This window comes from Stegastes partitus, unplaced genomic scaffold (assembly GCF_000690725.1).
Source record: "Stegastes partitus isolate 25-593 unplaced genomic scaffold, Stegastes_partitus-1.0.2 Scaffold3672, whole genome shotgun sequence".
In the NCBI taxonomy this organism is placed as follows: domain Eukaryota; kingdom Metazoa; phylum Chordata; class Actinopteri; family Pomacentridae; genus Stegastes; species Stegastes partitus.
The window spans coordinates 1-53,608 of record NW_007581403.1 but is presented as its reverse complement, the minus strand read 5'-3'; the positions used below and the strand labels follow the sequence as shown (position 1 = coordinate 53,608).

Here is a 53,608-nt window from a genome sequence, read left to right as displayed (position 1 = left end):
GTTTGAATAGTCGATAAATTAATCGCTAGATAAATCGACTAATCAGAAAAAATATGTAATCGTTAATCATTAATATATTGTTAGACTAATCAATTTAAAAAATTGTTAGGTGCAGCCCTAATTTCAACTTGTCAATGTCATTGTTCTTGAGGTGTGCTGAACACAGTGGGCGGATACACCACAGGATCTCTAGACATTGTAGAACCTCCTACTCTGTTTGGGTCTGTCAGTGGAAAGTATGTACATACTAAAGCACTTCTAAAATCTGGGAGTCAATTACAACTCTTTCAATGATGAACTGATGTTGTGGATGACCAACAATCTCCTCATGTGGTCTCTCCTCAGGGCAAACATTTGTTTTAAGCACTATTTGTGTTCCTAGCACATGCACAGTTGGTGCACTTGCAGTGTGGATCGTCCACACTATCACAAATTTAGGCCAGTTCATGTTTTCTGCATCTATGCACCCTTAAAGGTCTGCAAGAGTATGTGTGGTGTAAATTTCATGTCAAATCTGCAAGGATCCACATGGCCCCCCTACAAATGTCTACGTGCAGCCCAAAAAGTGCACATAGTGTATTTCTTCAGGATCCACGCAACGATTGCTACAGGATGTTTTGTAGTAAGAGGAGCCAGACCCTGCACGGCTGTCGCTGGTCCCAGACCCCCCTCCTTTTACAACCAGGCTATGCAGCTGCCATCTGCAGGGGATCCAAGCAAGGCTCTTCTGATGCACTAGCTGCTGCTGTTGCTGCTGCTACTTGGGCTGCTCTCAGTTAATGCGCACAGATCTACTGAAAGTAGATGCTGAAAGTGAAGCTAAGGGAGAGGGAAGAAGCATACAGGAAAACACTGGACAATACACTCCAGCAAAACAATGTAAGGAATATGTTGTCAGGAATATAGAAAATCACAGGATTCAAAGTGAAGTGAAATCAGGCTGAGGGAAACCTGAACAGAGCCGATGAGCTAAATGTGTTTCAACAGATTCAATGCAGGACCCCGAGCTTTGTCCTCCTCCAACCACACATACCCCCCATACACTTCCTGCTCTGACAGCTGCTCCCAGTTCCCGCCTCCTCAGTGAAAAAACATGAACAGCTTTCGTTGTTCCTCTCCACACCCTGTGACCCCTCTTGGAGATCTGATGGGACATCAACACAGTCCTATTAAGTCCTTCCCCAACATCACAGAAACTCTGAGCTCCCTCCTACCTCCCCCACCTGCATGTCTGTCTCCAGCTGGAGAGACTGTGCCAGAAGAAAGCTGCAGGTCCAGATGGTATCAGGCTCTTGAAGGCCTGTGCAGACCAGCTATGTGGGACTCTACAGTACTTGTATAATGATAGAGCCAGGAGTATGTTCCAATGCTGTAGAACACATCAGGCATTATTCCAGTACCAAAGAAATCTTCTCCATCTGCCCTCAGTGATTATGGGCAGGTGTCTTAACATCTTACATCATTAAAGTCCTGGTGAGGCCATGGTAAAAAAAAAAAAAAAAAAAACTGCTTTGAAGCCCCTGGGGTTGGTTGGACACAACACTTCACTTCCCCTGCATGACCTACTAAGACGACAGCTTTGTGTTTTCAGGTGGAGGCTTCTTTAACTCTGCTGTAGTAAAGGCCGCTGTGGAAAGTCATTCCTGCCCACTGCAGTCATGCTGCACAATAACTCCCCTCTGTGCAAAGTGAGGAGACATACCTCCTGAGGGACTCGTCAAAGGAAATTCTTCTAAGCAACTTTTCAACACTCAACTTTAATTGCACTGTCAGAATTCTGTCTTATGCTATTCTAAATCCTTTAAATTAAAAAACAATAATAATATAGAACATGCAAATGACCAAATTAATTTGGCAACTGGGTTCAGTTTTACCAGCCACACCCTCGTATGATCACTGCCAGGCTTGTTGAACCTAAATACAACCTGTCTGGCGTTGTGAAGTAGCTAAAGGGTCTCAAAAAGCAGCACACGATGCCACTTTCTAGAGAGATTCAAGAACAGATGCAAAACAAAGTCGTTGACATTTATCAGTCTGGAAACTTACAAAACCATAGCTAAGACTCTGGGACTCCAGTGAACCACAGTGAGAGTCATGATCCACAAATGGAGAAACATGGAACAGTGGTGAGCCTTCCTAAGAGTGGCAAGCTGACCAAAAGTTCTCCAAGAGCGCGTCAACATCAAATCCTCCTGGAGGAAATCTGCTCATCAGTTCATGACCTAAAGCTCAAACTCCAAACTGCTCTGCAGCAGGACAGTGACCCAAATCACACGAGCAAGTCCACCTCTGAATGGCTCTAATGGACCAACATTAAGGTTTTGGAGTGGCCAGTCAAAGTTTGGATTTGAATTCAATTGAGATGTTTGTGGCAAGACCTTAAAAGGGCAGTTTTTGATCATAAACCATCTAATGTGGCCAAATTCAAACTATCCTTCAGAGAAAACTGGACCAGAATTCCTCCATGGTGATGTAAAAGACTGATCACAAGAACAACTGCAGTTGTTGCTGCCAGGGGTGGACCAACCAGCTATTAGGGTTATGGGGCAATTATTTTTTCACAGGGGTGATGTAGGTTTTCAATAGATCGTCAATAAATCATCATTTAAACTGCATTTTGTGTTTTGTTCTCTCTGTCTAATATTAAATAAATAGCAGTAAGTGTTTGATCACCTGGAATAATTAAATGTGAGAAATATGCAAAATTAGAAGACATCAGGAAGGAAGCAAATACTTTTTCACAGCGCTGTGTGTGCTGGTGAGCCTACGCGTTGTGAAAAACTCATGTATATTCTGCAATGTAGTTCTTCAGCTTTGATGCATTGTGTGTGTGTGTCAGCATGTGAGAGGAAACATGTGCGACCCTCCCTATTTATGTCCTTTTATCCGTATTAATGTGTGCTTAACCCACTTCTGTGGTTGAAAATGCCTGTCTAGTCATCAATCAGACCTCCACCCAAGCAACATGAGGTCTCTTCCAAGCAAGTTGCTGCAACAACAGGGCGATAACAGAAGAGAACAGCTGATCATCATCTGGTTTCAGTGGCATAGCAAAGTCTTTCCAGTGTCCCAGCTCCATTCCAGCCAATTGCTTTCATGTACTGGGCCTGAATTTGGGTTGATTTTTGTACTTTTATAGCATCCTGACAGATTCTGTTACCTCTGAAACTGAATTTGCTCTCCAGAGATTGTCCATGTCATTGTAAATCGAGTTTTATCAGCGTCATGTTTAAGTGGGACGTGTTTCTGTCTGCTGTATGTGTGTCTTTTCAATAATGTATATAGCTGTAGGAAGCATTTGATGTTTATTTGCTTAAGTCTGTGCATGCATGCATGTATTGTTGATCCTCAATCTCTCCACAAATCCTCAGGCAGTCAGTCAAATTTTTAATGTCCATCTTCCTTCTGAGGACACTCACTGTTCTTTAGCACAGCATGCTCATGGACATTATTCAGTTGTTTCAGGTTACAGCTCAACGCGCGCAACTGAGTAAAAACGCTGTGCTGCCATCCTGAGGTCTCAGCAGGTCTTTCAGGACATCTTTGCTGTCAGTCATGGTGCATGGTCTGGACACTCGGATCATTGGCAGGATGAGGGTTGGACATAGAAGACATTTCTGTTGGTGCTGCCACTGGTCTTGGTCTGGTCTGTTATTTAATGGTGACACTGGTTCAGGCTGCTTTATCACTTGGCCAGGCTCTACCACCTCAGCTTGGTCTCCTGACATCCTTGTCATCGCTCTGTCTAGTCCGTTGTTGTCCAGGTCTGTCACTGTGTTGTGTAGCTGCTGCTGCTGTGGGAATGTGTCACGATGAGCATATGCAAAATTGAGACATTGAGATGTTTTAGCTTTTTCTTGTCCTGCACGTTTTCTCTTCATGTTCGATCTCTCAAACCAACATCAACGTGCTTTCCAATTTGCCTGAAACTCTGTGCTTTTAGTTGTTTTTTTTCCCCAAAGACAATTTACACACACATTCTAAACACAGTTCTCCTCTTATAGCCCATCTACAGCTGCCGAGGTCTTCTCTAGACTTTTCTCTTTAATCTCCTTTAGTTTCTACATTAGCTGGTTATGGCTTTTCTTTCTTACTTCACACTCAGACACAGCTTAACACAGCCTTTCTGGAGCCACCCACAACTAACACAGCACTCACAAAAAACTGGTTTCTGCTCACCTTCAACTAGATGCCGCAGCGTTTGAGTCCACGATAGTTAAAGGTTTGGCTCCAAGTTCAGAAATCCCACAGACTGTATAAAAGATGGAGGTAGCTGCTGGGACGTCACCCGTTGCTTTCTGCACTGAGAAAATGAAGCCAATGTTTTGCTACTTCCTGGTTGACATTATTTGGAGCCAGTGACACAAAAATTGTCAGAGGGGGCGGAGCCATAGGAGCAGCGATTGGTCAGACGGATTGAGAGGCGGGCCCTCTCGCCCGCCCACATTTACCGCCTTCTGCTCGCTTCATCTGTATGGTCGCTGCCGACTGTCAATCAAGCCAGCCACGCCCCTTGCCCCGCAAAATGTTGATGATTCTTTAAAAATTCAGTATTGATTTATTTTCAGATTGGCCACCTGACCTCTGGACTTGACCATGAAAACTAATCCTGAGCTGTAGGAATGCGGTATTTCATGATCTGTGATCACTTCTTTTCCAGTTCATTTCTATGGGAGCCAGGGCTTTTAGGAGCCAGGACTAGCGGACGTAGTGATATTGCAGGTTTTTGACACTTCCGGGTTGGCTTCATTTTTCGGGGCCGGTTGCTACGTCCATCTTTTATACAGCCTATGAGAAATCCTGATGTTGCTTCTTTAGGCTCAATTCACCAGTTTTGTGGTGACATTTGAATTTGAAGATTTCCTGTCTGCCATCACGAGAGGGACAAAACAAGGGCCAATATAGATAACAGGATGAGCAAACATAAAGTGTCTTAGGAAGGTGTTGGTGCAAGAAAAGCTTAGGGTCCCTCTCTCAAACTGTATAGAACACTGTTCTTCCAAAACATATTCCCTCATTTGGTGGTTTGATGATGGCAACGGTGTACAAAATCTCCCACACATGTTCAGGTGGGTTGTGACTGTGAAGCCCATAGCATGTGATTCACCTCATTTTTATACTCATTAAATCATCTAGTGAGCCCGTGTACCCTACGGATGGGGTCACTGTCATCCTGGAAGACTTTCATATGGGATAAAGGCGATCAGTCAAAACCTCAAGCAAAATAAAAATAAAATACAACTCAAACACGTAGTTTCACAGTTTAAGATATTCAAATTGTACAAATGTGCAATAAATGATTATTCAAAAATTAATGGAAGAAATGTATATTTCAGTTGCCACATTGTTCGTATCAGTGAGTGTGGACTAAGTAACAGGAAGTAACGCTTAGTAGATGCAATGAAAGTTTATACAATTGAATCAACACCTTCTAAACTGTTCCAGTAAAAACTGAACATTGTAAAATAGTTAAACTGCTGTGGCTTAGATGGATGGATTTAATAAACTGTATCACATGACACTGTTTGCTCCTCTGTTTTAACTTTGCCTTATTACATTAACTTTTTCTAAGCAGCTTCCTTAAGTGTGTTCCTCCCACAGATGCAGTAGACACAATATGCTGTACGGAGAATTCTTCACTGAGCAAGTATTACTACGTGTCACTGAAAGAAGCATCTATGGTGTCTATGACTGATGGACAATCAACTTGTTTTTTATTTTGTTGAAAAATGGCAACTATAAGTCAGATATTGATCACTCAGCATGCTGGCTGTGGGCTGTACGATCACTTGTGTAAAAGGTAAAACAGGTCGTTACACCTCGTCACAGAAATTCAGTCACTCAGTTCACTCAAATTACAAAACCTGTATTTTTTCTCTCACACTATATAGTGAAAAGTATGTTGGCATCCCTAAACATGACATCTGAAATAGGATTGTGACACCATGGGTATGAATATGTTGTATGAATAAGAGCTTCAGGTCTTCTTGTTTAAGGCTTGTTACACATATTCAGACACAAAGTCAACAGCAAGGTTCAAAACAACAAATTATAAACTGCCATAAGAACATTTTACATTAGTATGTGAGACCTAACGAGACACTGATATACGCATGTTATACAGACAGAATGATATATTGATAGTTGAATGTGGTAAAGATACAAAAACAGGCTTGTTTATGGAGTTTTCAGGCAAAAACTATGTACTCATAGTTGTCTTTAAACAAAACAGAAGAACAAGTTTGGTATTCTATATTGTATTTGTCTTATTGTCAACACATTGCACGGAAAGATCAAAACCAACAATGTGTTGTCTTTAAACATTTTCTGACCTCTTCTGTTGGCAGCAGAAAGCTCAATGTTTACCTTGGATTACCGCTACCATGAACAAGCTATAATGCAGGTAAAACACTTTTTCATTATTGATGTATTTAATCGTTTCAGGACACCACAATAACGGAGAGAAACAAGATACACCAGCCACAACATTAAAACCACCTGCCTAATCTTGTGTCGGTCCCACCAAAACCGCCTTGACCTATTGCAGCGTGGACAGAGGACCTCTGGGGTTTTCCTGCTGTGTCTGGACGTTGGGGATCTTTTGTTTCTTCTCGGTTGAAGAGCTGGGCCTTCTGGAGATCTCTCAAAACTTGGAAGACTTCTTTAAGTGCTAAGAGCTGCATTAAGTCACCACACAGCACCAGAGGGGTGTTTTTGAGGACTAGCAGTAGTAAGTGTTCCAGTATTCAAGGGTTTTCAAGGTTGTGGTTGCTCGCACTGCACCCTGGTAGTTGACCAACATAAGTTGATAAGAGGAGTCTGTCAACCAATTTGCAATTGGACAAAAAAACTTGCGATGAATCAGTCAGACAGACATTATCCTTCACGTGGCTGGTTTCTGCGGTTAGTACATGTGATTACAAATGTTAGGCAGGAAAGGAAGGATAAAGGGCAACCCCAAGAAAGTCAGGGTTTCTGCAAGATAAGAAGCAGCCAGTTGTTCTTAACAGGGACCCGTGTGGGCCAGCGAGTGGCAGTAGAGTCCTAGAATTTCTGTGATAACTAACAAAGGATGAGGTGCTCAGGGACTATGCTTTGTTGGCACAAGTAGCATCATAATTAGGCTTAGAAATGAAATAGTCAGTCTTCTTGGTAGTTTTTCCAATACATACAGAATCACTCGCCTGCCACCTTTGCCAGCGATGCTGTGGCTTACTTCATGCATGCACTTGTAATATATTTTAAAGGCTCATTATTTGCTGCGGTTTTGTATTTTTCTCTACTGTAGCACAGTGTCAGAGCATTCTCTCTCAGCCTTGGAACTCAAATCATTTTCTTTTGCGCCCCAAAAAATATTAAGATATTTCATAATATTCAGATAAATAAATTATCATCATAAATATGTGAGGACTAGTCGGCTTATTCCTTGAACGAATTCTAATTGAATAAGAAAATCTTTGGTCACATACAACCCTACTGTTTGCTGGGCTACCCAGAGGGCAGGTCCCCTGTAGAGTCACTCTCATCAGAGGCCCTGGTTGGGCCAACATCCTGAATAACAACCAACGATGTGTCTGGTTGAACATCCTCCTCATCTGATTGCACTTCCGGCTCATCACTCTCCCCATTGGCCACTTCCTCGTCTTGCTGCCACACTGCATCCTGGTTGGATGACTGGATGTTTGTAGGAGAGGCGTGACTCAAAGATTCAGAGGAGCAGGACCTTAAGTCTGGACCTGTTAAAGAAAAAAACTTCTGTTGTACTGAGCAACTTCAGTTTCACTCTCAATGGACTTCAAATTGAATTCAGAAGTTTGACGTGTCATATCGGAGTCTTGTGTGGTGCATTTACACAGAAAGCAGATCAGCTGGAGGCTTTTTCATTTTTTGAATCGTGGAAGAGGGTGACACAAAGATTATATTGTGTTGTCATTGATTTTTACTCATTCTGAGAGCACATATAGCATTTTCCTCCCCTGATAATTTATGTGTCATTTGGAGAGAAGATTTGTATGTTAAACTGACTAATGACTGTATGTTTGTACACAGCATAGTGTCAAAGAGCCAAACTAACTTACATACTTAAGTTCCTCAATGTAATACAAAAACAAATAATAAATACATCATATAATAGATACAGCCTTGACAGCATACAATACATAACATTTCTGCTGGTATTGTATGTCTTGAATTTCCATTGGGTTACTAATGTGTTACCTGAGGTCAGTGATGATCCAGTACTGATGTCCTCACCAGTGGAGTTAAGGAAGTCATCCAGCGCCTCCTGGTCTAACATATTAGTTACCGACATCTCATCCAGAACACACAGGTCAGCTCTTGCTGGCTCTGCAAACGTGCACACAAACACATGGATGCACTTAATTAAGTTTTACATACAATTAACTCTTACTTTGAGTCAATGTGCAATTTTTAAAGAACTTAATCTCTGAAAGTACTTGATTTTATTTTTTTTAATTTATTTATTGAATTTCCCTTCTGGAATAAATAAAGTATTTTTCATTCATTTCATTTCATTTATCAGATGAAAATTTCCCATATACCATTTTGAATACCCATAGTTTACAATAAAGAAGATTTTGAACAGAAGGTCTCTGATCATTTAAGATGAAATAAGCCTGTTTAGTGCAGAAAACCAACGCTCCAATCACAGATGGTCAATCTTAGACAGTGAAGAGAACACATCCATATTTAACACTCAATTCATCATGAAATGTCACAACATTATCTCCGTTTTCGTAAAGATTCGTGGTTAATTTGGCCACTCCTGTTATCTTAATGTTACTTACAGGTTTTCAGGGAAACCTTGCAGTTGGCTTGAATGTTTAATGGAAAGAGACTTTTTAAGCTTTGATTTCTATATTTTTATTGCGCCCGTTAATTTTGTGAGCTTTGTGTAGACGTCCTGTCATTATGTTTTTAGATTTAGATTAGATTCACAACTGACCTGTCGGGGTCTATGCTGACCAGTAGGACCTGGGACATCTACAGTGAGTTTGGAAAATATTCAGTATCATGTACTATAGTTGTCTCCTTCCATCAGCACTCCCATCAAACAAGACTGACAGTCTAAGGGCACGAGGAAAAAGGTTCTCTTGTCTGATAAGAAAAAAGCTGAACTCTTTAGGCAGAACTCTGAGCACCATGTCTGTTAAACACCAGGCCGTGCTCTCCACCACCAGAACAACAAGTGGGGTGCCTCTCAGCAGCAGAGACATGGAGAAGCCACTGTGTCCTGGAATTACCAAGGTTTAAGGACACTGTATCGTGTTGACAGAAGTAAGAAGAAGATGCAGTGTTCCTGTTTTTTTTCTTCTTTCACTTGGGTTACTTGAATTTCAAACATTTTCAGACACAAACTCAACTGATCATTTTAATGACTACTTCTACGTGGGTACTTGTTTTTACCAAGTAACTCTACTTTTTATTTGAATCGTTTTTGGATATTCTACCACCTATGTTTTCAAAACATCAACATGAACACAACATTAGTGTGGAAATGCTTAGTGTGCTCCTGTTTTACTGGCTAGTAACTGACCTGTATGCTGCAGGTATCCAGTGGAGCGGTACTGCTCCATGTCTTGGATAAAGGCTTCTTCATACACTTTCTGTCGTTCTTTCAGTTTTTGCTGCATAGCCTGCTCCAACTCCGCCACCTTATGAGCATGCTCAGAATTCAGGTCGACTGTAAACAGAAAGACATGATTTTAGAATAGGTTCTGATCCCTGGTGTCACATTACATCATTTACAGCAGAATTCGAAGTGTGTGTGTGCTGCTGCCGTTTTATATGCTCAACAGGTTTACCATCATTGAGAAGATTAGAAGATCAGCCACAATTACACTCTATTATCACTCACTATTATCACCAGCTGGTCACAGGCACCAGACATTGGCTTAAAAATGCACAAATGCACTCACATGCTTCATCAAAAAGTAAATTTTATTGATATAAACTGAAGGGGATGTTTTTTCACCTGGGGAACACTCCCCCACCAATATGCTGGATTATTAAATTATTCTAATGTGCCCTCCCAGAGGCTATTTCTCCAAAGTGGCCAACTAAAGCACACTGGCCTCTGATTGGCTGAGAGGAAGGAGGCTATTACTTTTGACCATCCAACATGGGAAAAAGTTTTACTTCTAGATGACTTTTTTTTCCCTTTCCTTGGAAGTCTGTAGATTTCAAGCCACCACCACAATCCTCACAGACCGTCCTACACTGTGAGTCCTATTCAATTCAAATTTACAAGTGTAAAACTTCATTTCTACACCTCAATATATTCTATCTCTTGGACAGTGATTGCTATCATGATGGATTGTGACTAATTGTACAAAATGAACAACAGTAAAGTTATATCCACTTTTTAATTTAAATTTTTTGACTAGATCAGCATTAATTGGTATGCAGCATTGTGGGATGGAGTTGCACAATTCTATCATTAAAGGGCAAGATCAGGTAAAAAGCAGGACAGCTATTAATCAAATGAAGAGCAGGGCTTAGCGGGAAATTGACCATAACTCTTTGACCATTTGTCCAACCATCAATAATTTTATGTGTTCAGAAATAGGTTTACTGTGCAGTTTAAAGGTCCCAGTTATTCCAGCTACACGTCAATATACCCTACAAAAAGTCTGACAATATGATGGATTCTAGCTCATTTGCATCATGTGAAAAACAATTAACTGACAACCACTGACACCAGTGTGACTGACATTAAGAATCAACCAAAACATCTTAGCACTGAGCTTGGCTTGAGAGGAAACCGTCACTAATTTAAGCCGTGTCAGAGCAATCCCTTTCAGGGTCGAAAAAAACCTTTGGCAGCAGACTTGAAATAGTTTTTTATGGTATTTTATTTTACAAGTACTTTCTAAAGTCTGTGTTTATGTTTTTTTTCCTGTTAGGTTTACTGTAAAGTCTGGTGTCTGTGGAAAAAGATGCTCAGAACAAAACTTTGACCACATGGAGAAGAATTGTTATTAAAAAAAGAAAACTATGTATTTGTTTCTTTAGCAGCTGGCTGGTTTAGTCACATGGTTGGTGGTCATTTTGTTTGAATTACTTATCCATACTGAGAAGAATCATGGTGTTTTTTAAATTGATTTTCAGTGTTTCAGTGTAAACTAGCAAAATGGCTGTTTTTGACTGAATGCACCTCACTCATGTCTTGTCAGTGGTCCGGTAGGTTAACTGAGGTTGCATGTTGAAAGTGAGGCAGTTTTGTTGTCTTGCAGTAACTGAAGTATATAGAGTTGTTATTGTACCAGTACAGCAACAATGTAATATTTGTAGTATTTACTGTTATATTGGTGTAAATCAGTGCACAAAGTATCACAGTATTACACCATTCTACCATGAGTCCAATCAATGTCATTTCAATACATTTAGTTTGTCAGGGATACAATGATCTCAGATATCACAGTTTAGGTTGATCTGCTGTTTAAATATAACTTAATGGTTACCATTTTTGTGTTTTCTTTCCCGTCTTTGACTTGTGACGGTCTGTATACAGATGTCAATGTAAATACAGATCCTATACGTTAATAAATCTTTAAACCGTCCCACATGTGTGTTTATGTGTGTATTCACAGACACACATAAACAGCAGCTCACCTTCCAGCGACTCCATCTCCTTCCTGCAACAACACAAACAAGAGAAGCTCCCATTAAAACACAAACATCATCAGACAAGTCAGCATTTTGTCATTCTGTTTCTCTGACAGTTTGTGTTATGTTTTTGTGTCAAGCAAGGACAAAGAGGAAGTCAGAAAAAGTTCAGTGTTTAAAGATTCTTTCATTCTTTTCTTTAATCAAATTTAATCGGTGTAATTGAACTGCTTGCAGCTTTATCTACATTTCTTTTTTATGCTTTGAACATTTGAGTGTCTGTTCACAGTGATACAAGGCTTTATAGATTTCAGTTAAGCCCCAAAATAGGAGTTTGTCCCTTGTTTCTGGGTGAGGCAGAGAACTTTAAAAGTCCCCTCATATTACAGCTTAACTGTAGTCTGCTCATCACATTTCGCTTATTCTTCATGCTTAATTGTTGTATTATTATCTGTGATGCATTGCAAGGTGTCCATGGATGTTTTGAACGGCACCAACAAATAACATGTATTAGCAGCATTATTTCATACCTCTTCTGTTTCTTATACACTTCCAGTTGGTTGATATGATGCTGTTTGAGTGTCTGTTGCTCACACTGAGAACACAGAGTCTCCAGGTACACCAGCCTGCTCTCCATCTCCTCAAAATCACCTTCCAAATGAGCTGTAACCGAAACCAGTAAGTTTCATCGTTTTAGCAAAAAACACTGTAAAATACACAGTTACTCAACGCAGTGCTTTTATTTATTTTTCTGTCAATTTCCAAAAAAAATTGATTGAACAAACCCACTTGTTGGCATCAAGGTCAGCTGTTGGTGAGCGTTTTTGGTATTTCATTGTTATTTCGATATTTTACTCTGGCACAACATCATTATTGTTATTAACATATCTTCTGTCAGTCTTTGCTGGTGTTCTTTTTGTGCCTCAGCCGAGTGCAAACCATGCACCAAGGGCATCAGTCACTCAAGTCATTAATTCAGTTCATATATTCCATCCATCCATCCATCCATCCACTATCTATACACTGCTTAATCCTCATTAGGGTCGCGGGAGGGGCTGGAGTCTATCCCAGCCGACTTACGGCGAAGGGAGGAGACACCCTGGACAGGTCACCAGTCTATCACAGGGCAGTTCATATATTCATATTCTTTATTATTATTATTATTATTATTTTTATTGGATGGTACATCATCACAGCCACACACAACCAAGCAATGGGAATGAAATGATAATGGATAATTTATTGAAACAAGTGTCAAACTATTGACTTATTTTATTATCTTATATTTGTCAGAGTCACACCAGTTGTCCACAGTCATTATAAACAGTTCTGTGTGGGGATTGAACAAAACTGTGGTTGCTGAGAGTCATGTGACTGTTCAGCCAATGAACGTCTAAGAATCACTTATCTAAATCGCATCGCCAGATCGTCCCGTGACTGACATGGCATGGTGAGTTAGTCACGGGACAATACAAGTGTCAATGCACTGCTGTCCCTGTTCACGGGAGTTACAACGGCCTAATTTATGACTACTTTCCTAAAACGTTTTGAAAATGTCATACCTGAGGCTGGGGTTTGTCTGTGTAGAGTTTGCAGGTTCTCCAGTTTCCTCCCACAGTCCAAAAACACCCATCCATTATCTAGACACCGCTTAATCCTCACTAGGGTAATGGGGGGCTGGAGTCTATCCCAGCTGACTTAGGGTGAAGGCAGGGGACACCCTGGACAGGTCACCAGTCTATCACAGGGCTACACTTAGAGACAAACAACCAAGCACACTCACATTCACACCTATGGACAATTTAGAATCACCAATTAACCTCAACATGTTTTTGGACTGTGTGAGAGGAAGCCAGAGAACCGGGAGAGAAGAGAGTCCAGCTCCCCCACAACCCTACAGAGGATAAAGTGGCGGATGGATGGATGCATTTGTCTGACATTAAGCTTTAACACAAGCTAACCGCAATAAAGTCATGCTGACTAAGTTTACAGATTTATAGTTATCAATACAAAACCACAGCTGAAGGACTAACTCCTGACAGTTCAGTGACTTTATCAAACGTTACTTTGTTTGTGCTTGTTGTTATTGTATTACTTCAGCAGGAACAATAAAATGAGTTTATTTAACATGCTAACTTGGCAGTAACACTAAAAGAGACAGATGCCGTTAGCTCTTGATAGAAGAGGTCCATGTGATTACTAACATGGTGTATCAAGCTGAACAGGGTCATGATGCAAACTTTGTGTGAAACACTGATGGTATTTTGACACAGCATATGTGTGAGATCTGGACTTGAAAAATGAACACTAGTGTAACCCTTGTCTCATGTTTCGGTAAAAGTTACAGTTACAGGAGAGAGAAAAGATGGGACGAGGCGCAGACTCATTATAAATACTAGTCACTGTAGAAGGAGGTAATTATTTAACTGAATATTTGATACGATCATCTTAAGAAAGCTGTGTAGAAAACATTACATCAGTTTAAATGGCAGTGACTGTTTCAAGAGATGAATATCAACATAAAGTGTTGAGACCAGGAGCATGCGTAAATGTATGTTCAGTTTCAAAACACTCTGACACATTGTGACTCAAACAAGATCCCACAGTGATGCTATTGCTCCTCAGCTGCTGGGGAAAGAGTGGGCTGCTAGTGAGCTGTGTGGTAAAGGCTGGTTCATCACATCGTTCCTATAAAGCACTTATGTCAGCACTCTCAAAATATTTGATCTGTTTTTAGCAAACCTTTCTCCAATTCAAATCTCCAGCAGCAATTATGCACATAGAAACAGAATCACTTCAGACCTTTATCTGACGTCAGAAATGTTACATCAATTTTCTCAAACCATATATCCTCATATGAGAACTACTGCCTGATTTTCTGGCACCACCTTGATGATGTCGTTTACTGCCTTTATTGAAGGGAAATGAAAGACTGCTCACCTATGTTAGCAGTGATGGCGTCAAGTTCACTGGTGAAGGCCGGCAAGCTTTTCAGTTGTTCCAGTAGTTGCATCAGAGCCGATCGTCTTTTCTCCCAGTGCGCTGAGAGCATCACTATGTCTCCATCTGCTGCCTGAAAAACGCACAGAGGTGTGAAGATACGACGGCGCAGAGAGGAAAGCTGTTGTAAACGCTGACTCATGGCCAACTCATTTACTGTGACAGCTAATACTGATAATACAACCACTGAGCACATATACGGTCGATAAAACAGCTGCTATCACTGCTTTAAAATAATTAAAGCTGGCAGCCAGGTTGCTAAACATATATTTTTCAAATTATTTATATGATGTATTTTTCTAATAAGAAAGTTTTTCTCTTATTTTCCTAGCGCCTAATGATATTCCATGTACAAGATAAAACTTCAAAAGTAGCAAATCTGCAAAAGTTAGCAACTTTTTTTTGTTGAAGTTATCGTTTTGAAATAGTCATTCTGCTCTTAGTCTGCCACACTGTGTTCACTTTAGCCCCTTTCTTTCCCCTATTATTCTATTTTTACAGACTTAAGTTACATTTTCTAACCTGTTGTGATTTGGTGTTTTTCTTTTTGCTGCTGTAACTAAATAATTAATAATGTGGTATTCTCATAGACCAGGGGTGTCGAATCCTGGTCCTCGAGGGCCACAATTTTACATGTTTCCCTCTTCCAACATACCTGATTCAAATGATCAGCTCATCATCAAGCTCTGCAGAAGCCTGATAACGATCCTGATCATTTGAATCAGGTGTGTTGGAAGAAGGACACATCTAAAAACATGCAGGACTGTGGCCCTCGAGGACCAGGATTCGACACCCCTGTCATAGACTGTTTAAGAAATGGACGTAACAATCGGCCCTGAAAAATGAAGCCAACCCAAAGTGTCAAAAACCTGCAGTACCACTATGTCCGCTGGTTGCTGGCTCCAAAACGCCCTGGCTCCCGTAGACCCCAATTGTAAATGGAGTGATCACAGACCACGAAATACAAGCTTTCCTACAGCTCAGGTTTTTTTTTTGTTAGTTTTCATGATCAAACCCAGAGATCAGGTGGCCAATCTGTAAATAAATAATACAGAATTTTATATAAATCGTCAAAGTTTTGGTCATATTGGGGGCGTGGCTATTTGATTGACAGTCTGCTCTGGGATGATTGACAGGTGGTAGGGAAGAGGCAGAGGGCTCCAGAGGCTGGAGTCTCATTCACTGTAAACTCAGGGCTCCTCCTCGTTCATCTTATACAGTCTATGGGTATTCTATTAAAACTAGAATATTCTAAACCACTCTTATATCCCAAAGCTTTGGTCTATGCCAACTTTTACATTTAACCGTGTTGGACTCTCCCACTGCCACCGTTATTTATAAACTAGCAAAAGCAAGTCTAACTGCACTTTGACGCTGAAGAAAAACAGTTTTTATAATAAACTGAAGTTAAATAAATATGCGATAACTTAAACTATTGCTGTCGGCACATGAGGAGTGTCAACGTTCTCGATTATTCTGACTAATAGCTGCAGCCCAACTATACACTATTGCGGCCTATTTGTGAGCTCGTGTTGTTTGACGGTATTTATGTTATGTTATGTTCGTCTATACTGGCTTTGAAGACTTGGCAAAATGTGGTGATGTAACTTATTTTTAGATATGAGGAAACACAACACGCTCCTCCCACTACCAGTGTTCTCTCTTGGAGAATCAAATCTAGTTATGTACATGTGACATTCAATCATCCACTAACTCAGGTACGCCACCCACCATAAAAGACGGGTAAACTGTGGAATTTTAAAGGAACTTAACGATGTGACATTTTATCTCTAACAAGGCCAAACAGAAAAAAGCTTCATACCTCTGCAGCCTGAGCACAGTCTTTAGTTTTTTTGTGGAGCACAAACCATCTCTCTTCATACCTAGAGAAACAAATTCTATATGTATAAACACACACTTTATGTACATCAAAGGTGTTTGTAAGTCTGTGTGTGTGTTGGCGACAAAAAAAATCCCTATAACATAAATCAGATAGGAGTTAGTCTCCAGGAAGTGAAAGCAAGTTAATGTACTGTACACAAATTTGTGTGTGTGTGTGTGTGTGTGTGTGTGTGTGTGTGTGTGTGCAGAGACCTGTTAAGTATTTCCAGTCCGGTACTGAAATGAGGAAGGCTTTCTTCAAACCTGAACAACAAACAGAATCACACAGTGTCTCAGTGGTAATAATGTGATCATTTGTGGCAACACACGTTTTCCCACTTTGGAATTACTGCCCTCAAAAAAAATCACCTTTGTTTGCCATTGGGTGTTCTAACAAGACAATGACCCCAAACATACATCAAAAGTGATAAAGACATGGCTAAGTCTGGCTAGAGTTATGTGGACTGTGCTGAAGAAACAAGTCTGTGTCGGAAAGCCAACACATTCAGTTGAACTGCAACAATTTTATGGAGGAGTGGTCAAAAAATGATTAAAAAAAAAAAAAAAAAAGAGCAAATTTAACATGACATGAACTGTTCCCTATGACATGATACAGGCCATATGTTGATAGTAATAATTTACAGTCGCAGACATATCAGTTCTCTGCTCACCTGGGTCTCCTCTTCATTTTGCCATCTTTTGATTTGTCCCCAAGCGTCTTGAAGCTGGAGGGAGGCAAGAAAGAGAACGTGATATAAAGAGAACCAAAGAGTGACAGAGAGAGAAAAGTACATTTTCAATTTTAGCAAGGCATGAGTCACAAAAGTGCACTGGAACTAGAGACCAGACAAAAGCAGATCACAGCCCAAAGCTGTCCTGGTCCCTCGTTGTTAGAGGTGCCTTGCATTAGACTCACCATTATGAATGAATGAATGAATGAATGAATGAATGACTCACTCCCCAATTATTGTTACCTCCTTGTGTTTCACAGGATATATGTTGATGATTTTTTTATTGATTTATTTATTTTAAAGGGAGACAGAAGTCGTACTGGTGCTTTTATTTACAACATCTAGTGTCCAAAAAGGAACATATAATAAAAAAATAACTAAATTGTGACAGTCTGAAGTCCTGTGGGCTGTACCATGACGTGAGATTAGGAGTTTTCAGTGTCACAAAGGCAGTCCTGTATTAACCTGCTAGATCTCCATGGTAACTGATGCTGTGGAGCTAACCTGGTCAGGAGCAGGTTCTGTTCAGAGTTTCCGATTTAAATCGTGTGTCAGAAGCTTTAAGCAAAATGCTTCCTGATGATTCTCTGAGCGACACAGATTCTTATCTGAGGTAATGTGTTATATCTGTAAACCTGCTGAGTTGTGCGTTACTAATCCCACCGAATGAAGCTGCCTAGTTACAAAACAGTCTGAACGTGTTGCCTCTGAACCCGACATGTATTCAGCTGGTGATGAAGATGTTGCATAAATATGTTTTTATGTTTGGTCCTGATTTGCTGTCTTGTCTGTTTACGCTGCTGGAACTACAGCTGATACCAAATGGATGATTGTACTGCTTTTGCTATTGACCAAAAGGTCAGTGCCATTCTAACAGAGGCTTAACTATAAAGAGAACAAAGCAATGTTTCCTTCACACATGTTTCTATTTAAATTTACAGAACAATTGTAATAAAGTCTGATGTTGGCAGTGACAGCAGCTGTCAGGAGCAGCTGATCAGTACCTTTATCACAACACAGGGTCCTTATCAAAACAGATATTCAGACAGATTTATTCAAGTCCTATTTCAGTGACGGTACAAAACGGGTTTTTAGAATTCACATTACTGAAGCAGAGACAGGAAATTTGGAAGAACGGACACAGACCAAAGCACGAGTGTTCACTGGAGCTGGATTTAAAAGGAGACGTCACATGATCACGAGCAGCTAAAGCTAGCACGATGCTAACACACCGAAACTCAGCGTCCTCAAGTTAACAAGAACATCGACAACTAATTTAACTAAATCTGAATAAAGTTCCGGAAAGGTATGAGGAGAAAACATGCGAAAGTGCGCCTCACATATTGGTGTTCCAGTGGTCTGTCAGGAGGACAACCGCAGAATAAGGGGCTGGTACTAGCTTCAGCCACAGTAGCTAATAATGTGTCTGCAGTGGATAACAGTAGTTAATAATAGTAGTTAGCTAAAGTTATGCTACATCACGACAATTCCCAACGTTTCCATCTCAACTAGTCGTGGCTGATTAAATCTTGGGAACCAATGTTAGCTACAGCAGAGAATAATGTTGCTAGAAAGCAGACCTACCCGGTTGTGAAGTCCTGCTGGACCAGCTGAAGTCTTTCTCTGAAGTTTTCAAACATGATTCCTGCCGGTCTCTGTTGCTGTTGTGCTCTTTATCAAATAAAACGCGCTCTTTAACTGACTGTCAACACTGAACTGCTGCACAAAGCTCTGCACACATATAGTTCCTGGCCTGTTTGGTACATAAATGAGTACCGGTTAGTCCTCGATTTAGCCTCGCAGGCAGCTATTTAGCAGCACTGAGTCTGTGTAATCAGATGAGTCCTACACAGGAGGCTCTGAGGGGTTACAACACTGTACATACGGTGGCTTACATCAACTATGGACAAAAAATAATATATTAATACGGCCGTCCCCAACTTCTGAAAGTCTACCTGACAGGATTAGCTGCCTGAAAGACAAAACTCAGGGTGAACTACACCAGAAGTATTGCACGGTTTCAGGAAGGCCAGATGTTGTAATGTAGCGTTCAATGGTCATTTAAAACTCGGAACATCCGATGTCTGACTTGTTAAAATCAAAGAAAAGGCCACCAGAAGTCAGATTTCCTACTACTCAAGCGGTTTCTCTGTTTTGACTCCCACATTTTACTTAATTCGCCAAAAAAAGTAAGTTTGCATAGTAAATTGTGAAGCTGGTCTGCATGGAGATCTACTCTCATTTGAATTACTGTATAAATGTGTAAAACATTATATAAACAAGGGCATGTACTAACAATCAGCACAATTTATCTTGGATTTCTTTAACAGTGAAAACTCAGTATAGAGCCAAGGACAGCCGAGTGGGAACAAAATACTGAACTGCAGCTGGTAAACTGTGATTCTGCATTTGAGAGCTCACCTGTGTGCTGTGAAGACGAGTAGACCAACACAGTGTGACCTGCTGTAGGATCCTGGCCCAGACCGACCTGTTCTCCATGCTCTCAGGGATCATTTATGAATGTAAGAACTAAATTGAGTTCACAGTGCAAATTCGCTGAACTCGTTCTTCACAGACACACATGAGGATCCTACTGCTGTCTGTTGCTTCAGGTATTTAAATAGTCAAAGGGAATCATTCTAAACAGCTGAATGGAACAAACTTCTGCTTGTGTTGTTGGGGAAAAGCACGTGCATCACAGCACTGGTGAGTCGTGTCTGTTTAGGTCCCAGTAAAGGTTTATTATCGACATTTCATTTTGTTACTAGATTTAGATTTTACAACAAAGTAAGTGAAAACGGTGTGTTGTGGTTTTGGCACACAAACTGTGTGTTAAGCATCCTCCCATATGTTTTTGGATGAACATTAGTGCTAAAATGTCGAGAAATCCTTTCCCCTCACACTTCACACAACTCAGAGGACTCATGCTTGAGCATGTCTTTCTGTTAACTTGATGGTTCAGTTCAGACTCGGGGTGAGTTAAAAGAGATACAGAAATGTTACGAGTGTGCTCTTCTGGACAGAGATCTCAGATGTTGTTCCTTGGATCTGCTGCTCCCACTTTTGGGGTTAAGTCTCTGCCTATATCACTGGCATTGCTTGTGTCGTAGTGTTACACCAGTTCTATATTCTCTGCTCTACTCCATGAATGTCTTGTTCCAGTAGCCCACTTTTCATCAGACTGCCCTGGTTCCCTAACACCTGACATGGACTTTGTTAATCTGAGTGATGTCTGAGCCGGTATGGCTCTTATATTTATTGTCCTGCTTATATCTGAGGTAGGCCTGGTAAGCACTAAGGACCTTGCCTAAGGGCCCACACCGGACCTGCCACACCACCTGGCCAATATCTGAACCCTGATACCTGTTTAGACTGCTGCTTTTGTGAGTTTTTTGGTAGAAACAACACTTGTCATTATATCATTGCGGTTGTTTTTTTTGTTTTTTTACATCTATTAAACGATAGCTGTGCTAACAGTAAAGGTCAGGCTTTAGCACACAAAGTAAAGCAATAACGAAACCATGCTGTACAGTATAGGTATAACAGATATATGTATATGTATAATAAAATAGGTAGGTTAGACAGTTTTAGATAGATATCCATGTACTGTCGCCAGCTGAAAGAAGATGGTGGTAGCTCGAGCCCGTCTCCAGGACAGGAGACTAACTGGAAGGGCAAAACACAAGATGGGATGGAAGCAGGTAGCTGGTTAGCAGAGAGTGAAGTTTCCAAATAAAATACTAACATACAGTACCTTTAATCATGGTGATGTTTTAGGTGAGAAACATAAGGACTTCTAGACAGCGCTGAACAGATTAACCCCAGTTGGAGTAGGGATTGTAGTGTAACCTTAATGCTAAGGGACTGACAAAATGCGTCAGAGCAATGACATATCTGTGTATGTGCTTTAGCTTTCTCCAGATACCTACTGAAAACTATTCAGCAGACTGACGTAGGTTAAACTATGTGCTTTATTGAAACCAATGCCTTTTCCATATAATAATGTAGAAAAACAAACAAAAAACAATCAGTGTAATATTTCTGATACAGCCTGGAAGCATAAGAACCCACTCAAGAATACAGTCCACTATACAGAGTGTCTGCCCTTACATGTCATCCAATTATTTCCCTTTATTTTACTTATACAGAAATAAAATTATCCCACAGTCATCGACAAAAGCAGAGAACACATCACAATCCAGTCAGCTATCTAACTGGCCAACAAGCATCATCATGCATTGGCACAGTATTCAGTGTTGTTTAAAACATTTCTCTAATTGTCTTAAACATAAAATCCCAGTGTAGTGAATAATCGATCTGTAAGAGTTTCAGACATAACTTGGGCGGTTAACGCTTTGGGAGGATTCTAGGACTGGACCTGGTCCTTATAGCTGAGGTAGTACACTTGGTCTGGGTAAGCCCCTTTGTAGAACCTTTGGAAATGTTGCAATAGCTACTGGCAGATGCATTGTCCTTGGTCAAGTCCTTTGTTTTACCTCTGGAAGAGTTTTTTGCAGCACCTTTTAAATTATGAACACAGTTACTGCTGGCTGGTGAAGTACACTTGGTAATGTCCTTGCTCGTACCTTTGTTAGAACCCTTAGAAGTGCACTTTGCAGGGTCACTGTATATATGTGTCGATGTCACTGAGTTGATAGCAGCTTTAGCTGCACTGGTCCTAGCAGTAGCAGCTCTGGCAACAGTCCTAGAATCATGAGTTTCTATAATTGGCTTTGGGATTGTAGTCAGCTGTTTTTTTTGGAGAGTTTTTTCTGTAACATGTTTGCAAATGACTTCACTTACAGGAGTGAGGTCATAGTCTGTGATGACATTGGTAAAGTTTACCCTTTCTTGAGAGGGCTCCAGAGAAGTAGCATTTGCCACAGTTACTTTTTCCTTTAAGTCTTCATTAAAACTCTCTAGTTTGACCTCTTCAACATGGTAACATCTGTCTTGTATACGTTCTATATCAGGGCTACCACTGAGTTTACCCACATAGTCCTCTTTAACATCTTCATCACCGTTGGCCTCTTTTTGTGGGATCTGACCAAAATGGCAGTCATTCTTCGGGGAGCCATCATCATCTTTGTACTGCAATGTCCTGCCCTTCTTTGATGGCTTGATGTCCAAAGGAGCCCGATTCGGAAGGGTAGTGCTGGTGTCTGGTGGGAGGCCTCTCCTCCTTCTAGACAACCTCAGGACCTCATGGTTTTCACTTACCTGTCTGATAACTAAGTCATTAGTCATTGGTATTTGAGCTGAAGCCCGTTGTGAATTTCTTCCTGAGTTCTGGAGATTATTGAAGGTCTTGGGGTTGCTATAGTAGTTACAGACTGTTTGGTGATGAAGAGAAAGGTGCTGACTGTGAGGCATCTGGTGGTTGCGATGGAGGGAGACATGTTTGTTGCAGTTTGTTTCCTGGGGTCTGCTTTGGGGATGGCATCTGGGTTTACGAGTATTGCTAGGCGTTGTGCAGGGCCTAGAGGATTGTTTGCTGCCACCCTCTGGTCTAGGCTTTAAGGGAGTGACTGACCTGACACAGGAGGTTCTTTGTTCAGAGATTCTAGTCAGCATGGCAACCTATAAGAGAAAGAAACCATGATAGTTTGGATTACAGTCAGAGAACAATTAAATGATCACAAAACTGTTATGAGTGTTATGTTCAGAGTAAAAAGAAATATGTTGGGTGGATGTGACTGCTCAGGTGTGGCCACATGCCTACAGAGAAATTTTTGTTGTGTTGCTAAAAAGCCTTGAACAACACCCAATGTGAACAAAATGACAACACAACAACCTATGAGTGAAGAGTGTAATGCATATGGCCTGAAAAATGCTTTGTGTTAAACATGCCAACACAATGCACCTGTGGGTCGATAACAGAATCCAGAATAAAAAGGTTTGTGCAAGAACTTCTTTTCCTTCTAAAGCACATCATTAAAGAGAGCTCACCAACCACTTGGGGCTAGCGTTGAACTCCCCTAACTCCATCATCTTTTTTTTTTAACCTTTGGTTAGTCCGTATGATGGCAAACTACAGATTGGACGAACCAAACATCCTGGGCTCACAAGCTAATCAAGTCACTTTTCTTTTTTTTTGCTGGTTAGCTAATTTTCTTGTTTTGATGAGGCCATCAACTTTTTAACTTTCCTTTCTTTCTTTAATAAATTGATGTCACACACACTGTTCAACTGCCAGACTTGGACTCGGATGGCTGTTTTTTTACTGTTTGAGAGCAAGGGTGGGTTTGGTGTGTGCCACGTAATGTAAAGCCCAAGAAGTGAAGAAAAGAGCACGGTGGCGTCACAGTCTGATTCATTCATCATTTTTGACAAAACAAGGCCAATGTTGCATAAGTTGGATCCATTTTGTTATATAACTGTGTATGTTTATATTAAAAACTTGGTGGTCATAAAGTGATGTCAACACAATTCATCAAATATGACAGAAATAGTTCAACATCATGTCAGGTCATGGGTTGAATTTAAAAGGTCGTCATGCATAAAAATTTGACAGGTCAGGTCAAAGGTCAGCTCACAAAGTCATCATTTAATTTTCGACAGACGGTGTCTTGCTTTTTCTCTCCTACATTGTGATCGAGCCAACCTTTCCACCAGCTTTTAGCATCTTACTGCAAATATTTAGTTAAGTCCACCAGCGTTACATGATCCAGTTATGCATTTTGCATAAATGTGAACAAGTCAATGCAAGACATATAAAAGGTAGTTATTCACAGAACCTGAACATCGTTTTTCCTTTTTAAAAAAGGTACACCCACTCATGATGCTGTCTTGGTTAATGCTTTAGTTTCTCCTCCTTTTCGTAGTTCCCAAAAGGAAACAACTTTTTTCGCTTCCAAACCCTTTGTCTTGTGGAATGGTTAAAATTTAACTAGCTCTAACTACACTGGAACCAATTTTAGTTTGATGGAAATGCCCCCATAAGTCCCTGTCCTCACTGATTCATTTATCAAATGCCTAAAAACTCATCTCTGCATATCACAATTAAATATTTATACGTTTCCATGAAAATAATCCCTTCCTGCCTTAACATGGCTTAGATGTAACTCTACACTGCTGCTTTCTCCAGAATGTGCAGCTCTATGAACTTCCTGACTTTTACCCCTCACAGGACCATGAGGATATCAGCTCACCTACTTCTCTCAAATACTATAAGACTAGTTAATGCTATACACACTGGTAAGTTGAAATATTTGAGTAATTTAGCCATACATATTCGCACTGAAGCTGAAGGGTTCTTTAAATGTGTCCCTTGTGTGGCCCACAAAGTCCCACATTGTAGTACAGATTTTAAGACACTGGGATTGACCAAAAGAATACTAATATTCAGTATGAAGAGGTGTGGTCTGTATGTGACCCTTGTTATATTGTCTAAATTATAGTCATGACTGTAAGCATTGTAACATGTAATATAACTCAATGGAATGTATTGGGGGGAGAAAAACAAATTGTATGAATAAAATATTAAGACAATGTAGAAGAAGTACTTAAACCAATGCACAGGGACACATACACAACTGATATTTTGGTAAAAGCAAACTACCTGGTTGAGACAAAACCAACTGTTCTGCGTTCTTTTCATTGGTTGTCTCTGTGCCGTGATAACAGAGCCCGAATATTTATCAAGAACATAAATGCCACAGAAGCAGACGCTCAAAAAGATGCATATTATTGCAAAGACAGTCTGTAGTTTTTCTTGTTTACCAGTTTCTTGCGCCACTCTTCACCATTTAAAAAATTAACTCCATTTCGTGGAGAAAACTCTTTCCATTTGTTAAGCTGTTGTCCTCATCAAACTGTCATTGTGTCAGCTGTTTTAGACTGTCAAGATATTGATGCGACTGTGAAAGTCTGACTTTGCTAATCACAACACGCTCCAGTTCATTTTCTACTTCAGCCAACTCTTTTGCACTTTACACTGCTGCACCTTCATGAACCCTATGAGCAGGTGCTGTTGAGATGGCAACAAAAACTGTCTGTTTCAGACCTTGGAGCCTTGTCACTAAACCTGAATGGTTAAAACAGCCAAAAGAGCAACCCTCTCTGTTCTATGATCAACTGTCCAGTATGTGTCTAAGTGTGTAATCCTCATTGTATTAATGATACAACCAGACATCTTTCAGATAGCAAAGCATGCAAAAAGATGATCAGACCTTGTTAGCCCTCCTGACCTGTAGGGAGAGCTGGCGAGGTCTCAGAAGGTGTCTCTCAGCCGCTTTACTCCGTTCTTCCTTCATCCCCTCCCTCCTCCCCCTCTGCTGCTGCTTCTCTCGTTCCTCTCTGTCTTTCCTCCTCTGTGCTCGGGCTGTTAGAGGGCACAAGGAGTTGACCACTGCAGAGCCAGCAGGCCTCCCGCTCAGACACCTGGAGTTTTGCTGCACTGTAGGACAGTGAAAAGATGCAGAGCTACAAAGACTGACAGATAGATGTTTAAGCAAAATCATCTTGTTGGGTTCACTATTTTATCATTTTCAGCTCAAAATACTGTAAAGAAGAATCATGTAATCATGACTGTATAACCTCTGGTTTTAACCCTGTTGGGCTGTTCTAGTGTCTGAGAATGTGCACATTCTGTTCATTTGCACATTTCTGTATCTCTCTTGTATATTCTTGTAAATTTAGTTGACTTTTCCTTTCTGTTATATTTTCTATATTTTCATCTTATTTCATCTTATTTCATTTTATCTTCATTTTATACCCTACCCTAATATTCTGTGTTGTCTTTTTGCTTTTGTTTACCATGCTGGTGAATATTCATGCTGCTGTAACAACTGAGTTTCCCTCTGGGGATTAATAAAGTCAGTTTAAGTCTACGTCTAAAACCACTGAACTGCTGCTTCTGATTGACAGTATAGAGAAAAATGCTCACCGCAGGACAGCTGGCATACATGAATGACTTTCTATCATTTCTTTCTTTTCTTTGAGCGATCATTTTATATGGAAACATTCACAGCCCGGCCTTTATTTCCAGTTTGTCAGACGACGTTGTAGTTATTAAGTTGATCTTTTAGTGGTGCAGAGCCACAGCTGGGGAAATGACTGCTGGTTAATATGTAGTCTTAATGTGCTGCGTTTCAGTCACTACTTCTTACTAGTTCCATTGTGTGACAACAGAAACATAAAAATATGGAAAAGTTATTTTCTATTTTGCCTTTTTTTTTAAAAATCTATTTTGTATTTAGACTTATATTGTTTGGCATTTGTTGTGGATAGCAAAGAAACTATTTCAGAGTAAAGGGGACAAATGTTTCCATACTGCACATGTAACTAGAAACACTTTGAATCTTTGAATTAATAATTCAGCTGTATTAAAATGTAGTGTACGTGCACACATCATGTAACATGTAACCATCAGCTGAGTTCTGGTTGCACTGAAGCACAGCCAGCAACATAAAAACAACTCAATCCTATTCGATTCAAATCAGTTTTAAAGGGAACACCATCTCTGAATATCCCTCAGCATTACAGTTTCCACATAGCTCTGACCTGTGGGCATCCCATCACAGATAATGTCATTAATAATAAAAAGAATTCACTAAGTGTTTGTTTCTCAGATGCTGGGAGTGCATGTGTTCACTCTTTCAGCCAACAGCTGAACATTTGGTGTGCTTTGCATGTGGCTGAGACATTTTACAGTTAGCAGAAGCAGCTCTAGAAAGTAAATAGAAGTGATGGAAGGCAGCTGATGGAAGCAGCAGGCAGCGAGGGGGCAGGCTTACAGGAAGTTGGAGCTAGATGGCTAGCTAAACACATAGAAATGTCTTGGTATTTTAACAGCTTTTGGTTTACACCTCCAAGTTTATTACAAACCCCAGCACACAATAAAAATGGGATTTTTACCAAATGGGAGATTTAAGTTGCCCCAGTCATTAGAATTTTAGGACAAATAACACACTTCTATAACTGATGTAATCAGTAAAAAATAAAGAATGAATAAATAAATAAAATCTCACACCCCCATTAGATGCGTACCTGTTGTTCTACTGAGCATGCGAATGTTCTTCCCCTCAGCTGCAGCCTTGTGATTGGTAGAAAGACAGGAGGTAAGAAGCTGACTGTCAGCTGGCATCTTCTCTCGTTTACTCGCTAAGAAGGCCATGTTGCTAGGCAACGCTGCAGAACCTGAAGTGAAAGAGAAAAAGACGTTATTGCCTCTGCATATCCTCGTCCTAGATTGCAGCAAATTCCCCCTCTAAGTACTTCACCATTAAGCAAATCTGTTTTGATCATGTGTGGCTCCCAGTTTGTCCCCTAAAAGTACTGCATACAGATGCTTGACAAATTAAAAACAAAATCCACACTTGTTCCCCACAGTGAGGGGATCTGGGGGCTCTCCTATGCTGTGGAGAGGTTTGTGTTGGCAGGGTTTGGGTCTATTTGTCCCCTGAGAGGGAAGGGTCACTGCAAGTCAATACTGAGTTGTTGAATGATGAAAATGATGTGAATCGTATGCTACGGCCTCGTGGCTCGATAGTGTTTGGCTCCCAATTGCAAGATGTGTGTTAAATGTATTCAAGAGAACAAGTGTGAATCAGAAGTATTACAAAACATATCCCAAGCAGCTTCTTCCTTTTTTTTAAATGAACAAATATGTTGAAACCACAACGTGTTTAAACCAATAACACCATCATCATAAAGTCTTACTCCTTAACACACAGCCTCAGTGGACTCGCACACTGCAGCTCCTGATCAATAAACGAGTTGTAGATTAATTTGTTTTACTTTTTATACTGTCGTTAAAAAGAAACTCCTTCTGTTCGGTAACAGTGTGTTTCTGTCAGTAATGGTATCTGACTTTACGAAACAGATTTATGAACTAAACGATTATGATGAGAAGAGGGAACAACAACACAGCTCAGACAAATTATAATGATGCAGGCAGCAGCTGACACTGAAAATAAGCAACATTAATCTATCAGCGCTAATGTAACACAGGGGATGGAGATGTAATGTCAGCACTATATTCAGCTGGACATCTTTATGCTCAGTTCCAGGATTAATGACTTCCCTCCATCTACAGCTTCCTCTAAACGTTCATGAAGAAATGATTTTGGATACCTCGGAGGACTTTAGAGAACAAGTAAGTGAATCATCTTCTGTAAGATGTTGAGAGAGCGGGCAGCAAATGTTAGTGCCGGGTGAACAGAGCAGAGAGAGGGAGAGAAAATAAAAACGAGAGCAGTCCAGCATTTGGAAATCATAACAGTAACTGGATTTCAGAGGAGTCTGACTGTTGTATCGCTGGAGAGCCGAAGCACACGGACAATAACGTGACCGCGGTAAGAACATGCAAAGAAGCTGTAGCCGCAAAATACTTAGAGGTTAAAAAAAATTAGATACATGAAGGAGAGTTGAATTTCAATGTTTTTTTGACTATAAGTACACCTCAAGAGTCCAAATTATGAACAATTTGACTAAAACTAACGCACAATTTCATTAAAAGACTTAAATGAAATCGACATCAGGTGCTCATATTAACACATTATTAATAAAGTTTCAACCGTTTGAAATATCTAAAATCCAGGTGTACTTTTGGTATTCAAATGAATTAAATCAATAATTTCTCCTCACATTCCTTTATTAATAAAAAACATAATTTATCTGTAGATTCTGCAGGTCATCCTAAAGGCCTCAGTAGAAGACAGATGGACTTCTCTGACGCTTGACATCATAATAAAGCGTATTGTGTCACTTCCTATTTGTCTGCTGTTCATGGATTTGTCTTTGTTCATATTTCCTGAACCAATAACACAGAATCTTTCTGTACAATCACCTGACATTAAATTACAACGCGACTGCTCTACTCAGAGTTCTGCAGAGTTCTTTTCTAATTGAATACTTTTGGATCCACCAGTTTAGCACCAAGCCTAACAGCGAGCGATGGCTCCACTCCTCCGTCTCTCTCCTGCTCAGTGGGCCACATGTTTAGTCCTCATCACCTTCACTGATAATGGGACTAAATGTAGTCTGTAGCATTGAAGAGTCACTGAATCGGAAGTTCAGCTCGCTACCATGCAAAACAGCCCATTAGCTAGTCAGGACCCAGTAGTACAGACCGTGCCAGCATGTTACCCAGAACACAGGAAGCACAGTCCTACACAGACACACTGTTAGTGGATGACTGTAATATTCATGTAGATGCTGAGAGTGACGGCCTCAATACTGCATTTAGTTTGTTGTTAGACTCTAAATAAACTGACTCACTGTTTGATTTTCACCATTTTTTGTCTGACTCATAAAGTAATGGACAGTAATGGATTATCCAGCATTTGGTAATTGATGATGCAGTAACAACATCTAAGACAATGATTCCACTATTTTTACTTTAATGCCAGTTCAGGCTCTTTTTCTGAGAACCAGCTCCCAGTTTAGGTTCAGGAGGCAGACACCATTTCTTTTAAGATGTAGGACTTTTCGGATTCAGCCTGAATTGTTGATAAAGCTTGTAGCTAGTTAGTGGTTCAGGTGACACTGAATCATCCCTTTTTTTTATCCTGCTATAGGACTAAGCTACTGGTGGACTTCCCATGATGCACTGAGCACCTCTTCTCTTCTCTACTGTCTTTCTCTCTCCATACATTTACCAGTGTGTCTCAAACTTTTAGAATATTGTGAAAAAGGTCTCTTTTTTCATAATTTGATTCAAAAGGGTAAACTTTCACATATTCTATATTCATTGAACATTAAGTGAAATATTTCTTTCACTTTGATGATTATGGATTATAGTTTACGTAAATCAGAGATGTAGTATTTCAAATTAGTAGAAGATTTCCTCGATCAGAAGAAGTATTTAAAATATAGTATATACTAATACTATATTCTCACTACTTGTTTGGGGCTCCTTTACTGTGAATTACTGCACCGATAAGGCGTGGCATGAAGGTGATCAGCCTGTGGCACTGCTGAGGTGTTACTGACGCCCAGCTTGCTTTGCTAGAGGCCTTCAGTCTCCTCTGTATTTTTGAGTTGGCCGTTTCTCATCATCCTTTTGACAATATCCTATATGGGCTTCTATGGGGCTCTGGTCAGGTGAGTCGGCAGAACGCTATTTATCACTAACTTTGTGTCTTCTCTCTCTCATAGTTTGTAATTTGTCCTCTCTGCATGTATCTCTGGCTCTGGAGCTCCATGTTTCTGATCTGCAGTTTCTGATTTCACCAACCTATGCAGTGTTTGCTTTCCTATGCATTGTTTAAATGCATCTATTTCTCTCTTTCCCATTCACTCTAACCCAGGGAGTATTTACTGGAGTGGTGGTGTTCCTTGGAGATAGCAAATGGCTAAGTTCACTCTCATTCTTTCAAAAAACCAAGAATGTAACAGCAGCCTTTTTAACACAGCGTTCAAAGCACATCAAGTTGTAAAAACCACTGAAGCTGATCAAGAGTTTTAAAAAACATATCCAACTTTCACAAAGAAATCAGGTGAGTGTAAATTAAGCTCTGCATTGGTCTTTCTAAAAGTTTTTGTATACCTTGTAGCACACTATATAATAATATGGTGCTCCAGCCTCGTGACAAGCTCATCCAGAGTACTAACTATCATACAGGCAGCCTGTGTCAGTCTCTTACCTCTCAAACAGAGAAAAGACAAGAAGTCCTCTGTTTTGGGTCGACGTCTGGTCAGGCAGGTGACTACAGCCAGGTTGTGGTTGGTTTGTGCTGACGTGGTCAACAGCGAAGGCCCTGGAGAGCTTGGAGGTGACTGGGCAAACTTCCTCTGTGCTTGCACCCGAGGTCTGCACACACATGTGTATGCACACATATGTGCACACACACAGACACATACATTTCAAGTCTCCGGTTTGTTAGGTGCACCTAGCTCAAAAAACCACAGAAGCTCTGGAATAAATCCTACTTTCATTAAGGTTATAATGTTCTGTTCAATTCAAGTTTCATCATATGTACAAGGCCTCAATCACAAAAGCCCAAATGTTTGGTTCATTTCTGTAAAGAGAGGCTTTCTGTCAGTAAACCTGTCCTGTCTATGACTTGAAACTAACATCTTTTAGAGGCTGTAGTTTGTTAAACAATTTCTCAATTGTTAAATTTCATTATTCTTTTTTTTATCAGTGAGAGAGACTAAACAAAAAAATCCCCTCTGTGTCTAATATAACACAACGTAATACAACCTACAAGAATGATCTAAACCTTTTCAACAACATAAATGATCATTATAGCCCTCATGAAGGGAGGATTTACTGCAGGACTCTTAAATCACTTTTAGCTACATATACGGAAAAAAATGTCCACAATTTGGAAAAATGTCCACCACAGTGCTACTGATTATTTTAATACCAAATGGAGGCACAGCGCTGATTTTCTTCAACAGGCATGAACATGCAAACACACATGCAAAAACACACACAGAAGCTGTGCGCAATATTCACTACAAGAAAGTTGTTGCCAAGCAGGGCAGCAGATCAAAATGGTATTATACTGGGCAGCCTGCAAATCCCTCTGCATGTGTGCTTTAAATGCAGCATCTGAAGAGCTATTCAGCACACAGAGGAACACAGTCAGCATGCAGTATTCCCAACTAAAGCTGCATGACTATGCTCATCTTCCTGACATTAAAACTGTCTGATTCTGTCCACTAGACCTTCACACATGTCTGCTGTGTGGCGGGTGGAGTCGTTCAGCTGAGGTTGTGTTTTAGGAGATCAGTGCAATCTGTGAACTTTGGGTGCTTGTAACGGCACTAAGTTGCCCTCTAACACGTTGACTACACCAAATGTGTTACAAAAGCAGTAAGTCAGCAGCTGTAGACTTCGGTTGTGTCTCACTGAATCTGGTCAGCTACAACGCTGCAGTAAACTCAGACATAATTTGGAACAAAAATGCAATTCGCTTTTGGGAGGAAGCCTTTAGCATCCAGAGAAAACGTATGTAGAACACAAATCAGCCACAGTTAGCTAGCGTGTCTGAACGCAGAACCTTCTTACTGCTTAGCATTACACCACATTGCTACCCATTAACTTATGGCCAGCGTGGAGCCGATGGGAGCTTGGTACAGGCTTTTTTTCTTCAACTGTTAGTATGTCATGCAAACACACACATGCAAAAACACACTGGAGCCTACTTCTTGCTGGTAGGATCATCTTTATCGCAACGGATGCTGGAAGGACGGCGCTGCTGGGGGCGTGTTTGTAAGGACCAGCTCCAGCTCGAACTGGTCGACAGAAGGGACTGAGACTGGCTGACGTCGTTGACCAGAGAGCCTTAAGAGAGCATTTACAAGTTTAGTTACATAAAGCAGTATACTCACGAGTAACAATCTATACCTACAATGTTGTACAGTGCTGCCCGTTTATTATCATACCCTCGGTCCAGGATGGAATTACGACTATATCCGGGATATTCCAATAAGTGGGCTTCAAGGTTAGCGTATCGAAGTGTCCATAACGATAGAGCACTGGGAAAATTGTGTACAAGTGACGAAAAACGAGGGTTTATACGTAAAGCCAAAATGGGAGTGGTTTCACAGGATCAAAGGGACAATGTCTTTGAAGATCAAGAAATGCTGATTCAAACAGAACTTTCTGGTTTTGCTTCAGTGAAATTTCACCTTTGTCGGTACGAAAAGTCACCCCATCAATAAAAGTTACTTCCTTTTATCAGGGGGCATACAGAGGATTAACTCATCATGATTGACTAGCTTGAGCAGTTCAGTTCTGAGTGATGACATGCTCTGCAACGATACGATTCTCTTTGATGTGCCCTAATTAATGTCAGACAATGTGTGAATAACTCAGATCTCAGGTGAGCAGGTAATCGACAAGCAAACAAACACATTGCCTTCCACGGCTGACTGGGGTGTGATGATCTGCCACGCGTGACCGACACTCAGCCCGTGAGCTGTAACGATCGGCCGACCGTGACTTTAAATGGGCAAAAGTTATTCCTGGAATCAATTTTGGGGAATTTCGTTATGACAAAAACCGTGATTATGACATTATTCTATGACAATAAACGGGCTGTTGTACTATAGGTTGTACAGGAAATGATTCAGGACTTTGATGTTTTATGATTATAAACGGGATATTCTATAAAGCGGTGTGACATTAAGTGGGCAGCACTGTATAAAATAAAGCCACAGGGAACCGATGTCAAAGCTTTCCTTCACGGACAAAACAAATACATGCAAAATGACTACATGCTACAGCCCAGAAGGTTTATTAAGTCAGTCAGACAATCAGGTTGGAAACAAACACAAAGTGTGCTTACTTTAATTTGCTCTTTCAATAAAAATGGCTGAATGTCTGGCTGAATAACAATGTTGTTATTACTGACGAATGATAATATGAAAAAAGACAGGTTGGTAATATTAAAGGTGCTTTCACAGTAGCGACAACCCCTCTGAATAACTAACAACACACTCACAGCTTAGGCAGAACAAAAGAAGAGCATCGACAGTACTGACCCCTGAGGCTTGTGGGAGTGTGTGACCTCAACGTCCTGGCTGGGACAGAAGTGCTCAGCAGCGTCCGTGTGTTTTTAGGTGTGTAGGCGTTTTTCACCGAGTGTTTGTGCTGATTCGTATGTGTGTGTTTTGCACTTTCTGTGTATTTCGAGTTCAGCGTCAACGGCGCGTTCTGCGTCGTGTGTGAGCGTAGCGTCCTGGTCGATAAAGAGCTCTTCTGGAAAACGTGCTGAAGGTGTGTGTGCTGTACACCGTGTGAAACTTTCCCTGTATACAATTTTGATTGTGTTTGCATGTTCGGTAGCGTGTGAGTGCATTTACTTTTTGGTTGGTGTGAATCCTGAGACAAGTCAGTATCTTGCCCTTTGTTTGTGCGTTCTTGAGAGTGTAGGTGTTTTGAAATGTGCATATTTTGTGCAGTATTTTTCTGCGTATGTGCGTTCGCTCGTCTGCGTGCGACTTTATGCTGCTTATGCGCAATCTTTCTTGTGCGCGTGTTTTTCTGTGTGTCTGCTTTCGGTAGTTTCAGTGTCTTCTGTGGAGCGTGTAAGAGCGCGTTTTTCAGCGTGCCTTTGTGTGTGCGTTTGTGAGTGATGTGTGAGTGTTTGTGTGTGGCACGGTGTTTGTCTCTGAATTCCCTGAGGGAGAGGAAAAGAACTTTGCGAACCAGTCGTTCTTCACACCACGGCATTCCGTCGCTGATGTCCTGCAAAACCACAAACACCGTCAGCTCTGAAATGACCAGCTGAGGAAGATTCCATCTCAGAGAACACACAGACCTCCATGCTGGCATGCTGGTAGTATGTTAAAGTCATCCTCACACTGAGTGCACTTTCTGTAAAAGTAGATGATGTCTGGAGCCAGTAACGTGTTCAGTGGTGTTGAACTCCGGTCCTCGAGGGCCACAATCCTGCATGTTTTAGATGTTTCCCTCTTCCAACACACCTGATTCAGATGATCAGCTCATCATCAAGCTCTGCAGAAGCCTGATAACGATCCTGATCATGTGAATCAGGTGTGTTGGAAGAGGGAAACATCTAAAACTTGCAGGATTGCGGCCCTCGAGGACCGGAGTTCGACACCCCTGGATGCATCTGAAAAGCAAATAAAACACTGACTACCTGACAATGACACCCACCTTACACAGCGATCGTTTGTGAAATTGTGAAAGCAGAGGAAGGAAGAGTTTAACTTCTCCTACAAGTTCTCTTTTTTCACCCCTCATCACTTCTCGTCAAAAACTGAGCACAGCTGCATTAATCCCTTTAAGCAGAATCTGTCCATCTGTGTCGTTTCAATAGAGGCTACAAAGACTGCTGAAGGACATTCAGGGGATAAATGGAAAGCCGCCAGGCTTCTGACCTTGACTTTCAAGTGTGGCCATTCTGAAAACACACTCATTTTTTACTTTCTAACTTTTATATTTTAAAGAGGAAAGAAATTTAACTTACATATTTTTTTTTGATGATATTCCGTTTGGGTCTGTCTTTATTCATCTTGCTCAGCTGACACAAACAGGCACATAAATATCTGAAGCTTCTCTGTTTCCTTTGACTCTTCCGATTTGCTTTCAGTCCAGCTGATAAAATGTAAATTCCAAGGCTTTGTCCTGGAAAGAGAAAAGAAAATGGAAGATTTAAGAAATGGAACACAATAAAGTCCCTAAATTTATTTTAAAAAAACTAACCTGGATAATGTGTGTAATGACTAGACCTGGACCATATCACTGTGTAATATTACAGTAGAAATGAATAGAAAAACAGAAATGCCTTCATTATGTTCTTCGATACTTTCAAAAACATCCGCTCCTTATTTAGACACAAGCAGCTCTATTAAGATGATGTACCATAGTGCACAACATGCGCCGTAAGAAGTCAGTTATGAAACAGATGTCTGGAGAAACATGAAGCACCAGTGGGGATACAGCAGAATATTCTGGGTACATATCTGATGATACAAGTAAGCAGCCACCACAGACACTGTGTGCAGTACAGTAAAAAAAAAAAAAGAAGGTTGATTCTATCCATGAGACCTATAGCTGATAAACTAAGGGTGGGTAATCTGGCGATCTTATATCATAGCTGATCTGAATTTGGCATATTATGATCTGCTTTTCGGAGGAATTGTAGAAGTACTGTCACTACAGGTGCTATGTATAAAGACTTTATTCGGTCACTGCTAGCCAGCAAACCACGGTCTGTCTCTACTTGTGTTTCTCCGTGTACAGGCTGATCAGATCACTGGTGCAGCAAGCAGATCGATATCCTAAAAGAAGCATCAAACTAGGAGAGATACAAATCACCGCTTTAGGCCAGAACTACAAGAGATTGCAAACAGGATACAGACCTTTAGCCTCGAGTTGATGTGACAGTATTTAGGTAACCATATGCACAGCTAATTATGTGATCACGAGTTCAATTAAATCTGTGGGGAGAATTTTAGAGCGTGGATTGTGAATCTATCCTAAAAGGTTTTTTTATATGATCTTTAGATCAGATCACCTTCCCTTATGCTAAATCAAAAGATGATCTATTACTTTTTGGCTATTTTTTTTTTTTTAAATGGTCTTTTTTCTGTCTTGGTTAGGCTGAACTCTCCTGCCATAGGAGTGTGTCTTAATACACCTATTTTTATTTAACCTATCTGTTAACCGGGCTGCAAGGTGACGCGGTGGTTAGCATCGTTGCCTCGCAGCAAGAAGGCCGCCGGTTCCCAGTGAGGACACCCAGGATCTTTCTGCGTGGAGTTTGCATGTTCTCCCCGTGCAGCGTGGGTTCTCTCTGGGTTCTCCAGCTTCCTCCCACAGTCCAAAAACATGTTGAGGTTAATTGGTGATTCTAAATTGTCCGTAGGTGTGAATGTGAGTGTGCTTGGTTGTCTGTCTCTAGATAATGGATAATGGATGGATGGATATCCGTTAACCTATCCGTGAACAGTGCTCAATTTTACTTTCTGTTAATTTCATTTAACTTCAGCATTTAATCACAAGTAATTAATATTAAACAGAAATTCAGTTTTATCTGAAATACATGTAGTTAATATATAATGGATGTGTGACAATGACGTGTCCTTCTGGAATTTTTACCTAATTCAGTGTATAATGTGGTATAATGTTGGTTAAGGTCGGAAAAAAACAGATACCGTCCAAGCCTTCTAACAATCACACTGTAGTAGCAAGTATTTCACAATTTACCCATGATCAATATCTCCGCTTTACTAAGGAATCACTAAACTGCCTTACACAGGAATACTTAAACCATATATCAGCTGACATTCACAGATTTCCAATTGAAAATACTGGCAATAAATGTTAGGGATGATGCTCCCAACAAAGAAAGCCTATCTCGCTCTATATAAAACATTTAAACTTTCAAACATTAAAACAGTGTGACAGGTGCAGTGTGAGAACAGAACATCACACAAACGGACTGTAAAGCCTCTTTCTGGACTGGGAAATGGTTTGACAGAGAAATCTCACAAATAAACTTAACAAAGCAACTGAGCCGTAACAACTTAACAAACTCACGAGAAATTTCTTCTGTTGTCGTGACATACGGCTGAAGGCTGAAATAATTGGCAGGTGGACTTGAGTTCATTTTTTCCCCGTCAGAATATAAAACAAAGCTGCTACCTGACTGTGAGTGATGTGAACCAGCTGTCTGCATGCATTATGATCCAGTGATAATGTGAGACAGGCTTTTAGAGAAAAACTAATAATTGTTTTAAGTGATTTCCAATAGGAAATAGGAGTTTGCTATAAGAATGTTTTTGTACAGGCTTTTACTTAATTTGTCTGCATTAAATAGAGAATATAACTGCATTTATTTCCCAGCAATCCATATGCATCGCAGGCAATGGCATCTCTCACAAGGTACAACAATGAAGACTACATTTGAATTCCTGTGGTATTAAACATTAAAGATGGCAGAAGGAGATCATCAAACACAATGAATATGCATTGACCTGTAGCAGCATTACTGGCCTACAACAGTCACACCCTCGCATAAACATTTAAATCGATAGATATGGGTGTCAGAACAGGCAGTGTGTCCTCATTTCCATGTCCAGCCCTGATCAGTGTGGATCAGTGAGCCAGCAGTGCCGGTGGCTGTACATTAGGGAGTAGCCTACATCTCTATTGTGTTCATCCTTAAACAAAGCCAACTGGAAAAAAAACAAAAAACAAAAAAAAAATCATCACCCACCTCAAGCAGGATCACCGGCCTGTGCTCAATGACAACCTGAGGGAGCAGCACACGGAGCCGCTCACACCATCTGACAAACCGTTGAACGGAGACTCATTAAGCGATCACCGGCTCCAGTGCGCCGTTATTCCCCAGCTGCTCATTGTGCTGCTCCGAGACACCTGCTCGTCTGTTCAGCACTTCGCTAACGTGAGCCGCCGCAGCAGGAAACCAGGCCGGCTCCGGCAGGATTTCAAACACAGACGATTCAAGCGGACCTAAATATATATATATATATAAATTGACTACAAAGTCCTTACAGTGTCATTTGAGATGAACTGCGCCTCGCCTGGAGGACGGAGGAGATCAGGCTGCAGGGGGCGGAGCTGCAAACTGCTCGTCAAGTTTCCAGCAGTCTGTACAGGAAGTGACGCTCACATCCGGTTTCGTCTGATTATTTATTATTTTTTTATTATTTAAAATCAGCCAGGCCCTTACAATGTAAAATGCCGTTCTATTCATTAAGAAATAACCAATTAGCCCTAATTTTTGTCCTTTTTTTTTTTTTTTAGCTTCACTGGCTGTGTTTATACTTTTGGCATAACATTTGGTAAAGGTGTGTATTTTTAGGGCAATTTTAAATTTTAACCTCAGCCGCCATAATACATTATCAATATACTCAGGACCTTGAGGAAAAAAATGTCAACATTGAAACCCATAATATTTTCTAATTTTTGATTCTTCTACCCTTACATCATGATGTTATTGGGCTTTCATTGGGGAATTTGGCTTCAAAACTGTTATTATGTCATTTCTTCATATTTGGCCATTGGAGCAAATGCAGGCTTTTATTTGTTTTGTTGCTTCCTGCTATATTATGGAGCACTGTAAGATCATTGGAAAAAATATGTTAACAACTAAAATCCTTTTGGTATAAAAGTGTGGTGTGTGTGTGAGTATTGAAAAATGTGTGTATGTGTACATTTAAATGTTACATAGCATTAAAAAAAATACATCCAAATCAGTGTTGGTGTTATTTATGGACACATCCCAGCCTGTATTAATCAAAAAAAGAATTTTCCCTGTAGCACTTATTTTTATAGAAAATACTATTTTCATTTAGTCTTTTTTTAAATAATAAAACAAAACAGCAATGACATGGTGTAAACAAACTGGCACTGAAGGTTTAAAAACCTGAAAATGAATGAATATGTTTTAATTATGATCAAGACTGATGTAGATGCAAAGAAATAAGTCATTGAAAGTGAAAATATATATCAACAGTTAATGTTGTTTCTGGCATTGTTTTTTATGTGGACATTTTTGTCCTGCAGGACCTCGGTGTAACTTTTTAAAACTGACATCTAAGGGTTAAACCCATTTGTAATGAACTATCCAATGAAATAAATGAAAACTGTTATGGAATAAATCTTTAACTAAATATATCAGGCAATACATACATAAATAAATGTAATCATTTAAAAAAATATTTCAGGGAATTTTTATTTCATTTATTTATTTCAGTGGAATTTTTTTTTTAATCATTACGTAACATTTATATATTTCATAGGACTGTTATTATTAAATACAAACAAGGCGGAGCAAATTATAGTTTGTTGCCACTAGGCTATTATGTACCACAGAATGGGCTGCAAATGTTAGATTATGTTCATGGTGAACTTTGCCTCGATTGGAAAGTGGACGAGCCTAGGAGCTTCAGGATAAATCAACTGGATTTCTTATAGGTTCTTGAAGATGTTTCACCTCTCATTCCAGAGGCTTCTTCAGTTCTAACTGACTGATGAGGAGTTTAGGTTTTTATAATCACTCCAGCTCGCATGGCTAACGGCCCATTAACAACCAGGACTCACAAGCCTCAAGACGTGAACTGTTGTGAAACCAGGTGGTCCAACAACAGTGACAGCAATCATAATGGTGGAGCTGCCAGTTTACACAACAAAGGATATGAATCTACCATATCAGGAGTGACTCAAGATGTTAAAGATGGCAAAACTTTCTGGCGAGAGACCTTATTACTGCTCGATAAGTGGTGTTACAGACCCTCCCCTCTGTTTAGAGATTGCTGTTCCATAGCCCGTCTGCAATTTCTGAATCGTGATAACATAACAGATGATCAGCCATTTGGAATTTACAGAGGTAGCGTCTAGGCCAGGCTGAAAGCTGAAAGATGACAAGTGTCCATACAAACAAATATGGAGACAGGAAACAGGAAAGGCAGGAATGTAAGTGATATCTCTGAACACTACTTTTAAAAATCAGGTAAAGAAAGCCATGTCTTAAGGAGCCCAGATTGCACTGAAAGGGTTAGCAGGACTGATGAAAATGACAAAGGTTTGGAGACCATGATGTGCATCATGCCACACAGCCACAGAGAGGAAAAACAATTAAATTGGAACAAAAGAAGCATGCAAATACTGAACTGGCACAGTAGCAATAAGGAAAACTACAGGAAAAGAAGAAGAAAAGAAGAAAAAGAACAAAAGAAAGATCGAAGTCCCAGAGATTCATGCTCTGTGGTAACAGCAGCAGCACCAACACAGTCCTGCCACTCCAGAATCACAGGCAACACCACACACTGTTGTCTACCCGACAATCAATCATAACCAAGCATGTGGTTCAGTGTCAGTGTTTTCCCTGTTTCAAGTCATTTTTGATCTCAGGACATCCACTGAGGGACAGTTTGGCCTATGAGGACCCAACTACAGACCCAAACCTCAGAAACCTGAGGGTCATGGCAGACCAGCAAAATGTGCAGGCTCACCTCCAATGAGAGAAGGAAGGAGTGGACAACTTACAGCCACATACTGCAGAATATAAAGTGCACCCCCGAGTCTAGGTCCAAGCTTTGGTTGTGGACAGCCCGGCCTCAAACAAGGGACTGTACTTAGAATCCTTCAAGCTGCGGACTTTGAATAATAGGGCTGCCCAAAGGAGTCATGGGGGAGAAGAATGCTATCTGACATGTAACCTCACATCTCACAGCATACCAAGGAAGAGCCCACCATACCTGTCATCATTAACAACAGACAACACATATTCATACACATAAACCTGTACAGAAAACGATGGTTCTTTTCTCCGTGTCTAAAAAATCCAAAAAAATGATACATCTCTCCGGGAAGAAACAAGTGACACCAAAAACAAAACCTGTTTCAATGATAATTGAAGGAATATTTATAACCACACAACACTTGTACTCAGAACACACACTAATCAACCAAATGGAAAGAGACATGTTGGGCTAACATAATGTGCACATGAGATGCCATTCATGTCGACTTCCCAGACTCGACAGAATCACCAAAAGATATCCAAGGACTGATATTGCCACCAATCAATCATAAGAAGAAATCACAAGGCCCAGTCAGTCCATTGTGTATTGGTTTCCACTTTATCCCACAAATCAGCTGTGCAGCCGGTACACCACACTGTGGTGCTGTTTCTCAGGATAGACTCTATGGTGCTCTGTAAGTCCAAACACATGGGTTTCAGTGATTCCATAACAGCAAATTCAGAGTCATAGGAGTTGTGAGCAGGCGATGTTAACGACATCAGTGGACTGAAGACAACATAGAGTCTGCTGACATTGACAGGAATGGTTTGGCAGTTTTGGAGCCCTTGTGGACAAAAACCTTGATCAAATTGCAATTATGGCAGAAAGTAGCACAAACAGGGAAATCAGTTACAAGCTGAGGAAGGGAGCAATTGAGAGATGGTGTGAATGGAAATGCTTTCATTTACTCTAGATTGGTTACCTCATGGACCAATACAGCCAACACCACCTCAGAGTAAAAACTGTGTGTGTTTAGTTGTAATGTGCAATGTAAAGGCAGCCCAGTGCTTCCCCCACCAACTGGGACTTACATGGCAAATTGTGCTCAGTTTGTTCCAGACACAGATTTTTATCTACCTCTTCAAACCGATGCAGAGAAAATTTTGATAACATTGAAATTAGAAGTGAAAATGGTTAGTACACATAAGCCACTAGCCAGGGGAGCAAAAGCCAACAAAGCAGGTCAAATACGTGTTCATCTGCACAGATGTTGTTTGTTTGAAGAGTTTCAGTCAGGACTAGAATGCACAATACCACAGAAACAGCACCAGTGAATATCATTAATGATCTTTTTATGTCTCAGACAGTAGACTCGTCTGGTTTAAATCATATTTATCAGACAAATTCCAGTTTGTTCATGTTAATGTTCATTCTTCCACTCCAGAGTTAGTTATGGAGTTCCACAGGGTTCCTTGTTAGGACCAATAGTACATGCTCCCCTTAGGTGGTATTATTAGGAAACACCACTGTTATGCAGATGACACCCAGTATATTTATCTATAAAGCTAAATGAAACCAATCAGTTAGTCAAACTATGGGCATGTCTTAAGAACATAAAGGCCTGGATGATGTGTGATTTGACTGACTGGTAGTCATTCAAAACAAGACATCTGAACCAATTTAGTGACAGTAATCAGATGACAAAAATTGGTGTCTGCATCATAGTTTACAAAGTCTCAATTTCTGCGCATGCAGACTGTAGCACAACCTCAGAGTTTTCAAACTAAAACGGAGTCACCAGTGTTTCCAAAAGCCTTAGTTTCAGGAGCCGTTAGACGCCATCATAGCACAGCTGGTGGATGTAAATAAAAAAAGTGTTTTGAATTAAAACATTCATGTAGATGTAGCCTCTGCTTGTCAACAATGAATGCCATAAAATCATGTGGAGAGTTTTTTTGGGGGTTTTATTGTTGCTTGTATGCTCCAGGAAAAAAAAAAGTTGCCCCTTGGTCTTGCCATTTGATCCCACTTTATATCAGACTTCACCTTCCCCAAGTCTTCTCCAGAGTCTTGGAACATCACATCAATCATTTTACATATGTTTGATCAACATCCTTAATTTAATTGTGATTTTTTAAAAATATATCTTAGCTTGTACTATTAAAAAGTGGTGACATGCTGTGTGCTTAAGTAGGAACGTTATCACCTTTCAGGGAAGCTGGACAAATTCATCCAAACTATTCCAGGTGGCTGAACAAACTTTATTTAACCCTACCGGTCAATACATCGAGAACAGTGAAGCTAAATGTTTGGTGTGATTTCTTTTTGTTGTTGCTGATGTTGTTGTTTTTTTAACATAAAATCTTCCAACTAGTTTAAGCTTTGATTATTCCTAAGATATACATGAAGAGAATCTTGTCTTCAATGTAAAACGTTTTCTTTACTTTTCCTCTCTGACTAAAGTTTTGATTGGTGTTCATGTTTTTTTTTTTTTTTTGCTTGTATTTTTAAGTAAAATATGAAAATACAAGAATAAATACATAGATGTCATCAATTGAATGACAATCATAGGTGACTTAGTTTTCATTTATTGCCTGAATGGCATTCAACACATAAGCCCCTGGAAACACGTCCCTGTGATAAGCGGTCTAACGCAGCTGTGAGGACAATCAGTGAACCAGGTGATAATGATGTTGAGCTGGAGGATGTGATCAGAGCCAGACCTGCCTCTCCACTGGTCGCCACTTCCAGCACTTGTCCTCCTTGTTGCTCCTGTTTTCCAGATCATGTTGATGTTTGTCTGTCTTCTTTGGAGACTACTTCACGGTACAATGGGAGGTCCGCTTCAGCGCCCTACATGGCCGGAAAAGACAAACCCGGAAAACGCACTCCAGGACGCGCACCTGTACCACCGTCTCCCCGTGTTCTTGCACGCACCGGAGCCGCTCGTTAAGTCGGAACTGTTTCTGCCCGATCCGCGTAAAAGGAGGCTTCCTGATGAACTGACCGCACTGCTGTTACCGACAAAAAGACAACACCGGCCCGGTCAGGGGACGGAGGACCGCGCTGTGGAGGTCCGGTGCGGCGTGGACACGGTCTCTGTGCGCGTGGACCGCCTCCAGCTGCGCACTCGGACTGTTCCGTCCCTCTTCCGACTGGGCTCATGTGAAGCCTCCAGAGTCAGCCCCCGCTTCCTGTATTTCCACTACAGACTGTCGGAGTGTGATGGAGAATCTAAGGTCAGGACACCACTGAATCAACAGACAAACCATCAGTGTAATGTTTTTAACTTCTTGTCATCTCTCCTCACATTTATTACTAAATATGCAAAAAAAAGTCAGCTGTCAAATGTGACAACTATTAATGTGACTGAGGTAGTTTCAAACGTGTTAACTCTTAAATCTTACAATCTTGTTGTTAAGGCCCAACTGAAAGTAATTTTGGATTTTACCTTAGTAGATCCATATAAGTCCTGTGAAATTAATTTTTCTGTCAGTTGTTTCTTCTGGCACAAAAAGCAAAAGGTGGAAATTTGCTATCCAGCAGCCCCAGTTTGATATACTAAGTTCCAACTGAGGCACTAATTTGTGTGTGGGGGGGAAAAAAGAAAACCGCAAAATCTGGTTATTTGCAATTTAGGATAGACTGTAAAACAGTGAAGCTACTTTTCCAAAGTTTTTCTAGCTGTATATGTTTGTGCAGAAGGCAAACATTCAAAGCTAAATTAATGTCGGGAACATTTAACACCCAATTTGACTTCATAGCTTAATGCTTTCATTGTTAACATTATTGAAACATTGCAACATCCTTGTCGGTCATTCTTCTTGAAAAACAGTTAAAAATCTGAATGAAGAAATCGGACCTCATCATATGAATTATGTATTGTGCCCTTATTTACCTGAGAAAGTTTGCAATGCTGTGCAATTTTTGGCACCGTCTCAGCCATTTAACAAACAAGAGAATTAATGAAATCAACATCAGATGTGGTCAGTCTAATCTAAAGACCCTCTTGATAGTAAATTTGATGTTTACATTTATGTTCTTGGCATCATGGCAATCATCTGTCTTGCCATGAAAAAGTCATCATTTTCATAGAAAACACACCCAAACTGCTACAAACTTTACATCTTTGAAAAGCATCCTGGCCTGAACACTTCTATGTGCCAACTGCAGTCTTAGCTCTACTTACTAGCAACAAGAAATTGCATTTTCTTACACTGTGATGTCCACTGCTTACCATGTTGATCACATCCACCTCAGACTGTAGCGAGAAAATCCTCAAGACTTGAGGAAGCTTTGCTCTGGTGACGTGGTGAATTTTGATGGTTCCAAACTGGAGCTTCTTGGTTGAAACCAGTTCCAGCCTGGACACATCTACTGGTCAATATTTAGTAGTCATAGTGCCACTTATTGGCAAAAGAAAGTCATGTTAATGTGACAAACATCATTCCAATTCAACCAAATGTAGTACAACATTTGTTTTTGTTTTGTTTGGCAAACTACATTTGATTCACTATGTATTGGGATATACGAAATCTTTTTTTCACTTTTTTTTTGTTGTTGTAACTTTTATACCATGTAGTATATACAAAGCAACATGACATGTAATTAGTGGGTGTTTCTGTGTCATATAGTGAGCACAGGAAATGGTATGTAACTCCTGTCTGATGCACCGAGACTCCAGACCTCTGCAAGCCCACCATGAAAACCCTCCATTGTGACACTTGCGCACATGAAGGTGTTGGGGCCTGATCATTTTTGCCTGCAGCTCTAATTTATATAAAATTCTAACATTTCTATCATTTTCAGGTTGTTGATGGTCAGTTGGTGTATACCTATTCACTGACATATACTCCTCCTCCACAAGGCTACGTCATCAGAGTTCTACCACTGGATCTTCCCATCCACTGCCATTACAACAGGTCATTATTACCACTTGTATCCATGGTTACTGAATACAGGTTTTATTCACTCACTCTTTCAGGGCTTTCAGCAGCATTCATCTCAGCATTGCTCTTTTGTGATCTTGCTGTATTTTATATGTATATATTGTGTAACTTCTGTCTGTTTCAGGTTTCTTTATTCTTACCAAGTTGGCTTCAAACCTCAAGTTACGCAAGCAAACTTCTTGAAAAGAATCAGGAGTAAACTTATCTTCAGTGTCACTGTCTGCAATGGTAATGCAGATGTTTCCAGTGTCTTGAAAGTGTTTTACTGTCACCTTCTTTTTCCTTTGAGTTGTTTTTGAACTTAACTTGCTTTTTTCTAATAGTTGACATGTGTTGAAAGGCTAAAGTGATCAGAATTATTCATCCATCTTAATCTTCTGATTGTATTTCTACAGTTTTCTCTTTTCAAATGGGCTATTTTGTCAGATATTTATTTATTTAACTTCACATTTAAAGCATTTCAAAGTGAACTTGAAGACAGTTGCCAGAATATTTTAAATGCATTTAAACTTTCCTTGTATGTGGGCACAAGATGAAGTAAGAAGATCTGTAACTATGTCATCAAAATCCAAACTTTTCTACAGCACAGTCTCTGAGCATTTCTCATCTACAATAGAGAATACAAAATCAAATGCAAATTCAGACAAAGGATTTAATGTCTTTGCTGTGTGTGTGTGTTTCTAACAGCCCAGTGGGAACCCCTCCCTCCAGGCCACTGGTTCATTTTAGGGGAACCTGTGTATTTTGTGGTCCAGACAGGGAATCTATTGAATGGGGAGAGGCTTTATGTGGATGTGTGCTATGCTTCAGCCTCTAAAGATCCAAAGAGCCTGCCCAAAGTGGATATTATTACCAACTACGGGTGTGTTTCTAGTAAGATATACACATTTCTTACATCACTTGGTCTGAAACTTCACATGATTTCAGAGGTTGTGTGCTTTGATTGCAGCTGCATGACAGACAGCAGGAGAGAAGGCAGCAGATCCCAGTTCCTCTCCGGTGTGGACAATGTGCTGAAGTTCTCTGTGGATTCCTTTCTCTTCAAAGCAGCCTCAGAGGTAAGATCAAAGCCATCTTTAATTTGATGAAAGATTACAACCACTTTTAATTTGTTATTTTGATGGAGCAGTCAAAGTTGGGTTGAGCTGTACTCTGCAGTAGTCTACAAAATGTTTTATTTTTACATTGACCATTTCCACAATAAAGTGAAGTTGTGCAGAACTATGACTGATCCATTCCTGGCAACCTTCTGTGACATCCAAGAGGAGATGTGTCCAAGAAGAACATGTAATAATCAGAATCATCTGTTGTGTGTTTCTTTGTGTAGGTACAGTATCTCCACTGTTCAGTGTCAGTCGGTCTCACCACTTCCTACAATGCAAAGTCCTGCAACTACAACAACGCTGCTGGCAGGTTAGCAACCAATTTTATTTTTTTTAAAAACAACTCATGAACATGGCTGGTAAGACACCAATATACACCAATCAGCCACAACATTAGAATGTTAGCGAATAACATTGATCATCTTGTCACAATGCAATGCTCTGGTGGAAAACCTCGGGTCCTCGCATTCATGGGGATTTTACTCTGACACACACCGCTCGCCTAAGCTTCTCAGGAAAATGACAAGTCTATAGCACTGACCCGGCCTCCAAACTTCCCAGGAACCAGTCCAATCAAGCATCCACAGGATGCACCTAAACATGTCCAACCCATGGAGGCCCCACAACCCTCAGGACCAACGGGTCCTCCAGAGTCCCAGCCCATGCCTTGACAGGTCAGAGCTCTTTAGAGAGCATGAAGGGAAATTATATAATAATCAGCAGGTAGTTTAAATGTTGTGGCTGATTGGTGGATACTGACATCTTTAGATTAAAGCACCAGACATGTTAATATGTGCTTTTTTTCTTTTTTTTTTTCTTTGGTGTATAATATGGATAAAGAATAACGATATGTAAACATATATTTATTGAAGACATGATTGCACTAATCTTTTGTTTGTTTTTGTGCATGGGCAAATGAGGTAGCTTGCATGGGTGGCCATAAGGGGTTATTAGTGAAATTAGTGAGATTGTAGCTTTAAGAAAAGAAGAAAAAGCTACAGCACAAATGTGGAATTCCAAACTAACTACAATCATTCTAAAACATAACAGCTACATGATCATTGCTGCTCGTGCTTTTCTTTTTGTTTGACTTCACCTCCTCAACAAGGATCTCTGCCTGCATCCAAGCTGTGAAATTTACCTGCACAGCATCTTGTCTGTACATACAAAAAAGAAAGTTTTGTTTGGCAAATTAACCATAATCTTATTCAGTGCAGTGGTGATCAAAAGTGTTGTTATTCGTGGATAACATCCACAGAGAATCTTAGGGTGTATCACAGATGTCACTGTTGATTCACACTGCAGAAAAGGAATTCAAGAAAATCTGCTTTATTTTAGGAGGATTAAATCTTGAATTTTTCTCTTCAAACATAAATAATCTTGTCAAGCACAAATGGCCCATTTTTTCATTTAGATAACTGCTCTTAATTTTAAGTTTGCACAATTTCTTAGTCAGACTTGTTGGTTCTAGCAAAAGAAACCGATTGGATATCGTATGGACTCTGATAGCGATGCCTACAAAATACAAATATTAAACAAAATTCTCTCATCAAATTTACATATACTTGTCACAACATTATACGTAGAGCCATACTGACCACCAGATTGATGTTGAACACAACGCTATCTGACTGGTCTCTATATGTCTTTTGGGTATATTTCTTGTTATGTTTGGGTTTTTTTAGCACTCTATTGTGGATGTCTAATGAAATAAACTATTTTTACTAACAGACAGCACTGCTTTGTTCTTTCATGTGTAGGTGGGAGGAGCTGGAAGCCTTACCGTCAGTATGCTCCTGCTGTGATTCCACGTGCAGTGACGCAGACGACTGTAAGTTCTGAGAATGTCGTCAGATTAAAGAAATGAAATCACCACATCAGCTGGAAACAAAAGATAAGAAAACACTTGACAGTAATGATGAATAGCCAAAGAATAACATGCAAAATTACAACTAGTACTAAAAATCGACACCATATGAGAATATTTAGTTGTAACTTTCTTTTTTTTTTTTTCTTCTCAGCTATCAAGAATACGGTCAGCAGTCCAGGCTGGTTCATTGGACAGAAGGGGGAACAGAAACCAAGGATGGCGGTGGTATCTTTTCAAACAGATCACAGAAAGGAAAGGGTGGATCAAGAGGAGAAGAGGAAAGAAAGAATGGATGTGCGTCTTAAAGAAGTTCAAACTTTCCCAAAGGAGCCTAAGATTTTTCATGAGGAAGAAGAAGAGATCCTTGGTGAGAAAGAAGAATGGAACCTGGCTCCAATCAGCCAGTGGGAAAAGAAAGAGAAGGAGGAACGTGAGAAAGAAATGGTCATTGCGGAGACAGCAGACAGCCTGCTGAAAGAACTGGCAACAGATGGCTTCATTATGTCAGATGAGAGTAGACCAAATGAACCTGCTCAGGTGAGGGAGGAGGTCCCATATTCTAAAACTGATTTTGTGATTGGTTTATTCAGTGACAATGGTAGTACTAATGCTTCAGGAAATAGTTTTAGTAACACCACTATAAGTACAAGAAACTCCACTGAAGGTTTTAAACATAATGTAAGTAATCAGGACTCTGCTGAAGATCTTTCCACAGCTATGATTCCTATAACTACAATTTGTCCTGACGGTGACGAAGTTAGCTGTAGTTCTGCCAACAGTGCAGTCGAGCATGACCAGAGTAGTGATGGTGTTAGACACGGTACCGTGTATGTTGCTGTTAGTGAAGACAGCTTTTCCCCCTATAAGTCTAGTTCCAGGAGACGTAGTTCTGTTTGGGATTCAAATCCTGATGATGGCCCGTTTAGCAGCACATTAGAGACAGTAGCTGGGTTACATTCTGACACCAGTAACTTTGAAACTGACTCCTCTGGTTTTCCTGGTGCCATAAAGTCCAGAAAGAGCCGACTGAAATTGGATCAGTTCGATACTGTGCTGTGGTCGGAACAGATGAACTATGTTAATAAGTCTGATAAGAGGGCAGAGGGTGATTCTGGTAACAGTAAAGGATCAGAAAGAGATAATCTTGTTCACATCAGAGGGTCAGAATCGGACCAGTCTGCTCGTCCAGCTGGGCGGAGGGACACCGGTAAGTCAGATTTTGATTTTGGACGTGAAAAAGGTGAAGCTCTTCATCTGAGTCAGTTTACTGGAAGAGAAAAGACAAAGAAAGAAGTTTCTGGTACCACAGGAACACATATTATCAGCTCCAGTTCTGTTGGTTCAGAGCACCAAGACTTGCCCAGTCATTCTGCTGTGGTGATGGTCACTAGCACCCTGCAAGACTCTGAGACGAGACAAATGAGTGACGAGGAATGGGCGGAGGCGGTGTCAGGATGGGGCCTGCAGAGTTTGGGTTTTGTGGTGGACAAGCCAAGACGGAACAGAAGCTGAGGCAGATATCAGTGGAAAGAGGAGATGAATTTATTTATACTTTCAGAGGCTTCATATAGCAAGTGTTGATGTTTACACAAGGCAGCAATGTGACAAAAGTAGATGTCAGCGGCATTTGTTGAAATGTCTGAATTACTATTCTAAAATTCAACAGCTTGCGAATAAATTCTATCTTTAATTAAGCTTATTATATTTTGTTGACTGATCCACAGGATAACTCAATCCACCAACCTCACCACAAACTAAAAATTCAACAAAAGATTTGAAAACTTGCATATCATCGCAGTCTGACTGAACACAAACCAGATACACAAGGCTATTTCATGAAGTTCTCGGCCTCTTATCACGACATCATTGCAACTGGATTAAAACAACATTACAGTCTCTGAATTTCTTTCAAATGCTTGCAGTTTCCCAGGTTTGTGTATTTTATGTTCCAGTCAAAAAAGCGATGAAATTCCACAAATGCTCATATATAACATGTATTTAAGATGAAAACCTGATATTGGGGCAGACAACTTTATCAGGAGGATCAGCAGCAATCGCAGAACCTGGTCTTCACCTTCAATGTTCATGAACAAACTTTGATAAATAATCTGATTATCTAATCAATCTCATTTAATGCTAGGGTTCAGAATATGAAATGACTTGCATTTGCAGAAATAAGTCAAGTTACTGTTACTTGTCAAATCAAATCAGGTTTATTGTTATTTTGCTGTACATCACAGTAGTACAGGCAAGATGAGAGAGCGTTTCTTCAGGATTATTCAATCAGCAAGTCCTGCAGAATGCACGTCTGGGATAAGACATCAAACGTTCATTGTTGCTGTCTCCTGAAGGGGGCGCTGCATCCATGCGCACCACCAACATGTTCAACATGGCGAAGACCTGGTTGGTCTTCGGGGACACAAAGACACACACGACGGTGAAGCCGCAGATGTTGCCCAGAGCTAGCTGTCTGTCTATCCGTCCTCAACGATGTCGTCCCCACCAGCTGTATGTCCGTCTGGGATGTTGTCATGGAGCCATGTTTCTGTTAAAGCAAACACACAGCAGTCCCTCCACTCTCTGCGGGTTTCTCTCAGCAAACTCAGCTCGTCCAGCTTGTTGTCGAGGGGGCAGACATTGGAGAGTAGGAGCGACGGTCCTGCTGGTCTGGAGGGGTTAGCCTTTAGCCTAGCATGGATCCTGCTGGTCTGGAGGGGTTAGCCTTTAGCCTAGCATGGATCCCAGCTCTCGTCCTCGTCCTTTGTTTACGTTTACGTGCTTCGTTCTCTCTCGGGTAACTGCCGGTGTAGTCTCCCATCAGACTCTGTGTCGGTGTAGTATGTCCACATCACAACCGATCGCCGCAATTCCAGCGCCGTTCACTGTCCTGACGCCCAGCAAAGTCTTCCGGCTGCAAGTTTTGCAGAATGAACGTCTGGGATAGACAAGACACTCAAAACGTTCACTTTAGTTGTCTCCATATATAGCACGTTATAGTGCTTTTTAGTGGAAAAGTAAATTAGCAATGAGTATAATGAAACAAAATGTTAAGAATAAGACAGTATTATCAAATGTACAAAATTACCAGAGTAATTTAAATACTATGGTCAAACCCTACAAATGTTTCTCAAACACAAAATTCACCTGACTATATTAAATAATAACATAGAAACCGTACAATATTACTAATTATGGAAATGTGTCTGGTTAATTAAAAAGTTAAAGTTAGCACCCTACAACAAATCCAAAGACTTCCTGTGAGCAAGCATGTTGGTAAAAGTGAAGAAGAAGAACTCCTTTTTAACAGGAAGAGCCCTCCAGCAGAACCAGTGTCAGGAAAGGCAGACATCTTGGGATGATCGTGAAAGGGAGTAAGAAGGACAGCAATGATGAACAGAACCAACACTGGACAGATCGGTGGGACCAGTAGCTACAGATCAGACCAGAGCTCGAAATACCTGCAGAGAGAAAAAGGGACCAGGAGGACGGGGAGGACAAATCAAAGTATGGGAGAGAGAAGACACAAAATGAATAGTACTTATAAATGAACAGAGGAAGTGACAACGATGAACACATGAAGAACGCCACATGAACAGGATACACTATAAAAAGAACACCATAAAATGTCAGTAGCTGGCAGCAATTGGCAAGTAAGCTGCTGTAGTACTGTACATTCTACAGTATTCCTACTGTAAATGCATTCACAGTAATTGATATTACAGTAATAATTACTGTACTGTAACTGTCATCACTGGAATAAGTTGCTGTATTTTTGATCACATCAAACATTAGACTACAATAACAGGCACAACTATTAGTTTTAATTACTGTAAATGAACAAAATGATTACATACTGTAAAATGCAGACACTGCTGTTTTCACAAAAAAACGTCATTATTTCATTCAACTATCAACATTTATTTTCATTTGAAATGCATACGAGCTAAACAAATCTTACTTTGCATTTTTCATATTTTATTTTATTCGCAATTCAGCTTGGCTTTCCTGTTCGGTTTCTCCCCCTCAGTTTTGTTTCTGCACCTCAGCTTATATTCAGTTGTTTAATAAATCTTTGTCTGCACCTCACCTGCCTGCCTGTTTGATCTGTGTCTGCACCTGGGTTCCCCGATTATCCCTCATGACAACTAACGTTGCTTCAGTGTGTAAAAACTTCTATAACATTGCACTCGAGAAACTTCTGTCACACAAGATATTTGAAAGTAATTTTTACAAGTAAAACAGGAAGGTTCAAGCAGTGAAAGTGATTAAAATGCTCAGGTGAAAGTGGCAAAGTATGAAAACATGAACCGAGCACTCTGCAATTTTAAACAATAAAATGTCCAAGACTAACCTGATGTTTTGGTTTCTGCTTTCTGACCTGCATTCTTCTTTCTGAACTGGGATCACTAGATTCTCTGCAGTGGAATGAATAAAAATGAATGAGTTGCTTGAGTGAAAATTAATTCTCTCATTAGTTATTTTACAGCCATTCAGAGGTGGACTTGTTTGTGTGCTTTGGGTCACTGTCCTGCTGCAGAACCATTTGGAGTCTGAGCTTCAGGTCATGAACTGATGGTTGATATTCTCCAAAAGGGTTTTCTGATAGAGAGCAGAGTTCGTGTCTCCATCGATCATGAAAAACCATCACACTACCACCACCAGGTTTCACTGCAGGTATCCTGTTCTTCTTGAGGAATGCAGTTTTAGCTTTATGCCAAATGTAACAGGACCCATGTCTTCATAAAAGTTCCACCTTTTACTCATCAGTCCACAGGATATTATCCCAAAAGACTTGGGGCTCATCTATATATATATATGTTTTTAGCAAATGACAAACGTGCCTTTATGTACGTTTTGGTCAGGAGTGGTTTATGTCTTGCAGCTCTCCCATTGATACCATTCTTGCCCTAATGTGTCGTCCTTATTGTGGACTCATGTTCACTGACCTTAACTGAGGCACGTGAGGTCTGCAGTTCTTTCAGTGCTCATCTGGGTTCTTTTGTGACCTCCTGGATGTGACGTCGACGT

The 53,608-nt window shown here is 40.4% G+C and overlaps 2 protein-coding genes and 1 long non-coding RNA gene across 4 annotated transcripts; all 3 read right to left on the bottom strand.

The window, feature by feature from the left end:
* Window positions 1-7,188: 7,188 nt before the first annotated feature.
* On the bottom strand, window positions 7,189-19,069 carry LOC103376117 (dysbindin-A-like). Its single transcript, XM_008306483.1, has 10 exons — window positions 18,825-19,069; window positions 17,181-17,234; window positions 16,723-16,773; window positions 16,451-16,511; window positions 14,569-14,701; window positions 12,159-12,291; window positions 11,635-11,657; window positions 9,557-9,703; window positions 8,218-8,346; window positions 7,189-7,736 (listed from the first exon to the last, which is right to left on the bottom strand). The coding sequence occupies exons 1-10, from the start codon at window positions 18,878-18,880 to the stop codon at window positions 7,489-7,491; spliced, it is 1,035 nt and encodes a 344-aa protein (XP_008304705.1). The 5' UTR covers window positions 18,881-19,069; the 3' UTR covers window positions 7,189-7,488.
* Window positions 19,070-21,193: 2,124 nt separating this feature from the next.
* On the bottom strand, window positions 21,194-32,577 carry LOC103376120 (uncharacterized). The gene is made up of 6 exons (XM_008306485.1): window positions 32,556-32,577; window positions 32,340-32,478; window positions 30,830-30,996; window positions 27,231-27,380; window positions 25,412-25,638; window positions 21,194-22,820 (listed from the first exon to the last, which is right to left on the bottom strand). Exons 1-6 carry the CDS (start codon window positions 32,575-32,577, stop codon window positions 21,588-21,590), a joined length of 1,938 nt encoding a protein of 645 aa, XP_008304707.1. The 3' UTR covers window positions 21,194-21,587.
* A 1,266-nt stretch (window positions 32,578-33,843) lies between these two features.
* Window positions 33,844-43,670, bottom strand: LOC103376116 (uncharacterized). 2 transcript variants are annotated; one of them, XR_521283.1, is made up of 3 exons: window positions 43,382-43,670; window positions 35,132-35,289; window positions 33,844-34,386 (listed from the first exon to the last, which is right to left on the bottom strand). It is a non-coding gene; the product is annotated as an uncharacterized LOC103376116 (long non-coding RNA). The 2 variants fall into 2 exon arrangements; XR_521282.1 differs by lacking the exon at window positions 43,382-43,670 and adding an exon at window positions 37,886-38,159.
* Between the last annotated feature and the right edge of the window lie 9,938 nt (window positions 43,671-53,608).

What these genes read in the sequence shown, in the direction of transcription:
- LOC103376117 (XM_008306483.1), bottom strand. Translation starts at nt 18,880, where the DNA reads ATGTTTGAAAACTTCAGAGAAAGACTTCAGCTGGTCCAGCAGGACTTC. An exon ending in GGAGATGGAGTCGCTGGAAG is followed by an intron (nt 9,704 to 11,634) that starts GTGAGCTGCTGT and finishes TTCTGTTTACAG; the next exon opens with TCGACCTGAATTCTGAGCAT. An exon ending in TGGATACCTGCAGCATACAG is followed by an intron (nt 8,347 to 9,556) that starts GTCAGTTACTAG and finishes GCACGTTTGCAG; the next exon opens with AGCCAGCAAGAGCTGACCTG.
- LOC103376120 (XM_008306485.1), bottom strand. Translation starts at nt 32,577, where the DNA reads ATGATAATAAACGGGCAGCACT. An exon ending in GATAATAAACGGGCAGCACT is followed by an intron (nt 32,479 to 32,555) that starts GTACAACATTGT and finishes TGCTCTCTTAAG; the next exon opens with GCTCTCTGGTCAACGACGTC. An exon ending in AGGTCAGGAGGGCTAACAAG is followed by an intron (nt 22,821 to 25,411) that starts GTCTGATCATCT and finishes TTTCTCTTATAG; the next exon opens with GTTGCCATGCTGACTAGAAT.